This window comes from Vigna umbellata, chromosome 8 (assembly GCF_029865625.1).
Source record: "Vigna umbellata cultivar VRB3 chromosome 8, Vumbellata_1.0, whole genome shotgun sequence".
Classification (NCBI taxonomy): Eukaryota; Viridiplantae; Streptophyta; class Magnoliopsida; order Fabales; family Fabaceae; genus Vigna; species Vigna umbellata.
In genome coordinates this window covers 9,257,739-9,324,184 of record NC_142172.1, presented here as the reverse complement: position 1 = coordinate 9,324,184, position 66,446 = coordinate 9,257,739, and the positions used below count along the sequence as shown (strand labels likewise).

The 66,446-nt window shown below is 36.3% G+C and overlaps 1 protein-coding gene and 1 pseudogene across 5 annotated transcripts; both read right to left on the bottom strand.

Annotated features, from left to right (window-relative positions):
• Nucleotides 1-6,444: 6,444 nt before the first annotated feature.
• Nucleotides 6,445-20,768, bottom strand: LOC124848115 (Transducin/WD40 repeat-like superfamily protein). Of its 5 annotated transcripts, none has more exons than XM_047325750.2 (16): nt 20,646-20,768; nt 17,853-18,173; nt 17,250-17,382; nt 17,057-17,106; nt 16,796-16,886; nt 14,403-16,054; nt 12,872-12,997; nt 11,662-11,734; nt 11,327-11,372; nt 11,136-11,208; nt 10,157-10,222; nt 8,937-9,014; nt 8,679-8,851; nt 8,376-8,422; nt 7,150-7,402; nt 6,445-7,057 (listed from the first exon to the last, which is right to left on the bottom strand). In XM_047325750.2, the coding sequence occupies exons 2-16, from the start codon at nt 18,167-18,169 to the stop codon at nt 6,708-6,710; spliced, it is 3,528 nt and encodes a 1,175-aa protein (XP_047181706.1). In that variant the 5' UTR covers nt 18,170-18,173; nt 20,646-20,768; the 3' UTR covers nt 6,445-6,707. The 5 variants fall into 5 exon arrangements, with proteins under 5 accessions (XP_047181706.1, XP_087952436.1, XP_087952437.1 ...); XM_088096310.1 differs by having other exon boundaries at nt 17,853-18,220; nt 20,646-20,759; XM_088096311.1 differs by lacking the exon at nt 20,646-20,768 and having other exon boundaries at nt 17,853-17,993; nt 18,070-18,173.
• Nucleotides 20,769-65,984: 45,216 nt separating this feature from the next.
• Nucleotides 65,985-66,446, bottom strand: part of LOC124832855 (cytochrome P450 94C1 pseudogene) — a 2,683-nt pseudogene continuing 2,221 nt past the window's right edge.

Here is a 66,446-nt window from a genome sequence, read left to right as displayed (position 1 = left end):
CCTGATAATCCACACATACTCTGCAAGCGTTCTTGTATAATGTCTTTCTGGTTCTTGGCATATTTATACGGCCTTTTGTATACTGGATCTGCTTCTTGTATTAAAGGAATCTTATGTTCATGCATGTGCTGAAACAGTGACAATTGTTTGGGTTCTTGAAACACATCAGGAATCTTATGGTCATGCATGTGCTGAAACTATGGCAACTGTTTGGGTTCTTGAAACACTTCTTCGTACTCTTGTAATAAATGTTTTAAGTAGAGAAGGTTGGTCTGCATGAATAGCAAGGAAGATAATAGAATTTCTTCTACTGTACAAGGTTGCATCATAGACAAATGTACTGTAACGAGGGAAGACCATGAAAACATGAGGGTGGAAGAAACACGTGGAAGCAGGCGCGTGAGGAAAAAGAATATTAGACTCAATGATTATGATTGGACGGGGATTCATTAAATAGAAGTTTGTTAGAGGAGGGAGGATGTGCTGTCATTTACGTATTCTCTGACTTCTTCTTTTTGTCCTGTGCATTTCTTCACTACTGCCATTTTCTTTTCTGTTATATGAACTTTTATACTCAGAATATTTGGAGGACGTTTTTTTTACAGAGGATTACGAAAACCATTATAACGTCATTTCATTCTCCTTCCCAAATTTTATTACTGTTATATTGTTGTCTTACATTGGTGCTTTCATTCTCTAAACTATGGCCGAAAACACGAGACTGAGAGAACTAGCTACTGAAATAGCTCGTCTCAAGGACCTTCCGGCCGGAAGTTTGTCGCATCGCGGAGGCCATGGAAAGACGTGAGCGAGAGTTACAAAAGTGGATGGAACATTTGACATTACGGGAACAAGATGCAGAAAACAGATTCCAAACACTTGAATCTACGTTGGGGTCCTTGCTTCAAACGAAACCACCATCCTCCACTGAGCCACCACCGTTCCAAGTGCGTAATGTTAAAATTGATTTTCCTCGCTTTGACGGTACTGACATTCTTCAATGGATCTTCAAAGCAGAACAGTTTTTCAATTACTACCGCACAACCGATGATCAACGTCTAATCATAGCTTCCATTCATTTGGAGAAAGAGGTAATCCCTTGGTTTCAGATGCAAAATCGTGCCAATGCCTTTCCAACTTGGGTTGCTTTTACTCGTGCTTTGGAAACTGAATTTGGTCCTTCACCATATGAATGCCCCAGGGCCACCTTGTTTAAACTCACCCAAACATCATCTGTTCATGACTATTATACGCAATTCACATCTCTGGCCAACCGTGTCCAAGGCATCACGACGGAGGCTCTCCTAGATTGCTTTGTAGGAGGCTTAAAACCAGATCTCAAACATGATGTTATTGCCCAAAACCCCACTTCTCTGCTGCGTTGTGTGTCCTTAGCCAAATTATATGAGGAGAAGTACATTCCCAGAACCAGGTTACCAAACACTTCCTATTATCCCAAAACACAAGCCACAAACACCATCCCCACAACCTCACAATCCATACGATCAACCCCCTTACCTCCCTTATTATCCTTACCACAGTCATCTACATCTAGTTCCCACCCCAAACCCAATTTCATAAAAAAACTTACTGCTGCAGAAATGCAATTACGTAGGGAGAAGGGCCTCTGTTTTACATGTGATGAGAAATTCACCATGAATCATAGGTGTCCCAATAAGCAGTATTTTGTTTTACAAGTGGATGAAGAGGTTCCTATTGATGTCCAACATGACCCTCCGGAGGACATTGTGGAGGCTGAACCTCCATCAATCGTGGAACAACACCTTTCATACAATGCATTAAAAGGGTCTTTAGGACTTGGCACGATGAAATTTAAAGGGTTTATCAAGGGCATGATGGTCCAGGTTTTATTAGATAGTGGAAGCTCAAATAATTTCCTGCAACCCAGAATTGCTCACTGTTTGAAACTTCCAGTCGAGCCTATTCCCAATTTTCAAGTGTTAGTGGGCAACGGTAATGCCTTGGTAGCTGAAGGATTCATCAAGGACTTACAAGTTAAGATTCAAGGTCACTTGCTGTAATTGCCAATATACTTACTTCCCATTTCAGGAGCTGATTTGGTGTTAGGAGCCGATTGGTTGGCAACTTTAGGACCTCATGTCTCTGATTATAGCAGCTTATCTATCAAATTTTATGTTGGGAATAAATTTGTGACTCTGCATGGAGATCATTCATCCCTGCCACAGCCAGCTTAATTCAACCACTTCAAGAGAATGTGCCATAGGAATTGCTGAGTTATTCTCCTTGCAGGTTCAAACCTCTCCCACCATACATGATCAATGGCTGGATCTTCCAAAGAATATGGAGCCGGAAATTGTATTGTTGCTCCATCAATACAAAACAGTTTTTGACCTTCTAACAAGACTACCCCCTGATAAGCAACAAAATCAATTTATTCCCTTTGTTGAAGGTGCTAAACCTGTGAAGGTACGTCCATACAGATACCCTCACAGTCAAAAGTTGCAAATTGAGAAAATGATTTCAGAGATGCTGCAGGAAGGAATTATTATTCCATCCACTAGTCCGTTTTCGTCACCAATCATATTGGTTAGGAAAAATGATGATACTTGGAGATTTTGCACAGATTATAGAGCTTTGAATGCTATAACAGTTAAAGATAGTTTCCCTATTCCCACTGTGGATGAATTACTTGATGAGTTGTATGGGGCACAATTTTTCTCTAAACTAGATTTAAGGTCTGGGTATCATCAAATATTGATTAAAGAGGAGGATAGGCACAAAACAACTTTTAGAACTCATCAAGGGCATTATGAATGGTTGGTCATGCCATTTGGTTTAACCAATGCCCCTGCCACCTTTCAAGCCCTCATGAATGACATTTTTCAAGGTATTCTAAGAAAATTTGTCTTAGTCTTCTTTGATGATATATTAGTATACAATCCCACTTGGGAAGAGCACCTCCAACATCTTGAGACAGTCCTACAGATTTTACAGCATCATTAATTATATGCAAAATTATCAAAGTGTGCTTTTGGCCTAAAAGAAGTTGATTATTTGGGTCATACAGTATCTGGAAAAGGTGTGACCATGAACAAGGACAAAATTGAAGTTGTGATGCAATGGCCAGTTCCCACCAATCTCAAGCAACTGAGAGGGTTTTTGCGACTCACAGGTTATTATAGAAGATTTATTAGGCAATATGCCTCTATTGCTGAACCTCTAACTAATATTCTAAAGAAGGATTGTTTTATATGGACTGACGAAGCCACTCAAGCTTTTGATGCTTTAAAAGCTGCTGTTACTCAAGCCCCTGTGCTAATTCTTCCAGATTTTCCCATTCCTTTTATGTTGGAAACTGATGCTTCAGGGTCAGCTATTGGAGCAGTGCTGATTCAAAACAAACATCCCATAGCATATTTTTCCAAGAAATTGAACCCCCGACTTCAACGCCAATCTGCTTACGTAAGGGAGTTTTTTGCCATTACTGAAGCTGTAGCCAAGTTTCGACATTACCTTTTAGGGCATAAATTTGTGATTCGAACAGACCAAAGAAGTTTAAGAAGTCTCACTGAACAGGCCATTCAAACACCGGAACAACAGAAATGGTTACATAACTTGCTGGGGTACGATTTTACGATATAATATAAATCGGGCAAGGACAATGTGGTTGCTGATTCTTTATCCAGATCATTTCTTATGGCATGGTCACAGCCCCAACTAGATTTCCTACCAGAATTACGAAAGGCTCTAAATACAGATGAAGAAGCAAAAAAAATCATTACGGATTGTGTAGCCAACAAGCAGGTTGTTCCACATTATGCAGTCCATGATGGCTTACTTTACTGGAAGGATAGGATAGTCATACCTGCATCTCTTGAATTAGTTCACAAGTTGCTTAAAGAATTTCATAATTCTCCTATCGGTGGGCATGCAGGAATCACGAGAACATTTAGCAGACTTGCTCAGCAATTCTATTGGCCTGGAATGCAGCAGGATGTGAAACATTTTGTTCAGAATTGCCTGATCTGTCAGCAGGCAAAATCAGTTAATTCTCTTCCCTTGGGGTTACTACAACCTTTACCGGTGCCAACTCAGATCTGGGAGGATGTGGCAATGGACTTTATCACCAGCCTTCCAAATTCTCAAGGCTATACTGTGATAATGGTAGTGATTGACCGACTCTCCAAATATGCTCACTTCTGCCCTTTGAAAGCGGATTACAATAGTAAAGAGGTAGCTGAAGCGTTTGTCAAAACTGTCATCAAATTACATGGGTTTCCAAAGTCCATTGTTTCAGATCGGGATAAGGTGTTTGTAAGTCAATTCTGGCAACACTTATTCAAATTAACTGGAACTACCTTGCACATGAGCACAACTTACCACCCTTAGTCCGATGGACAATCAGAAGCTCTTAATAAATGCTTGGAGATGTATTTAAGGTGCTATACGTATGAGTCTCCTAAAGAATGGGTCAATTTTTTACCTTGGGCTGAGTTCTGGTACAACACTGCTTATCATCACAGTAGTAGTATGACTCCATTTAAGGTAGTTTATGGGAAAGATCCTCCACAATTGACTAAATACACTCCTCATGCTTCTGATCCTCCAACAGTTCAAGATGACCTTACGATGCGACAAGAAATGATCAGCAAACTGAAACATAATTTATTACGATCACAGCACCACATGAAAAAATATGCTGATGTCAAACGTAAGCACATGGACTTTCAGATTGGTGATATCATGCTGGTAAAGTTACAATCGTACAGATAAAATTCAGTGGCCTTGAGAAAGAATCAGAAATTAAGCATTAAATACTTTGGCCCATTTCCTATCATTGAACGAATTGGCTCTGTTGCTTATAAGCTGTTGTTGCCCCCAACAACAAAAATTCACCCTGTCTTCCACTGTTCTCAACTAAAACCTTGCAGGGGAGATCATACTCAGCAATATGTTCCAGCACTCACTATTGATTCTGAGACTCCCCCTGTTATTCAACCTGCTGCTGTGCTTCAAGATCGTCAAATTATGCAAGGGAATAAGATAGTAAAACAGTTCTTGATCCAATGGGAAGGGTTAGAAGAATCAGCTCCTACATGGGAAGATGCAAGTGCCTTACGTAAAGCCTATCCAACATTCAACCTTGAGGACAAGGTTAATTTTAAAGGAGGAGGAATTGTAACGAGGGAAGACCATGAAAACATGAGGGTGGAAGAAACACGTGGAAGCAGGCGCATGAGGAAAAAGAATATTAGACTCAATGATTATGATTGGACGGGGATTCATTAAATAGAAGTTTGTTAGAGGAGGGAGGGTGTGTTGTCATTTACGTATTCTCTGACTTCTTTTTGTCCTATGTATTTCTTCACTGCTGCCATTTTCTTTTCTGTTATATGAACTTTTATACTCAGAATATTTGGAGGACGTTTTTTTTAAAGAGGATTACGAAAACCATTATAACGTCATTTCATTCTCCTTCCCAAATTTTATTACTGTTATATTGCTGTCTTACATGTACTCCTTACACCAAAGTCTTGTATAGTTGTTGTTTCTTGATAGTTCTCACATCCGATGTTGTCGAACCTTTCAAGGCATCCTCGGTCCTTGAACTTTGAACTCCATATAGTGAGTTTATCAAAGTTCCACCTGATATCACCGAGCCTGATCAACCATTTGATGCCCAGGGCCAAGTAATAACAACCTAAAGGAAGAAGCAGCATGTTCGAATTGTAGATGGCTGTAACATACTTAATCACCAAACACTTCTTCCAAGGATACAAGGTTGGTTGTAGAGAAGCAGCTAATTACATGAAGCAAGAATCCATTCGTGTTGAGAGTTTTCTTCCATGTTTTTAATGACTTGAACAGAACGCGTAGCCTCTGTCATTGCTAATACCAATTGTTGTAGAAAATACCAGTCTAGGATAACAGATATACCAAAGAGCAAGAAACAGCAAACTAAGAGACAGCCACACAGAAGTAGAAACAGATACTGCAACAACTCTTCCACGGAAAGCATCAATCACTTACCACAAATATTGCAACAACTTTACCTGGAACAAACTTCATTGTCATTTAATAGAAGGACAAAGTAGAATACTTTTCAAATTTTTTGGTTATAAGAACTTATGTGGAAAAAGCAAACCTTTTCACTTCCGTACAGAGACCGATTAGTTGCTAAAAGAATTGTGGCTCAAGTGTTTAATAAAATTACTTTTGTAATACAGATTTCTAAAGTATAAAAAATATAACTTACCATATGCAAAATATAAAGATATAACTTACAAAATCTTCAAAGCCTGATAATGATGTCAATAAGTTTTTTATTCTTTTGCATATAGAAATCAATCTAAATTTTAAAACTACAGAGACTAGATTACGTTTAACTTACTTCTCAGATATATAGTTAGACCTATTTGAAGATAGAAAACGTTTAAAATAAAAAATGATATTAAAAAATAATGATAAATAACCTCAAATTTAAAATTAAAATAACAAAATCAAAACCTTACATTAAATTATAAATCTAAATCTTAAAGAGTTCAAATCATATCTAGTGTTTTATGGAGCTGCTACAAAAGCAGAGACCTTTTCCTGCCTTATAAATCGATGTTACACATTGAGTCGTCACTTTTACTATCATTTTTTCTGGGTTAATCTAAATGTTAAGATTATATTCACATCGAGGCAATTTACGACACCTAATTTAGGAGGATTAGATGCTGTCATTTCTTCAAGGCCCATTTCTTATCAATCTCAGAGTAAACAATCTCCTGACAACGTACGAGTCCACAAGCTCCTCCAAAGGACAACCATCTTTCACTGCCTTTGTTCATGTTCCATCTCACTTTGTGCAATGCTGCCATTTTGGGAGGGAAGGTTTCAGGTATATTCCCAAAATCCGACTTTTCATTATCAGCCTTGGCAATGATTGGTGGCACATCATCTTTGCAATCCACATCTGGTTTTTTCTTGCTGCCACTATTCAATTTTGGCATGTTGGGCTGCTTAATAGAATATAAAGCTTCCTCCGACCCGGATTCCAACAAATCCACATTCTCACCAGCACCAAGGGCTGCAAAAATTAATTGTTGATAAGAAATCTCAGCTAAACTACGGCAGCTAATCATATTCATATCATGTTATGGTTAGCATAGCAAGACTGACCTGAAGTCTGAGAATCAAAATTTGAAGTTTCTGTCACTTGATTAAGTGCATTTTTGTATGGGTTAGTCTTGGATAACAGGTCTCGGAAAGATTCAGCACACCGACCCTTCTCAGGTAGCTTCTTCCACAGACAAGGAGCATTTGATACAGGAGTGTTGATAACTAGATTTGTGTTCTCCTCGGTTACTGACCCACAAAGGAAGCGTCGGGATCGATTACGTGCATGATCTGTCTCCACTGATTTGGCAGTAAGCTGAGTATTATATCAAAACAAGCTCAGGATTACTTTCATTTGTACAAAACATTAATCAAGGATTAAAGTTATAGTTTTGAAAAGTTCATTAACAAATTTGATATGTACTGTCAACATTATACTTTTTCCTCACTCAAATCCTTGTTCCTTAAGGAAAACATCAAGGTCTTAATTTAAGGTTAGTCATCAATAATAGTCACAAGACAAGCAGGGCATTTCATTAAAAAGCACCAAGTGCTCTGACACATGTGCACGTGTTTTGGTATTCAAGTCATTTTATACACTTCCCCCCTACTGTTCAACATGCCAATGCCAATCCCTTTATTTTTGTATCACTAAACCCTCTCGAGCCATACCCACAACCCTTTCTACTAAGCAACAGTTTGACACATAAGTTAGTAGAACTATAGGAGGGTTACTTGGATGCACGAGTGAAATTATATTTACCCTAAAGTTCATTTAGCTTATTCGGCAGTAGCACTTCTCACCAATATCATACATTTTAGAAAAAATCACCATGGGTTCATGTCATCCTAACTGTATAACAGGTCTTGTACTCCTAATCTTAAATACGAAAGCCTCTAGTCCAATATATACGACAAAGAAATTGAGTCGTTAGTTACATAAATAACGGCTCAGCATGCAAACCTTTGGAGTGATTAGTCATTTGGGAAATATTAGCTAATAAATTTTACATGAATTATGGGTTGTGTGCGAAAAATCAACTCTATTATATCCTGCAGTTATTATGTGGAGGTACATATGCAAAAAGCCCTTTTTGCTTGCACTAAAAAATTAACAATGCGTAAGCCAAAACTTCCTCGTGTTGAAAATTGAAGTTCAGCTTCGGAATAAAGTGTGGGATTTGAAAACTCTTGACTATTGGTCATCAAAGCAATTGATTTTAAGAATCTATCATGTAAAAAAAAGGCACTGCAGGTGATTCCAATCTCCAACAAATTATAAGAATTACCTGAAAACGAAAGGCAGTACCGTCTGCACCACAATAAGCAAGCATGCCTAACATAATAAAAGCAAATCCATCATTTTACAAAATTGCAGTAATGATAATTAAGTAATTTAGTGCCCGGTTATGATATTGAGTAAACAAACGAGGACAAATTTGTCATTACAAGAAAGTCTGTTCGCCCAGACATACTATTGGTTACTTTACAGAGTAAGATCAATAGTACACAAGTATTTTAATGCCAAAAATAAAATATTTCTAGCAATAAGATTACATAATCATATTGTTAATGCATACCGAAAAACACACCTGTTATACGTGACACTTGAACACTCCAAATGGCAAAAGATGCATATGAAGAACCGTGCAACCCAGGTTGTTTTTTTCCACTGTATACTTCTCCAGTGACAGGAAGGTCATTTGCAGCCTTCGCCAAGCTAATGGTTCTCATTGTTCCATCTTCAAAGGACATAATGATGCAACTAGAAAAAGTACCAACAGAATCATTCTGCGTTCATTACATTGACAATTTAGACAGCATTTGATTAAGTTAAAATGATGTATTACCTTGGCTTTGACAGCCAATCCAAACTATATATGATTCTCGGTGCAGGATGGAGGCTCCTCAAAGGACGAAATGGATTACTACAAACAAATTTCCATTATAAAGCAAACCATTGAAAACAAGTTTACCAGACACAGGCTAAACGTAGTTCCTCTGTAAACAAGAAATCATACACTTTGACTTGGAAAGATACAAAAATATGACCTTCATAGTGTTGAAAAAAGCAAAGCTAATTGTTAAAATTATGATTGTTATTATATTGCTTTTGGATGTATGCACCTAATCTAAGGGTAGTGTTATAGGATATAACTTTTCCCTGGAATGTACTCTTTCCTTTTTTTTCATATATATAAAAAGTGCATCAGCTAAGCAATTAACTCATTGATTTTTTTCATCACATTCAAATTCAAGTTGGTATCAAGAGCTCTCTGTCTTCGGATCAACAAATATCCTATGGCTTCGGCCACCTTCAGCTACCATTTCATTTGACTAAGTCAGGATTAGGTGCACCTCGGGGAGTGTGGCCAAGCTCCAGTAATTGGGTGAACCAAAGCTTCATGACAGACTGCCACATACCGATCACCAACCATTAGCTTTTCACCAAGCACATATGTCCCTCAAACTACCTTCCCTGTTTCAGAATCACATCCGATAGCCTCCGTTTGTCTAGCCATGTCTTTTGGGCACACTTATGCCCTTATCCTCTTAGTTTGATGCCCTTACATAGATGGTAAAGGCTCACTACTCATCTGAAAAATTCAACCATCAAGGTCAATTTTCTTTGGTGCCAAGTGTTTCAATAGCTTGTATTTCTCAATTTATAGAAGGTCAAGGTCTATGGATACTTGACTCAAGTACCTCTAGTCATATTTCCAGTAATCATTTTTCATCCTCATTTATCTCTTCCCCACAAATTCTCCACCTTGTTAACCAATGGATCCAAAGTTACATATGAAAGAATTGGTCAAGTCCTTTATCCTTTTTTAAACCTTAATTATGCCTTGTATATACACTGTCCTTATAAGGGAGAATGAAATTGTATATATCCACACTGTCCTTAATTATGCCTTGTATATATCCTTAAGAAGATAGAAACTACCATTTTAGTTTAAGGGATAATGAAACATAACTATTAAATATTGACGTTTAAAATTACCTTAAAAAAATAAAGAAAGAAATAACAAAGTAAACAAAAATATTGAGGGCGAAATAACAGACTCACCGCAGGTCCCAAAACTTAAGACCTTCATGTCCAGCAGTTACTACTATATTAGAACTCTCTGGATCCCTGGAAAATTATAACAAAATCTCACACTGCTTTCAACATGAGGGTAAAAAGATGTGCAACTGATTTATACATAGATTAATTCAGGTATATGATGTTTGCATGTGTAATAAACTAATGCTTTTTTATTGAAGCAAGCTTCATCCGAAAACAAAGGTGCATGTGTACTCCTCAAACAAAAAAAAATTGACTTACAAACCATATCCAGACAAAATTGGTGGTATCATTTTACTTTTCAATAGGAAAGAGTTTGATTAAGAAGGAAATAAACCAGCTAAATCAGAATTAGCATCCTCTGGGAAAAATTAAATAAGAAAACGGAAATAAATCAGTGATGGGTATGCACCAATCATGAAGGTGGACCTAGTCAAGAAAGAGGTATGTAGCACGGATACTGTTAGGTTTCTAATCAAGAAACCTAAAGAAAACCTCACTAACACACGCACAAGGCTCACACTGAACACTGAATAACCTCCACACGTATTATTAACAGCAAGAAAGTCAGATACAGGGCAGCTATGGGAGCCTAACCTCCCCCACAGGAATAACGAATCCTGTACAAAGAATACAAGTAGTCCAAAAGTGTCTTTCAGCAGATAACTACTACCTATATATACAAGTCTAACCCGCGCCCTTTCTAACTGTTAAGACAGTTAGAGTAACTAACTCTACTAACTCTTCCTTCTCCTCTCATAGACTCTTAGTCTCCTATCAGATACTAACAGGTACTGGACATGACATGGATACGACACTTCAAGATGTGTAATTTCCAAAATATAGGATTGGGGGAGACAAATCTATATATGAATTATTTAAATTGGAAATCAAGATTTATGTATTTAAGATAATAGATAAATAGAAATAGAACCATATTCAATGCAACATGCTATTGTTGAGAAGGTTCAGTGTTACTAACCCTTCAAATGGAGCCCAGGCAACTGTTCTAATAGGAACCGTATCCCCACCAAAACAAAGCACAGGCATTGTATCTGCATAATGCAAATTTTGTCAATAAACAAATAAAGTGTCAATTTATTTTTCAATATAGCTACCTTCCCTCAACCAAATAGGTAAACAGAGACAAACACCAAGTAACAAAAATATTACCATCACATTTGGATGAAGAATTTATACAAAATTTCCACAAAGCAACCTAAACAAATATAAATCAAATGGCATTAGAAGTGAGAAGTGATATACATTGTGAATAAAAAGGATTTTTTATGACAATAAGCTGATATTTAAAAAAAAAAAAACAGTGCTACATAAAACATCATAAATAGTAAATACAGGATTATTGGAGGAAAAATACTACGAGAAATATTGAATGCCTCCTTTTTCCATAATGAAACTTCATAGAAAAACCTATTTCCAAATTATTAGAGCAACGCAAACCTCAATTTAGAGAATGAAAAGTACATAAATTGAGTAAGGAGTTATACCGTTCCATCATGGCAGCCAGCAAGTAAATAGTCATGCGGGGATGTAACTGACCACTCCACTGTCAGTGGAATGCTGTGAGATCAGACGATGGACTAAATTAAACCACATTCAGGATACCAAAAAACATAAATTAAACATGATTATGTAACTTCAATAATATTCTGCAGCTGAGTTCCTGCTTTTAGCAGTCTCCACAATGGATAATGAGCAGACTATAAACAGATAGTTCTAATTCAGTAAAAAAACCATTCACTGGAAAAAGAAATTAGCATAGCAAGTTCTTTTTAATGAATATTAAGTTTCTATTTAAAATAAATCTCAATAAAAGCTAATTTTTCCTTTCTTCAATAGCACCTCGTAACTTTTGCAATGAACAAAGTGTCTTGGAAAACTAATGCTTTTAACCCTAAATTAACATAACAAAGAAAGAGCTTAATTTAATGCAAACTCTCCCCCAACGATTTAATCGGTGGCCCTTTGTATGAAATTTTACTCTGGTTTCACTATGCAGAAAAAGTTTTCTGAATAGGGATTCAGTACAGCCAAAACAAACACATTAAATCATTAGTGTGGTTCACTTTTCAAAAAGGATAATGTCCAGTAGCATTTCATTATTCATGAGATTACCACTCTAGTTACAAACAAGCTCTAAATAGGACAGAATTAGCACCAAAACAGTGAATCAATTTGGTACTGAGAGTCCTCAGGTGTTAATGCAGTGGCAAAGCAAACTTCCATAAGAGGCTACTTGGGAGGACAGATCCTCCATTAGCAGTCAGTTCCTGATTTCAATCTTGAGGACATGTCCATTTCAGAACGAGGGAATACTTTTAGGAATAATTTCAGGGAGTAAAATAAACCAGTATCAGCAGGTTTAGTACAGGAGGAAAAGGGAAAAGGGTCCAACTGTAATTTTGGTGCAGAAAACTGAGTTAACTAAATTAGTTTGTTTTTAGTTGTTATATAGGATATAAATAACTCTTCTTTTGTTTTGGGAGGCAGTGTTCTTGATAATTATTTTAATTGGATTTTTCCAGTGTGAAAAGAATAGTGCTCCTTTTGGGGGTATACTTTTTATACCTTTGGTCTTGTGTGACTTTGATTCTTAAATCAATAAAGAGGAATTTCAGATAGATATCATTGCTCTGAGTGTAACTTGGTTCTTGGTTAGGATTTTGAGTTTTTATTCAATAGAGCCCTAAAACATACCTTTGTAAATTACGGCGCCTCAACATTGAGCATTTAAATACTGGCTCCAATTTTATAAATCGTGGATCAGTCCCCTCTCTGTGCATATAAATTTCTCTCAATACATGAGGAAGAGGAACCTCCCACCTGCAATGACAAGTGAAAACAAAAACAAAAGTCACCCAAGTTAGTGTTCCTCAAAACATCTTACACTTGATAAAAGAAACTTGATTTTTCTGTGAACAAACAATGAAGTAATCATTATGAAGGAACTAGATTTATTAATTTATTAGAAGCCTTTCTACTAAAAATAATTTCAAAGAAACATTGAAGGCAAATTTCATGTATTGTATTCAAAACTTGCAAAGCCACTACTGAAGTTTACGATAAAATTAGAAAAAACTGTGTGGTCACAAACACCAGAAATTATGAACTTAGGTATGGAGAAGCAAAAATTATCAGTATTGAATAAATTATGAAGCAAGATAAATCTCTCCTCATTTTCCTCCCCACACAAAAAATTGTCACATTCTTCTTTCAAACAGAATTTAGCACTAAAGCCAAAAAATGTATAAATATAAAAGTAAAGTATAACTGAATGATACAAATGAATGACCATTTTGACTTTTTATTGACACAATTTTAATTTAGCTTTTACACCATGTAAATAACCAGCTCCATAATATGTAAATACAAATAAGAAATGGAATATAGTTAATTAGTTAGTTAATCCACCAAGTGTGGCTCATAGTTGTATGCTACCTACTAATAAATAAGGTAAGACTTTGTATTTTCAACTAAATGATAATAACAGGTGTGCAATACACACTTTCTTTCATCTCTCTGTTGCTCTCCTCTTTCCCTATATCCTCACTATTTTGTTTCCTTTTCTCTTCCCCACCTAAATTGTACATCATACATTAACTACACTACAAACTGATAGGCAAACTATATGATAAATGTTTGCCTGGCAAACACTTTGTTCTTGTGCACAATAGTTTGCAATACACTTCATTCAAACTATAGCTAGTTTCAATCCTTGTTCTCTGTTTCTATAGTCGCCCTTTGTGTTGTCCAATTATGTCTCCTTCAAGTTCTCATGAAATCATTATTGTGTAGTAGTATAACAAATTTGCAGAATTTGAGAAACTATTTTCCATTTTTATAGATTGAGAACACACAGTCGACTAGCTTATGTTTGCATTCATTTATTTATAAATAAAACAAAAACTTGAAACAATGACTGATGCTAGTTGTGAAGCATCTTACTACATATGAAGTAACTGAGATACAGTAAGTAAACAACCAGCATAATACATAAAAGAAAAAAAAAACAAATTAAACAACTAGACTAACGTAGAAATGGTATTATCTCAAACAGTATTATACTAAAATTAGAATTGTATTTGTTTAAAATATACAAATTTCAAAAACTTCAGATCTAATCAAGGAGTAGTAGTGACAACATTTAAACAAAGTGGACAAAAACAAGAAATCATAAACCTTCAAGAACAACAATTGCAAATAGAGAATAAGGTTCAAGATATCTTACACTTCCAAAGATCCATTGCCCAACACGACAGCAAGATAGCCCATTCGGTGTTTGCAAGAATCAGAAATGCTAGTAGGTCGCCATTTCACATCCCATGCCACTTTTCCATTATGAGCTAGGCATGAAACTACTCTAGGCAATGTTACATCTTCTGGAATAGAACAAGTAGTCGGTGTAGCTTCCAACTCAGAGGTAGAACATAGTTGATAATTTGCCTCATTATCATAGTGTAGTGGCTGACTTATATCTTGGTCACATCTTCCTTCTCTGTGATTAATTTTCAATCCACTATTTTTAACAGTAGTTGTTGAAAAAGTATTGCAGGCAGAAACAGCCTCCTTTGTATGTCTTTGTTTTGTAACAGAACATTGTTGCAAAGCATGTTTGTTGCAATTGTCATGAGCCATATCTAGAGAAAGAAACTCAGCTGAATGCACTTGAACATCAAGAGGCATAGGTTCATTCTCAAAATTTGGATCATTTGGCATTCTTCCTATTGAATTTGATTCATGTCCTTTTGGCCTCTGTGCTGATTTTTCACTACAATTGTCAAGAGACATATCTGGAGAAAGATCTTCAGCTGAATCTTCTGCGTTTTGAATATGAAGAGGAGTACATTTATTGCCACAATTTGGATCATCTGTTGTTACTCCTTTTGAATTTGAATTTGTTCTTCTTCTAAGCCTCTTTATTAGTATTGACTTTTCATCACACTCTTCATTTTCTTTAGCTCCATTTTTTCTTTTGTGTGTAATAAATTTTTTATTGCTTTCAAGATTCCCATCTAAAGACCCTGTAGAATTTTGTGCAACTTCAACATCACAAGCTGACTTGTTCTGAGACTCACATTTCATATCATCCACTGCAATTACTATGGAATTTTTTCTAGGTCTTCCTCTAGGCCTCTTTATTTTTGTCAATTTGTCATTTGTGCCTCCATCATTTTTAGGAAGTATTTCTTCATTTTTTTCATGATTCTCAGCTGGAGTAGGAAACTCGGTAGAATTTTCTGGAGATTGAATAGCAAGAGCTGACATATCCTGGAGCTCACAGTTCATATCATCCACTGCAATTACTATGGAATTTTTTCTAGGTCTTCCTCTAGGCCTCTTTATTTTTGTCAACTTGTCATTTGTGCCTCCATCATTTTTAGGAAGTATTTCTTCATTTTTTTCATGATTCTCAACTGGAGTAGGAAACTCAGTAGAATTTTCTGGAGATTGAATAGCAAGAGCTGACATATCCTGGAGCTCACAATTTGCATCATCCACTGCTATCACTGTTGGATTCTTTCTAGGTCTGCCTCTAGGCCTCTTCACTATTGTTGATTTATTATTTGCACCTCCATCTTTTTTATCACAATTCATATCATCCACTCCTACAACCATTGGATTTTTTCCAGGTCTTCCTTTAGGCTTCTTTATTTGGGTTGATTTGTCAGTTGTGTCTCCATCTGTTTTATCACAACTCATCTCATCCACCACAGTTGGATTTTTTCTAGGTCTTCCTTTAGGCCTCTTTTTATTTGTTGACTTGTCATTGTGTTCAGAGATATTTAGAAGACACCATATTTGTATCACACCTCTCCCAGTAAGTGGGGCACCCATTTTGTGATAAGAAGAGCCCGGTGGATGAGCGGCAACAGCAATAAACTAAAAAAATCATCATGTAGAAGTTCATTTCATGTGCAAGGTTGGCAGAAGAAAATGTTTATTATAGTTTATATTTTCATGTCTATAGTAAATATTAAAGCTTAGTTTATCAGTTCAATACATACAAAAAGTCCAAGTGCAGATGAACAAATGACCAAACAGACACAACATTATTCAAAATATTATAATGTGCATTTTCCCTTTCATTTAATGCATCTCAATTTATTGCAGATAAATGGATTTCCAAAAGAAAAACCAAAGGAGCTCATGTTTAGAATAATAGTTCAATTAGATAGAATTGAAAATTAGTTATGGACAACCAGGGATGTCAAGAAGAAGATTTGAGAATATATACAAAAGAACTTTTCCTTTTAAGATTTGGTAATTTCTCTCCAACCACCAACAACAACAACCATATCATGCTGCACCCAAAATATAGTTATCTAATTAAAAGAGTCATAAAGCCATATAAAACAAGCTTAAAAGATTAACTATCTTATGAATGTGACAAAAATTAAACAAAATAAAAATCTCCAAACATCATTATCCACTACCAATAAATAGCCCTATAACGTTGGTAACAACAGTACATTAAATTGGCAAAGTTATACTTATCATCCGAGTCACTCCGACAAATTAATCAATTGGATTGTATTCAAGCGTTAAAGACTTCTCACAACAGAAGCCAAAAAACTATAATCAGACTTGATTTGTGTTAAAGGAAGACAGCTAACCAAGTACCTCACATTTTATTGAAGAATCAGGTTTTTCATGCGTTTGAGGACACCAATCTAATGCCCATACAGAGCCTCCAACATTCATCACAAAATCTCTGCTCCAGCAAAACTTGAGGTGTTAGCCAAAATTAAATAATATAGGGCTAAAACGCTTAAATTTATCAGCAAGTTCAAACATAATTGTTATTGATTAATAGAAAAATGCACTATAATGACATAGTCAAGACAATGAATAAAACAACAAAAATAGCTGTCTTATTCGTACCTGCATTCTTGAGATATGACCTCCCTAGGTTGCTCCTTTTGCATATCTTGCTACAGAAAAAAACAAAGATATACAATGATAATGAGTTGGAAGACTAGTTAGTAGTGATGAATAAAAAGGTAAATGTCATAAGATATGAATAGCCAAAATTGGCCAGGAAACAAACAAGGTATACAATATAACGTAAATGTACCTCAGGAACAGAGGCAGAAGAAAACGGGGGCAAATTTATGGCACTGACATCTTTTCCCTCAAAACAATCAGAACTCTCGAGTCCATACACAAATTTAATGTTTTTTGATGGATATTTAAAATCTCTCCATTCTCTGCACATTTAACATCAACAAAAAAAAAAATTAAGGGCTTATTTTGGAAACTTCTAAAAGCTAGGACATCGGGCAGTTTTCAAATACAAGGCTTTTGGTGACTACTAATATTATTCTTTACAATGGTTCTCAAACTAACAGTGCAAAAGGTTTTTTCTTTTGCATTACTATCCAACCACAAACTGTCATATATGATAAATTTGTTGAATTTCACAATAACTATCTTAAAGGTCATACTAACAATGGTTTGAGATTGGATGACCATGGATAAATTTTTACCCATTAAACTCTTCTCTGATAGAGTTCTAAAAAAAATTACAATATTAATTCACATAGTAAGAAACAGAATAACATTGTTGACTCCTCTTATATAGACATAATCACTAGGAGGATGACTTCATATTGTACCTAATTTATAAACATAAGATTGAATGCAACAGAATTTCTTCCAACAAATTTGTTGTTTGTACCTTAAGAAAGTGACTGAGGAAGACATTCTTTGAATCTCCATCTGGTCAGTAGCAGCAACGTCGTCTTCTTGCCCACAGAGTCTGATAATGGTGTCCATGCCTCGGAAGAAATTTTCAACCGAAAAATCGAACAGAGCAATCCTGACACCATTGACAGCAGTAACATCAGCACCATTGTTTTCAGTTGCAGAATTTGTTTCGGATGTTTTCACAGAACCTCTCTCTGTGGCTTGCTTCGCCGCCTTCTTCTTGTTCTTTTCCTTCTCATTGCAATCCATTAGCTGGGCAACGTAAGCATTCGCCTCTCTGTCTTCCATTCCTCTGTGAAGAATAATTGAATTTGTTTTTATGAAACCTGGGTTCGAACCCTAAACCACAATAAGGACCCAATTTATTTATATATAAAATATATTTCCTATATAAAATTATTTGATGATAATTTAATTACCCTTTTATCTTTTATCTATAATATAGAAGATATACACTCTTTTACATATTTTAAAAAGGATTTCATTCCAAATAAAAACATAAATTAATAATGCTAAATACTTTAACATCAGATAACCACATAATATCTTCACATTATTTTTTAAAACCATTTTTACAAAATTAAAGTTTTTAAAAAATATATAAATATTATATTATTTAGTTCAATTTAAATTTATTTTATAATTTATATCTATATATAAATTTTATAAAACTATTCTAAGTATCCAACGGTGGCTTCAGTCCCCGGGATAGCGATGGCGATGGTCCTGGTGTGGTTGTCGCTTGAGCTGCACCTGGTGAAGTTTGGAGATGATGGAGGATGGAACCAACGCTGCGACGAGGATAAGAGCGCGACAGCGGCTCTTAAATCACGACGGTGATGTACGGTCAGGACAGGATCCGGTGTTGCATTAAGTTCAATAAAAAGAATATAGTACTAAATTAAATAAGAGATTAAAATATGAGAATAAAAGACTAATTAAACTTAAATAATATGACTAATATATAGATTTATTATGTATGGTTATACAAACCTATTAAATTATATATGTATTTTTTAATTTATATATTATTAAGTTATAATAATAAAATCATGTAATCATACTATTAAAAAATTTAAATCATATGTAACTTTATAAATTATTAATTATGATTCAGCGAATTAACTAAGTCTATATAATCTGAAATATGTAAGATCCATTATAATCTGAAATATGTAAGATCCATTTTTATATACAATTTTCATTCACATTTTATTTGTTATAATATAAGTATTAACTGACTAATTTTATAAATATAATTAATAAATAACTTTTTAAGAATAATTATTGTTTTGAATATTTTGTATAAAGTTATAACATATTTCTCTTTTTTTTCTCTGTTTTGTTTTCTATGTTATATTTGAATGTTAAAAGTAAAAACAATAAATATTTCTTAATATTTAATATTTTTTATATATTAATCTAATCAATTTATATATATTATTAATTTATAATACAGACAAATATTCAAAGAATACACACAGACACGACAGAATTTCTATTTATGCTAATATAAATAAACTTGATTATATTTTTACCAACTTTTTAGATATATTTTATTGAATGTTGTATATTATAATTATAATATGTATATAATTTACAGATTTCACTTTTATTTTAAACTTAAATTTAATAATTATTTTTAGTTTTAAATTATTTAATAAATTTTGGCTATTTGTAATCTAAAATTAAATTTTATTAATAACTATCACGGTACATGCATAATTTCACGAAACATGAAAAGTAAAAGATAGAAAGACACATGTGTATCACTACACTGTATAAAATCTATATAAATAAAGAAAGAAGAATTCAAAATAAAATACTTTTAAATATTAAAATAATTATTACAACTTTTTTCTATAAAATAGATTGGAATCAAAACTCAAAAAATAAGATTGTTTAAAATAAACTAAAATAAATAAGTAAATAATATTATTGTCTCACATTAGGCTTTATGACCACTTCCTTTGATTAGACGGTTTATTTTTAAGGAGTTTGAAGTCAAATAAAAAAAATATAAAAGAGTGAGGAAATCATCAAAATGTATAAATAAATTGGAAATGAAATATGTCATGGTCATAATGGAGATAATTAGTGACCATATTTCATGGTTTGAAAATCTTTCAGCGTGTTTATGTGTTCTTCTACTAAAGGAGATTATTTTAAATTGGTATCCGAGTATTAGGATTTTATTTTTACAGTTTAAAAATATAAATGACCGTATATATAGTTTAAAAATATTTATTAAAGTTAAAAGTAAAATTTTGAAAAAGTTAGAGGTACAAGATGAGATGTTATGTTAAAAGATTAAAAGTGAAATTTTTATTTGTGAAAACGAGATATTCGGAAGAAACACTCATTTTAGAAATGCCATTTGGTCCAGGATCTGATTTTCCCTTCTTCTCCAGAAAAAAAAAAAAAAAACAAGGGTTTCCAACAGCCCCTGCCCTCCATCCGCCGAACAGCGTCACACCTCCCTTTGGGCGGCCAAGAGCGTCGCCGGCGACGTCATCCACACCGGACGCAGTGGTTCAACCTTTTCGTTCCCCTTTTTGCGCGCCAGGATACTTTGGGTTTTAGAATGAGGAGGTACATACGGGATGAGAGGCTGTTACTGGGCAATTGGTGGTGCCAGACAACAGAAAAGAGATGGAAAAAGAATGGAGGATAAAGAATGTTGAAGCAATGCGAATGACCATATATAGACAATAGCATAATATTAAAACCAGATATGAGAGTGTGTGAAAAGAGTGGTGCTTACTTGGCTCTGTTTTCAGATGACCCTTTTCCTCCCTTCAATTGTCCAATCCTTCTCCCGCTTACCTCCTTTGGTTCTTTCCTCTACTTTCCTCCTTTTCTGATCTTTTGTTTTTTTCATTCTAGACTTCTTTTGCTTTATTTATGTAGGAGTAGTTGTCGCAACCGGAATCGCGACGCACGACGATCAAAAAAATGAACGGAGTTTTGAAAAAAAGATTTGGAGTCGCCACCATAGTTTATTCTGGAAAACTATGGAAAAACCATAAAATGATAAGGCATGATCTGCGAAAATGAGATTCTTGGTTCGAGAGTCGGTTACGCGTAGGGAAGGTATTAGCACCCTACAACGCCTGCCCTAAGGCAGTACCTTTAACTAAATACGCGAATATGATGTGGTTTTCAAAATGTTTAACTATCCCCTAAAATAAAACTCTAAATAAACAAAATATATTTTTTAGTTTTTTGGGCCCGACAAGGATTGACCTTGCTCCTACGTATTCTCATTCAGAATGAGAAATCAGGGTTACGTAGTTCTTTTGGAGATTGGAAAGCTTGTTTGAGAAATTGTTTAGAAAATTTGTTTGGAAAATGATTACGGATAAATTTGGATTTTTGGGAAAGTGAACCTGACAAGGTCTAGCCTTGCTCCTACGTATCTCCACTTTTGATGGAGAATCAAGGATCACGTAGTTCTGGCTGAAAGACTGTTTGTTTGCTTGAAAGTGTTGATGTTTTTAGTTTTTTCGAAGATTTTTATATTTTTTTTGATATTTTTATAAAAGACAGAGAGAGGTTTTTAGCACGAGGACGATACGAGCGATCACACACGTGCTTAACCTTTAAAACATATTTTTGGTATTTTTTATTTAAGAAAGGGAAAAGGTTTTTAGCACAAGGACGATGCGAGCGATCACACATGTGCTTGACCTTTAAAATATATTTTTGTATTTTTATAAAAGAAAGAGAAAAGATTTCTAACACAAGGACGATGCGAGCGATCACACATGTGCTTGACCTTAAAAATATATTTTTGTATTTTTTATAAAAGAAAGAGAAAAGGTTTTTAGCACAAGGACGATGCGAGCGATCACACATGTGCTTAACCTTTAAAATATATATTTTTGTTAATTTAAAATATTTATAATTTTAATATTTTTTTTTGTAATTTTTATGAAAAACGAAACAAACAAGTCTAATAGATATAAATAAAACAAAGGGTGTGAACTATCATACAAGGGGTTGCACATAATAAATTCCTAACAGTCAAACAAATAATAAATGCATAAAATAAAATAAAATAAAAGCAGAACAAAAATAAAAGAAATAAAATAAAAGCAAGAGAACATCCCATAAGAATGGGGGTGCAGAGATAAAAAACCGGAGGTGTGGAATGAAATTGAGGCTCTTTAGTTTGGGTCAAAATCTTTTTTTTTTCAACTTTGTATCTGCCAAGGTGTAAAGATGAATATGGGGGGTGCCTCCTGAAATGTGTGTCCGGGTCCAATTCCTTTTTATTTTTGTTTGTAAAAATAGAGTGGGCTTAAGCCCGAACGAAATGGGGGCGTGAATGGGAAATGGGATTGCAAACGGGAGATGGGTGCGTGCGAAGGGAAGATAGTGTTTTTCTCACTTTTGTTTCAAAAAAATGGATCTGACCCGAGAACCTAGGCCCAAGGGTTTGGGCTCTTTCCCTCACTCAGGATCATTAGGGGTCTCCCACTCTTTACTCCATTCAAACAGGCAGCTCATAATCCAAACAGAGACCTAGAGTCTCTCTTCCAAACGAGGCAGCTAAAAGTGGACCTCCGCCTGTTCACGCACACGCGCCATTGCCTCCACCAAACCGGCCGTCGCCACCCGCAAAGCCAGGACGCCACCAGTGCGCCGGTCGCCGCCACAGACCCCACCGTTTGCCGCGCCAAGCTCCTTCGCCCACCGTCGAGACCCTCGCCTTTCACCCTGCAACGTCACCGCCACTGCCTCCACCGAGGTCGGCCGCCGCGAGCCATGGCGTCCTCGGTGACTCCAAGCATCACCAGAGCTACATCCGACTACTTCTTCTCTTCCTTTCTGCTCTCTCTGACACCGTCAACCCGTCGCCAGCTCAGCCGTGCCACTTCGTGTCACCGAATCAGCCACCGCGAGTCGCGCCAAGCTCTCCCCTCTCCTCCGACGTGACTGAAGCGTTACCGGAAACAACCAAACTCACAGTGCTTCCACTGTTCCTGTTTTTTTTTACTGTTGAATTATTTGTGATTCTGTTGGATGAAGGTTGCAATTAGGTGAAGATGGAATCAAGGTTCGCCTGTGGTTTGAAGAATACGTTGGCAAAAATGGAGGATGAATCGTGATGGCTAGTGCGAGTATGATGGTCTCTGTTTTTGGTGGTTTTTGATTGTTCCTATTGAATGCAGGTGGGTAGTGTGAGGTTCTGTTGAGTGAATGGAGAAATAGAAAGTTTGTGTGTGTGCCCGTGATGGCGAGTGGGAGTTGGAGTAGGGGAGAAGGTCAGTGTTGGACTCGAAAATGAAGAAGAAAAGGGATGATGATAGGGGCTGGCCGTGGGCGTTGACAGAGAATGGAGGAACCAGCTGAAGCAAATTTGGGTTTCTGCTTGTTGGGATGAATGAATAACAAACAATGTGCAGAAACAAATCATGTATACTCAATATAATTGCAAGTTCAATACGAGCAGACGAAGCCAGGCGTTATCAAGTCAAAACGGAAGCAGAAACCCAATTAAGAGTAGATTGTGATCATCTAACATTCATAACTTTTGCGAGAGATGAAGCGAAGGAGAACTTACCTTCTATGTTTGCGTTTTTCTCTCGTAAGTCCTTGTAATCCTTTTTCTTGTGATTCAACTTCACTTCTTTTCTTCAGTCCCCTCAGCATTAGACACAGGGAGGCACTTTTAAAGAAACACTATTTTTTTGCTTCGTAAGTACCCGGGAGAATGGTCATGAGAGTGAACTCCAGTTGATGGTGATATCCAACGAGCGAAAGGAGGAGGATTTTGTTTTTGCAGTTAATGGTGTGGGTTGAGGGAATAGTGGTTTCCTGTGATGTGCGTGATGAGGAAATAGAGAAGAAGGTGAGAGGTGCATGATGGATGTAATGGAGGAGAAAGTGGGTTCATCAGAAGTTCACATATATGCTTCTCTGTGTTGAGGCCTTGGCAATGGTTATTGGAATGCTAGATGGATTTGTTCAACGAATGGCCAGGGGTTTTTTTCAGCTTCTCTGGGAAGACGGAGATATGAAGACAAACTCCGAATCTGTTTTTGTCTGTTCCCCCTTGGTTCTTGATGGTTCTCACATGAATAGTCTGTGAAGGGTGAGTACCAGACTCAGGGAATATTTCTCCCAGGATCATTCTTTTTTTTGATTGACTTTTCTTTTTTTGTCTTTTTCCTTGTGTGAGGACTTCAGCCTCCCGACACTCCACTGCTTCATGCCACCCTATTGCTAGCTTTTCTTCTTATTGCAACTGGCTAAAGCTATTGCTTCTTGCTGCAGCAAAGGTCTGAGCCAAAAATTTTCACCAAAAAATGATAGATGCGCAAAGATTTAAGACCAAAAAAATAAAAATAAAAATAAAAAAGAAAAAAGTTGATAGCATTGAAAACAGAGATGAACGTTAAGTGCCGGTGATCACTTTTTGGTTTTTGTTTATTTTTTCTTAAAAGAGATTAAATAAAATACAATAAAATAAACTAATATTAAATAAAATCAGAATAATAACATAAAATGAAATAAAATAATTATATAGTATAATATGATAAAAAGTAGAATTAAAATAATAAAGTAAAGTGGAACAAAATGAAAAAGAAATAAAATACGTAAAATAAAAAGAATTAAAATAAAATAATATAAAATAAAAATAAATATAATAAGATCAAATAAAATAAAATAATAATAAAAACATTATTATCTTGTTATATAGTCATCCGGACGAAATTGGGTGTTGACAGCTGCCCCTCTTTACTTAGATATTACTAGATAATATGAAAATTTAAAATTTTTATATTATCAAAGTAAAAGATAAGTAAAGATAGAAACACTAATTTCGTCTGGATTTCAAAGGAGGCGAAAAAAAAGAGGATTAGTACAAAGCAAATTCAAGAAAAAGGTGAGATTGTAGAAGAATTCGACTATTTCCTAGCAGAGGACAGAAACGGAAAGAAAAAACTTCAGCGTAGAATTCCAGGTAAACTGGGCTTTGGGGCCAGTGTGGAAACTGGGCTTTGTGGGCCAGTGTAGGAACTGGGCTTTAGGGGCCAGTGTAGAAACTGGGCTTTGTGGGCCAGTGTGGAAACTGGGCTTTGTGGGCTAGTGTGGAAACTGGGCTTTGTGGGCCAGTGTGGAAACTGGGCTTGGGGGCCAGTGTTGAAACTGGGCTTTGGGGCCAGCGTGGAAACTGGGCTTTGGGGCCAGTGTAGAAACTGGGCTTGGGGGCCAGGCGAGCTGGGCTTTGGGGCCAGTGTAGAAACTGGGCTTTGTGGGCCAGTGTAGAAACTGGGCTTTAGGGGCCAGTGTAGAAACTAGGCTTTGTGGGCCAGTGTGGAAACTGGGCTTGGGGGGCCAGTGTAGAAACTGGGCTTTGGGGGGCCAGTGTGGAAACTGGGCTTTGGGGGCCAGTGTTGAAACTGGGCTTGGGGGCCAGGCGAGCTGGGCTTTATGGGCCAGTGTGGAAACTGGGCTTGGGGGCCAGTGTAGAAACTGGGCTTTGGGGGCCAGGCGAGCTGGGCATTATGGGCCAATGTGGAAACTGGGCTTGGGGGCCAGTGTAGAAACTGGGCTTTGGGGCCAGTGTAGAAACTGGGCTTTGGGGGCCAGGCGAGCTGGGCTTTGTGGGCCAATATGGAAACTGGGCTTTGGGGCCAGGCGAGCTGGGCTTTGTGGGCCAGTGTAGAAACTGGGCTTTGGGGGCCAGTGTGGAAACTGGGCTTTGGGGCCAGGCGAACTGGGATTTGTGGGCCAGTGTAGAAACTGGGCTTTAGGGGCCAGTGTAGAAACTGGGCTTTGTGGGCCAGTGTGGAAACTGGGCTTGGGGGTTTAGTGTAGAAACTGGGCTTTGGGGGGCCAGTGTGGAAACTGGGCTTTGGGGGGCCAGTGTAGAAACTGGGCTTTGTGGGCCAGTGTAGAAACTGGGCTTTAAGGGCCAGGCGAGCTGGGCTTTTGGGGGCCAGTGTAGAAACTGGGCTTTGTGGGCCAGTGTGGAAACTGGGCTTTGGGGCCAGTGTAGAAACTAGGCTTTGGGGGGCCAGTGTGGAAACTGGGCTTTGGGGGGCCAGTGTAGAAACTGGGCTTTGTGGGCCAGTGTAGAAACTGGGCTTTAGGGGCCAGGCGAGCTGGGCTTTTGGGGGCCAGTGTAGAAACTGGGCTTTGTGGGCCAGTGTGGAAACTGGGCTTTGGGGCCAGTGTAGAAACTAGGCTTGGGGGCCAGTGTAGAAACTGAGCTTTGTGGGCCAGTGTAGAAACTGGGCTTTGGAATTTTGAAATTCTTGAAACTTGTAATTTGTGAAATGTTTTGTAATTTTGACAGAAATTGATTTTTGAAAAGACCTGAAGGTGTTGAAACCTTTCATTACAAAGTGTTAAAATCTTGATTTGGGATCAGGATGCTAAGACCCTAATATGAGAGAAAAAGTTTGATCGACATGAAATAATATGGCTTGAAAGAGAAAATCTGAATGTTATTCTTTTCGTGTTTTTGAAGAAGGAATCGATAACCGTTCATATGAATGAAGAGGGTTTCGATCAAAAATACTTCCTTTTTGATGGATTGATGGCAACTTATGTTATATGAAAACATTTACTTTGTTTTGTGTTTTTTTTTTCACTTGAGGCAATTGTCTTACTTGCAATCATCAAACTGGTCATTATTTTCAATGCTTTGTAAAAGTGAGGAATGTCATACATTCGAGGTCTAATGTTTGATATGATTACATTTTGACTTTTTCTTTCGTGACATCAATGCATGCATGCTTGAATTTACTGGTAAGTGAAGAATAATGACAAATGTTTAGGATGGTTTGGAGAAGACTAGGACAACCATGTGGGCACATCATTCCCCATATACTCCTCGCTGGAGATGTCAAAGTGAAACGGGATATCCCGAAAGTTGCCCCAGTTTGGTGCTTGGGAAAATGAGCATGGGGTATGGATCTTTGAAAATTCGGGTGGAAAATTCAAGTAAGATCCGCGAAGCTGCCCCAGTCTTGATATTATGGGCTGATGAATTTCAAGACGTGTGGTGAGATCCACCAAGCCGCCCCAGTTTTGCTTTTTTTTTTGGCATGGGGGTTCTGTTTGGAAGAGGTAGTGGGCATGAAAGGATCGGCTAAAAGGATGGCACAAATTGGTTGGATTTTCTTTTGCATGCTTCTAACCAGTTGGTAGGGAGATCCCCCTTCTTGAGACATTAGTTTTTTTCTGTTTGTTTTCTTTTTCGTTTCCATTTTTTTCAACCCCTTTTTTTTTAACACATCGTAAGTCATTTCGCCTTATCGCAAAATTAAGCTTTATGAAAATTTGAGCAAACATTATTCAATCTGTGTGGACTTTATTAGGCTTGTAATGTGGCTAGGGCTAGAAGGCATCGAAAGAAAGGGTTAAAGGCACAAATGAATGCTTGTCGGTTATTTTTTTTGAAACAAGGGTTATCATCTGGCATTGTGTCAACTATTTGACCTTTTGAGCACTTTGTTTTTCTTGAATCTCCATTTTTCATTTTTTTTCATCATCACTTTGTGATTTTTTTTTGTTTTTTTTTTCTTTGTTCACTCTTCTTGATGAAATTTCTTCGCTTAATCATCGAGTGTTCTTCATTTGCATCATGAGTTGACTCCTACCTGATGACAACCCTTGCTTGGGGATAATTTTGAAAAAGAGTTTATTTTTGGCTCAAATGGGGTGACAATGGATATATATTTTTTGCTTTTTAGATAAAGAAAAGATGGCCACACATCATTTCAAATTCTGATTGCTTTATTTTCAAAAGATTAATTCTACGACTAGATGACCTCAACATGAGTTCTTTTTCCCTTTCTTTTCCTTTCTAGACTGCCCTTTCGGGTTTTCAATCTAGTGGGCTCATTCTCTTTTTGAAATTTCTTTTGTTTGTCTCAATGGATTCAGGGATCACCCAACTAGCACAAGCGAGAGTAATTTTGGTCAAGCCAATCTGCCCCAGTGTAAAGGTTTACTTTGTTACTGAGAGCAGTGACAGTGTTTGTTGGGAAAAATCCTTTATTTTGGAAAAGGTAAATGGTGAGAGTTTTCAAGCGAGATGCGCACAAACATCTCGAGAGAAAACGTCAAATTATTATTTTTTATTAGACATTTAACCTCGGAAAAGTCTGACACTGCAACTCTTGTTTTTTATTATCATTTTTTTTATTCATTTTTTGCTATTTTCAAAAAAGAAACAAGAGTTTGACAATTTGCAAGAAAGACAAGTGACTCAAGATTGCCTTCAATTTTTTTGTTTTTTTTTTCCTTTTTTTCCGCAATACCCTTTCAGGACTCGATTTCTAGCACTGCTTGGAGAACCATGTAGTGAATGTTCACATCAAAAGTCATGGATGAAAGTGCGATATCAATGCGCATACCTCCCCGGTAACAAGACACTTCATTTCTTTATGGCATCTGTAGAGACATTCTCAAGCCCTGCCTTAGTGTTGGATTGACTGTCTTCAAACTTTAACCATCTTGAATCAATTAAAGTTTGTCTTTGCGCTTGAACGCCCTACACTTTTTGGTGTATTCTTTGAATGATTCACTCTTCTTCTTTACCATGCTCCACAGTTGTAATCCATCAGGTGCCACATCTATGTTATATTTGTACTACTTTAAGAAAGCAGTCACTAGATCCTTCCAGGACAAGTTGCATGAAGGTTTAAGATGAACGCACCAATTAGTGTCATGCTAGTCCAGTTCTCGGAACAAATTTCCATCATATGTATGCACAATCATTTTTCTTTCCGTTCATCATGAGATGACTCTTGAACAAGTGGTCCCTCCGGGTGATTTAAACTTTGCGAGGTATCACCATATCATCTAGGACTAAGCATAACCCTGCAACATTTGCAAACTTAGAGCTTCCTCCACCCTATATGGCTATCATTATTTTTCAGCACTTCAAATTTGTGCCTGACAACCTCAACAGACATGGGGAGAAGATTTCAACTCGGGCAGCTCTGTCCTCATCGTGTTCACAATACTTGGCTTAATCATTTCCCTAAGGACCATGAAAGTGGTTGCCCCAAGCTCGTTTCCTCTTTTAGCTGCATTCTCTTCGGCCTTTTGAGTGTTAACATGCCCCGAGTCTACCCCTCAAGGTGGAGTGTCATTTGAGGAAAGACCAATAAGGAGGGAAAGTTTGTGCCTCTGGAACTCTCTATTGTAGTCGTGGTACGCACGAATCTCCAGGGTTTTGTAAGGCATTCAGGGCCTCTAGGATTTGGCTCATTTGTCTCTTCAGTTGTTGGATATCGAATTTCATCCCTTCTTGAACTTCTCTTTGGTTCTCCAAGATTTGTTAACTGGTTTGATTCCTTTAGGGTATCTTGGATGTTTAGCTGTATTTTAGTTTTTCTTGTTTTTTTTGTTTTTTTTTTTGCAAAACAAATAAAAAGAAAAAACAAAAGACAACGTAGTTCAAATTCTCTAGTCAGAAATTATAAAGCTGTGAAAATATTGCCCCGGTATAATTTGGAAATTAACACGAAACAGAGTCAATAAGGTAGTTCATCATTCAGAAGTTCCCAAAACGTGAGACGTAGGAAGTCTTGGTCAACCATCTCAGGCTTTAGCAATCACATTCTTCATTTCTCTTATCAGTTTCTTGGAGTAATTGAGGAAAGTTTCAATCCCCTTAGGCGGGTTAAAGATTAACACTACAGACTCAAGATCAGTTAATAACTTCGGAACACCTTCAATGGCTTCATTGGCAAGGGAAGCTAGTTGTGAGAGACTTATCATCCAATTCGCCCTTGTTCAACAATATGCCCCTTCATCTGAATTACCAATTCTTGATGTCTCTTTTTTTCCTAGCTCTATGACATTTCTTCTCCAGTTTTGTCACTGTTGCTTTTATCCACTACTCGTCATTTTGAAATTGTTTTTCACAATTTGGGTCAGGGGAGATTAACTTGAATGGCAACTGGGTTGTCTTAACTCTTTCCACGATCCACTGGCTGAGGGAATCTTTCATTAACAGTCCATGATCTTGGGCCTCTCTCGAAGCGAAGAACATTGCCCCAAGCGTCCCTAACTTGATGAAGCTTTTCAGCAAAGATTCATTCCTCATAAGATCTACAATGTGGCAAGAGATGCAGGCGTTGGCAATCCTCTCACAGGGTACCCAAAAGTTTTTTTTTTTGCTTAATTACCTACTTAGTCCCCATGTTCGGAGGTAATTTGCTGTTTAGTACCCGGTTTTAAAAATGTAGGCATTTGATACCTATGTTTTGAAATTTGTATCAATTGAATCCTACCCACTTAACGCCGTTATAAATCTAACGTTTTTCTGACTGTGTATGTGATTTGTGGACGAGCGTTTGTGGACGAGCGACGAGGACGCTCGTCCAGCGAAGAGGACGCTCGTCCAGCGAGGCAGAAGAGGACGCTCGTCCAGCGAAGCGAACGCCCAGTCAGGCAGAAGAGGACGCTCGTCCAGCGAAGCGAACGCCCAGTCAGGCAGAAGAGGACGCTCGTCCAACGAAGCGAACGCTCGTCCATAACCGCTCGTCCACAAATCACATACACAGTCAGAAAAAACGTTAGATTTATAACGGCGTTAAGTGGGTAGGATTCAATTGATACAAATTTCAAAACATAGGTATCAAATGCCTACATTTTTAAAACCGGGTACTAAACAGCAAATTACCTCCGAACATGGGGACTAAGTAGGTAATTAAGCCTTTTTTTTTTTTTTTGCTAACACATGGATGTAATCAATACACAACACCGGATATCCGTGAGGGAGACATCAAGATAATTTCTGCAATGGTGTATGATACCCAATCTTTGCTGCCAAGAAAACATGCCTTTTAAACTTTTCCTCCTCTAAGCCTACAAAGAGCTGTGTTCATTCATTTGCCTATTTCCCTTCTGGTTTACATCGCAGTAGCTCCTCCATAGGACACGTGGCATTCAAGGCTCCCTTACTCATCCGAGAGATGAACCATGCACGCACCACCGGTAAGCAACACAACATTTCCTGTCCTTTAGCTCATATCAACGATGAAGGGTCTCATAAACTTCAACTAGGATAGCAGTGATTGGATTCTCATAACGCTCTTTATATCCCACAAATGCATTCATGGCGGCGTAGTCGATGAAATTCTTGACGTTGGGAAAAAGCATGACACCATAGAGGACAAGAGCTAATACATCCATAAATGTTTTCCACTTTTCCTCTTCAGCCAAATGATGCAAGTACTGCTCCAGGTACCCCTGAGGAAGGCCCCTCACTTTACCCTTGATTGTGACCTCACTTTCCAACTGCATAGGGTGAACTTTCATTATCCTCGCTATCTGTAAGATAGGGATATACTGCCCAAGGTAGTTGTAGGGAATTTTTCCTTCAAGAGGTATACTTAAGATTTGCTCGAATTCTTCTACCATAGGCACCAATTGGAAATCCCGGAAGGTGACACATCTCAGTGGTGGTCCATAGTACTGGGCTAAAATAGTAATGGCCGATGTTTGAACTTCCACCTCCAACAGGCTCAACAAATTCTCATACTCCTTCCTGAATGCACCCTTTTGGGTTGTCTTCATTTCCTTCAGCAGTTCTCTCGGGCCATCCATATTACCCTCTTTTACTTCAATGGCTATCCTTTCCTTTAAAATGTCTGAACTTGAACCCCGCTTGACTTCAGATCTCATGTTAATTTCCATTTTATCTCAAAGGCTTAATCACAAATTTATAATTTTCTGACTAGAACCAGTGACAAGACCATAAAAATGCATGAGAAAAAGAAAGAAAGAAAAGGAAAAGGTGTATAAAAAAAAGGTATAAAGATATGTACAAGGTACTTGATTTCATTAAGAAACGATGAGGATTATAAGGCTGCACACATCTCCCTTTGTGCCCTAGATAAGGTTCAACGCTTAAGATTCAAGGTTAAGTATATGCAATCTCACAAGGATAGTTCCCTGAACCTAGAGATCAACGGTCACTAGAGCTATGGCCCCCTTCATAGTATCTCCACAACAGTCGAGTAATCAACTAGATGCGGAGACACAAGTGAAGAGAACAGACTCTAGCTGGAGTTCTCACGATAGCCAAACAGGAAGTATGTCCCAAATGGCACCGCTACACAACCCCTCTAATTCTAAGTTACACTCGAACCCGGGTATAGGGCTCCACTCATGATATGCATAGTGTCTGTGTGTGAAGGGAGAAAACAATGCATACCCAAACCCTCACCTGCAAAATAACCAGAAAAGTTCCCAGGCAGATATAAACATGTTTTCTACCCTAGGTTTCAATATAGAAAAATCAAAACAATTCACATGCAATTATTTCAAATATCAAACATAGATAAAAAAAAAGAAAGGAAGAAAAACATAAAGCAAAACCACATCGAATTCGCGCATCTAATTAAATGGCTTGACTCTCTAACGTCCCCAGTGGAGTCGCCATCTGTCGCAACCGGAATCGCGACGGGACGACGATCCAAAAAAATGAACGGGGTTTTGAAAAAGAGATTTGGAGTCGCCACCATAGTTTATTCTGGAAAACTATGGAAAAACCATAAAATGATAAGGCATGATCTGCGAAAATGAGATTCTTGGTTCGGGAGTCGGTTACGCGTAGGGAAGGTATTAGCACCCTACAACGCCTGCCCTAAGGCAGTACCTTTAACTAAATACGCGAATATGATGTGGTTTTCAAAATGTTTAACTATCCCCTAAAATAAAACTCTAAATAAACAAAATATATTTTTTAGTTTTTTGGGCCCGACAAGGATTGACCTTGCTCCTACGTATTCTCATTCAGAATGAGAAATCAGGGTTACGTAGTTCTTTTGGAGATTGGAAAGCTTGTTTGAGAAATTGTTTAGAAAATTTGTTTGGAAAATGATTACGGATAAATTTGGATTTTTGGGAAAGTGAACCTGACAAGGTCTAGCCTTGCTCCTACGTATCTCCACTTTTGATGGAGAATCAAGGATCACGTAGTTCTGGTTGAAAGACTGTTTGTTTGCTTGAAAGTGTTGATGTTTTTAGTTTTTTCGAAGATTTTTATATTTTTTTTGATATTTTTATAAAAGACAGAGAGAGGTTTTTAGCACGAGGACGATGCGAGCGATCACACACGTGCTTAACCTTTAAAACATATTTTTGGTATTTTTTATTTAAGAAAGGGAAAAGGTTTTTAGCACAAGGACGATGCGAGCGATCACACATGTGCTTGACCTTTAAAATATATTTTTGTATTTTTATAAAAGAAAGAGAAAAGGTTTCTAACACAAGGACGATGCGAGCGATCACACATGTGCTTGACCTTAAAAATATATTTTTGTATTTTTTATAAAAGAAAGAGAAAAGGTTTTTAGCACAAGGACGATGCGAGCGATCACACATGTGCTTAACCTTTAAAATATATTTTTTGTTAATTTAAAATATTTATAATTTTAATATTTTTTTTTTGTAATTTTTATGAAAAACGAAACAAACAAGTCTAATAGATATAAATAAAACAAAGGGTGTGAACTATCATACAAGGGGTTGCACATAATAAATTCCTAACAGTCAAACAAATAATAAAGGCATAAAATAAAATAAAAGCAGAACAAAAATAAAAGAAATAAAATAAAAGCAAGAGAACATCCCATAAGAATGGGGGTGCAGAGATAAAATACCGGAGGTGTGGAATGAAATTGAGGCTCTTTAGTTTGGGTCAAAATCTTTTTTTTTTCAACTTTGTATCTGCCAAGGTGTAAAGATGAATATAGGGGGTGCCTCCTGAAATGTGTGTCCGGGTCCAATTCCTTTTTATTTTTGTTTGTAAAAATAGAGTGGGCTTAAGCCCGAACGAAATGGGGGCGTGAATGGGAAATGGGATTGCAAACGGGAGATGGGTGCGTGCGAAGGGAAGATAGTGTTTTTCTCACTTTTGTTTCAAAAAAATGGATCTGACCCGAGAACCTAGGCCCAAGGGTTTGGGCTCTTTCCCTCACTCAGGATCATTAGGGGTCTCCCACTCTTTACTCCATTCAAACAGGCAGCTCAGAATCCAAACAGAGACCTAGAGTCTCTCTTCCAAACGAGGCAGCTAAAAGTGGACCTCCGCCTGTTCACGCACACGCGCCATTGCCTCCACCAAACGGGCCGTCGCCACCCGCAAAGCCAGGACGCCACCAGTGCGCCGGTCGCCGCCACAGACCCCACCGTTTGCCGCGCCAAGCTCCTTCGCCCACCGTCGAGACCCTCGCCTTTCACCCTGCAACGTCACCGCCACTGCCTCCACTGAGGTCGGCCGCTGCGAGCCATGGCGTCCTCGGTGACTCCAAGCATCACCAGAGCTACATCCGACTACTTCTTCTCTTCCTTTCTGCTCTCTCTGACACCGTCAACCCGTCGCCAGCTCAGCCGTGCCACTGCGTGTCACCGAATCAGCCACCGCGAGTCGCGCCAAGCTCTCCCCTCTCCTCCGACGTGACTGAAGCGTTACCGGAAACAACCAAACTCACAGTGCTTCCACTGTTCCTGTTTTTTTTTACTGTTGAATTATTTGTGATTCTGTTGGATGAAGGTTGCAATTAGGTGAAGATGGAATCAAGGTTCGCCTATGGTTTGAAGAATACGTTGGCAAAAATGGAGGATGAATCGTGATGGCTAGTGCGAGTATGATGGTCTCTGTTTTTGGTGGTTTTTGATTGTTCCTATTGAATGCAGGTGGGTAGTGTGAGGTTCTGTTGAGTGAATGGAGAAATAGAAAGTTTGTGTGTGTGCCCGTGATGGCGAGTGGGAGTTGGAGTAGGGGAGAAGGTCAGTGTTGGACTCGAAAATGAAGAAGAAAAGGGATGATGATAGGGGCTGGCCGTGGGCGTTGACAGAGAATGGAGGAACCAGCTGAAGCAAATTTGGGTTTCTGCTTGTTGGGATGAATGAATAACAAACAATGTGCAGAAACAAATCATGTATACTCAATATAATTGCAAGTTCAATACGAGCAGACGAAGCCAGGCGTTATCAAGTCAAAACGGAAGCAGAAACCCAATTAAGAGTAGATTGTGATCATCTAACATTCATAACTTTTGCGAGAGATGAAGCGAAGGAGAACTTACCTTCTATGTTTGCGTTTTTCTCTCGTAAGTCCTTGTAATCCTTTTTCTTGTGATTCAACTTCACTTCTTTTCTTCAGTCCCCTCAGCATTAGACACAGGGAGGCACTTTTAAAGAAACACTATTTTTTTGCTTCGTAAGTACCCGGGAGAATGGTCATGAGAGTGAACTCCAGTTGATGGTGATATCCAACGAGCGAAAGGAGGAGGATTTTGTTTTTGCAGTTAATGGTGTGGGTTGAGGGAATAGTGGTTTCCTGTGATGTGCGTGATGAGGAAATAGAGAAGAAGGTGAGAGGTGCATGATGGATGTAATGGAGGAGAAAGTGGGTTCATCAGAAGTTCACATATATGCTTCTCTGTGTTGAGGCCTTGGCAATGGTTATTGGAATGCTAGATGGATTTGTTCAACGAATGGCCAGGGGTTTTTTTCAGCTTCTCTGGGAAGACGGAGATATGAAGACAAACTCCGAATCTGTTTTTGTCTGTTCCCCCTTGGTTCTTGATGGTTCTCACATGAATAGTCTGTGAAGGGTGAGTACCAGACTCAGGGAATATTTCTCCCAGGATCATTCTTTTTTTTGATTGACTTTTCTTTTTTTGTCTTTTTCCTTGTGTGAGGACTTCAGCCTCCCGACACTCCACTGCTTCATGCCACCCTATTGCTAGCTTTTCTTCTTATTGCAACTGGCTAAAGCTATTGCTTCTTGCTGCAGCAAAGGTCTGAGCCAAAAATTTTCACCAAAAAATGATAGATGCGCAAAGATTTAAGACCAAAAAAATAAAAATAAAAATAAAAAAGAAAAAAGTTGATAGCATTGAAAACAGAGATGAACGTTAAGTGCCGGTGATCACTTTTTGGTTTTTGTTTATTTTTTCTTAAAAGAGATTAAATAAAATACAATAAAATAAACTAATATTAAATAAAATCAGAATAATAACATAAAATGAAATAAAATAATTATATAGTATAATATGATAAAAAGTAGAATTAAAATAATAAAGTAAAGTGGAACAAAATGAAAAAGAAATAAAATACGTAAAATAAAAAGAATTAAAATAAAATAATATAAAATAAAAATAAATATAATAAGATCAAATAAAATAAAATAATAATAAAAACATTATTATCTTGTTATATAGTCATCCGGACGAAATTGGGTGTTGACAGCTGCCCCTCTTTACTTAGATATTACTAGATAATATGAAAATTTAAAATTTTTATATTATCAAAGTAAAAGATAAGTAAAGATAGAAACACTAATTTCGTCTGGATTTCAAAGGAGGCGAAAAAAAAGAGGATTAGTACAAAGCAAATTCAAGAAAAAGGTGAGATTGTAGAAGAATTCGACTATTTCCTAGCAGAGGACAGAAACGGAAAGAAAAAACTTCAGCGTAGAATTCCAGGTAAACTGGGCTTTGGGGCCAGTGTGGAAACTGGGCTTTGTGGGCCAGTGTAGGAACTGGGCTTTAGGGGCCAGTGTAGAAACTGGGCTTTGTGGGCCAGTGTGGAAACTGGGCTTTGTGGGCTAGTGTGGAAACTGGGCTTTGTGGGCCAGTGTGGAAACTGGGCTTGGGGGCCAGTGTTGAAACTGGGCTTTGGGGCCAGCGTGGAAACTGGGCTTTGGGGCCAGTGTAGAAACTGGGCTTGGGGGCCAGGCGAGCTGGGCTTTGGGGCCAGTGTAGAAACTGGGCTTTGTGGGCCAGTGTAGAAACTGGGCTTTAGGGGCCAGTGTAGAAACTAGGCTTTGTGGGCCAGTATGGAAACTGGGCTTGGGGGGCCAGTGTAGAAACTGGGCTTTGGGGGGCCAGTGTGGAAACTGGGCTTTGGGGGCCAGTGTTGAAACTGGGCTTGGGGGCCAGTGTAGAAACTGGGCTTTGGGGGCCAGGCGAGCTGGGCATTATGGGCCAATGTGGAAACTGGGCTTGGGGGCCAGTGTAGAAACTGGGCTTTGGGGCCAGTGTAGAAACTGGGCTTTGGGGGCCAGGCGAGCTGGGCTTTGTGGGCCAATATGGAAACTGGGCTTTGGGGCCAGGCGAGCTGGGCTTTGTGGGCCAGTGTAGAAACTGGGCTTTGGGGGCCAGTGTGGAAACTGGGCTTTGGGGCCAGGCGAACTGGGCTTTGTGGGCCAGTGTAGAAACTGGGCTTTAGGGGCCAGTGTAGAAACTGGGCTTTGTGGGCCAGTGTGGAAACTGGGCTTGGGGGTTTAGTGTAGAAACTGGGCTTTGGGGGGCCAGTGTGGAAACTGGGCTTTGGGGGGCCAGTGTAGAAACTGGGCTTTGTGGGCCAGTGTAGAAACTGGGCTTTAAGGGCCAGGCGAGCTGGGCTTTTGGGGGCCAGTGTAGAAACTGGGCTTTGTGGGCCAGTGTGGAAACTGGGCTTTGGGGCCAGTGTAGAAACTAGGCTTTGGGGGGCCAGTGTGGAAACTGGGCTTTGGGGGGCCAGTGTAGAAACTAGGCTTTGTGGGCCAGTGTAGAAACTGGGCTTTAGGGGCCAGGCGAGCTGGGCTTTTGGGGGCCAGTGTAGAAACTGGGCTTTGTGGGCCAGTGTGGAAACTGGGCTTTGGGGCCAGTGTAGAAACTAGGCTTGGGGGCCAGTGTAGAAACTGAGCTTTGTGGGCCAGTGTAGAAACTGGGCTTTGGAATTTTGAAATTCTTGAAACTTGTAATTTGTGAAATGTTTTGTAATTTTGACAGAAATTGATTTTTGAAAAGACCTGAAGGTGTTGAAACCTTTCATTACAAAGTGTTAAAATCTTGATTTGGGATCATGATGCTAAGACCCTAATATGAGAGAAAAAGTTTGATCGACATGAAATAATATGGCTTGAAAGAGAAAATCTGAATGTTATTCTTTTCGTGTTTTTGAAGAAGGAATCGATAACCGTTCATATGAATGAAGAGGGTTTCGATCAAAAATACTTCCTTTTTGATGGATTGATGGCAACTTATGTTATATGAAAACATTTACTTTGTTTTGTGTTTTTTTTTTCACTTGAGGCAATTGTCTTACTTGCAATCATCAAACTGGTCATTATTTTCAATGCTTTGTAAAAGTGAGGAATGTCATACATTCGAGGTCTAATGTTTGATATGATTACATTTTGACTTTTTCTTTCGTGACATCAATGCATGCATGCTTGAATTTACTGGTAAGTGAAGAATAATGACAAATGTTTAGGATGGTTTGGAGAAGACTAGGACAACCATGTGGGCACATCATTCCCCATATACTCCTCGCTGGAGATGTCAAAGTGAAACGGGATATCCCGAAAGTTGCCCCAGTTTGGTGCTTGGGAAAATGAGCATGGGGTATGGATCTTTGAAAATTCGGGTGGAAAATTCAAGTAAGATCCGCGAAGCTGCCCCAGTCTTGATATTATGGGCTGATGAATTTCAAGACGTGTGGTGAGATCCACCAAGCCGCCCCAGTTTTGCTTTTTTTTTTTGGCATGGGGGTTCTGTTTGGAAGAGGTAGTGGGCATGAAAGGATCGGCTAAAAGGATGGCACAAATTGGTTGGATTTTCTTTTGCATGCTTCTGACCAGTTGGTAGGGAGATCCCCCCTTCTTGAGACATTAGTTTTTTTCTGTTTGTTTTCTTTTTCGTTTCCATTCATTTTTTCAACCCCTTTTTTTTTAACACATCGTAAGTCATTTCGCCTTATCGCAAAATTAAGCTTTATGAAAATTTGAGCAAACATTATTCAATCTGTGTGGACTTTATTAGGCTTGTAATGTGGCTAGGGCTAGAAGGCATCGAAAGAAAGGGTTAAAGGCACAAATGAATGCTTGTCGGTTATTTTTTTTGAAACAAGGGTTATCATCTGGCATTGTGTCAACTATTTGACCTTTTGAGCACTTTGTTTTTCTTGAATCTCCATTTTTCATTTTTTTTCATCATCACTTTTTGATTTTTTTTTGTTTTTTTTTTCTTTGTTCACTCTTCTTGATGAAATTTCTTCGCTTAATCATCGAGTGTTCTTCATTTGCATCATGAGTTGACTCCTACCTGATGACAACCCTTGCTTGGGGATTGATGGAATCCTCCTTGACGTAGTCCTTCTTTTGTATTTTTTTATTTTTCCTAGCTTAGCTCTTAAGGAGCATGGGTTACTATAAATACCCAACTCCTCTCTTGTATTAGCACTTTTGAGATTAATGAGAATTAGAATTTCTGAAATAGAAACTATTCTCTCTTGAAAGTCAGGCTAGAGAGTCCAAAGACTCCCTCTAGCCACCTTCCAAGCACACTCTCTCACTTCCATTTTTCCATTTTCACGGTGCTTTCTCTCTCATCCCACACTATCTCTCCTTTACTGCCACCTTGTATGCGCGTCAGCTCTCCATTCTCTCCTTCGCATTTCATTCTCGCGTCTTATTCCACCACAAAACAGATCTTCATTTCTTCACATCTCAGAATCCACATCTTTCCCTCTCACGTTGCACATCACAGAGCATCTCACTATCTCTCGAGAGTTCTCATCATCGAGAACCATTGCTTCCATCACAGTAAGCCTCTATTCCATTTCTCTCTTCACAGATTCCACATCCTTTTCACCATTTCTTCATTTTCTTTGAGTTTTGACCGATTAAACACCTCTCCAACCTTCGTTCTTTCCTTTTTCACCGTTTCAAACACCATTTCCACCGATTAATCGGTCAGTTTAGTGATTCCTCACCGTTCTAGGGTTTCCTTCGTGTTTATAAGGATTTCCACCGATTAAACCTTAGATCTTAGGGTTTTCTTGAGTCTGTTATTAGTTTAACAGTTTTCCTTCGAGTCAGCTCTCGATTTAGAGCTTCGTTTCCATTCCGCTGCGTATTCACTCGTCGGAGAGAGCTTCGAGGAGGTTCAGTTCGTGTTCGCGCATCTTCAATCGATCTCTCCTCGGCGTTCGTCCATCAAGTGGTATTCAGAGCAAGGTCGAACACGCTTCGAACGTAAGTATCTCGGTTCGTCTCTGTTCTGAGTTTTCTTCCATTTTTGAGTTGTTTCAATTTCTTCTGTTCTTGCGTTTGATTCGCGTCTCTGTCTTTGTTTCTAGTTATGTCTTGATTCTGTTTTGATTCTGAGCTTGTTCTTCAATTTTTCGCATTGTTCATTATCTTCATTGAATGTCTTGTGTTGATTTCGCGTTTGTTCAATTTTTGCGTTTAGGTTTTCAAGTTGATATGTTCACTGTTATGAGTTTCGTGTTTTGATTCTCTTCATATCTGTTTAGGTTTCCAAGTTGCGTGTCCTGTGCTTGAGTCATTATTTTTGAGTCTTATTATCATTTTAATTCGGTGCAAGTTTTTTGTTTGAGTCTTTTATGTTTTGAAATCTATTTCTGTTTCTGTTAAAGTCATGTTCAGTTGCTTCTTTTGTGTTTAATTCTTTGTTGAATTTGCTGTTTGAATTTTGTTTTTTATCTGAGATGCTGAATTAATTGTTCAGTTGATGCACACCATATGAGCTATGATACATCATTGTGAGCTTGGGTGCATGCAAAAGTGACATTAATCTCAGACTGGCTGATTGAAGTATAATCTGTTTTGAATTTAGCATTGAGATGCATCTGATTGATTGAGCCAGTACCATGTGCATACTATATAAGCAATGAATTGCTTTGGCAAAGCTTGGTTGCACTGAGAAAACTCCAGTAGAGTCTCATTTGCAGTTGACCGATCTGCATTGCTTTGCTTGAGTCTAGTTATTTTTGTTTCAAATCTGGTTTAGCACATAGATCATTGCTAAATATCTCTCACTGTTGATTTAGTGTCTTGTTCAAGTTTGAGTTGCTGTTTCTGGTTCAATTTAAGTGTTCAAAGGTCATTTGATTCATTAAGTCAAAATTTGAGTGGAAGAGTTGCTTAATTTGAGTATTTTGGGGCTGACTAAATCAAATTTTGATATAGTGTGTTTCTGCATCTATTTGCTTTATAAACAAGTTTGTTTTGGTTGTTTGAAACTGATGATGCAAAGAAAACATGAGTTAATAGCTGCCCTAAGACTTTTAACTCTTTAAACCACCAAATTTTTGGCATTTTTCATTCACAAGTTGCTGGTTGTTTGCCTTTTCTGAAATTTGTGGAACTGGTGCATTTGAAATTGAGTTGTCATTGCAGCAAAAAGCTTGGTCATTCTGTTTACATGTAAAACAATTCAAAAGAAACATTTATATAGTTCTAAAAAGCTGACAGACCAGTGCAATTGACTTTTATGAAAGCTGATGCATTAGAAAAGCCTTTTCTCTTAGGCATTTTATGGAACAGTTTCAACCAATTCTGAACTAAATTTGAATTTGGTGCAAATGCAACTTGTGTGGTTTTTTTTATTTGCTTTTAAAATCTTTTCTAGAGCTATTATTAGGTTCAGTTTGAGTGCTCACTTTCTTCAAAGCTTTGTTTCTTGCTTGTCTTGGTTGATAACTCTGGTTTTGTCTATCACATGTGCAATCTATTCTGCCGTTCTTAATTTGAGCTTTAATTGCTTTATTCATCTGATCTAGAGTTTTCTTAAGCAATAGACCTGCTATGCTGTCATTGTTTTGTGGCTGTCCTGTTCTGTTCTGGTTTCTGATTTTTGCCTTAGCCTAGCCATTCTTGTTTGAGAAGCTGTGATACTTTGGTTTCTGGAATTTGAAAGAGGGTTTGTGTGCTTGGTAGCATTTTAGGTGGTGGTGGTCTGGAATACTCTCCAGCTGTGTACTGCCAAGGGAGAATTTCCTTCCAAACCTTTCCATTTTGAGTGCTTTAAGCTTTAAGAGAGACTGATTTTTGTGAGCTTTGTGTGGCTGCATTTGAAAGCCAAATATTCTTGTTGAGTGTGTTGTAGTTTCAAGTGATGAAATGAGTCCAGTTTTTGAATCTGAATTGTGCTAACCAACTAGATTGCATAGTTTTTGTCTTCATTTCCATTTACAAGTGGTGCTGGATCAAGAGTGATTTACAAACGCCTGCTGCAGTGAAGCCGTTGAGCATACCAGAACCTTCATTGAGATTTTACGGCTTCAACAGATTTTAGCTTAAATAAACAGAGGCAGAAACACTTCACATGGAAGTGTTGAACTAAAGGGAGTATTTTACCTTAAAATTGTTTCTGTTTTTTTTTTTGGTTTAAATAGCCCTGTTATAGTTGCCATTGTTTAACAATTCTTGAAGTGTGGAATCTGGTATGACATTTGTTGCAGACTAGGATTAGCCAATGTAAATTCTGAATGGGTTTCTAAGAATTGCTGCATTGTAATTGAAATGAGCAGGTTTTAATTAACTTGGATGGTTTATTAAATCAATATGGTTTCAGTATAGAATTATATCCATTTGAATTTGGTTTAAATGTCCATTTTTCCTGCATATGTGTTGGCTGTTGTAGAGAGAGTTTTTGTGTGTGCAGAGCTGATGTGAGTAAATCATTAGTTGAGAAAATTTTTCGTTGAGCAGGAGTTGTTTGCTTGAACTATTCTGTCATATTCAATTGTGAATCCACTTGTTTTCCTTTGCCACTACATTGTATCAGTTGTAAGAAGTGGTTTCTGCACTTCAATTTAAGTTCTGATTGAACTGCCTTTCATATGTGCTTGTCTAATCTGGTTTGTGGTATGATCAGAACATGCAGTATAGCCTTGAAACCATAGTATCTCGTGAATGGTAATAGGCTAGAAGCAGCCACCCGCACTAAAGAGAGTTTTAGATTAATCGTTGATTTGTTTCAAACTGTCTGTGTGTCATGTAATTGTTAAGAATTGGTGTGGTTGTTGATTTTTTGTGAATCCTTCGTGCAGCAGATTTCAAGTTGAGAGCAAAAGGAATTTGCATCAACTGTACCGAGAGAAAGGGAAGTTTACTACCCTATATCTTTGTCTGCCATTTGTTTTAATTAAGTGAATCCTCACATCAGTTTGTGCATATGTGTTTGTAGAACTTGATCAATAGAAACCAAGAAGATTTGATAGCAGCAGTACTAAGTTGAGCACGTGGATCTTCATTTGAACAAGGTGTTTGGGTCAGATCGTGGCAGCAGCAACATCTCTAATTGGACAGGACTGAGATTGACACGAAGCAAAGGGGATCACGTGAATGTGGGCACCAAGAGCACCGTAGCATAGGATTTCAATTTTTGTTTGTATTTGTACTGGGTTTGTGTTTGCCCACTGTTAGCTTTAGTTTTTGTTTTGTAAAAGGGCCTTTTATAAAGTCCAAGTGTTTAGGAAGAGTCCTTGGTGCTCTTTCAAACTCTTGGCAACTTTATTTGCTTTTATTTTTAGCATAGCTAGACAGGTGAATGTGTCTTGTTAGCCAAAGCTACAAGCCTCACCATAGGAGTAGACTTTAATATTGAATGTGTGATTTGATTCGTGTTTCTCGTAGGGGTCATTAGAGTCCGCTGGATTCTTAAGTGTCGTGTTTGTTTGATTTTGTGTTTCACGTTTAGGGGTGATTTAGGCTAAAAGGGATTAAACTCTAAGCCTTATCACATTAGAGTCCGAGTGTCTAGTCTTTTGATTGTGCTTAATTGTTTGTGATTGTTTGAGTTGTGTACTTTGTTTCTAAAGGTGATTTTAGTTTAAGGGGTAATTAGTTAGTAGCCTAAGACATTTCTGGCAAGGCAAGACTTGGTACTTAAGCAGCTCTTTAGCTCACCTCTCTTACCTGGGACTTGTCTAAGTGAAAGTTTTGAACCCTTTAGATTAAGAAAACTTTTAAAAACAAAGATGTCTTATGGTTCATATAGGTCTTCTAGGTTAGATAAAGTTGATGAAATGTTTAAACAAGCTAGGAATCTTCCATTCTTTGGTAAAGACATAGGTGCATTAACATATCTAGCTTGGGAAAAAGAAATTGATAAAATAGATCCTTGGTTTTGTGAAGAGAGTGAATATTATGTTCTTAGTATATATCTCTCTAAGTTAGAAGAGCATGCAAGTGAGTGGTGGGATGAAAGACAATATCATGTTAGGAAAGGTAGAAAGTCCTCAATACGTGATTGGCATGATTTAAAAGCTTGCATGAGAAGAAAGTTTTTGCCTTCAAGCATTAAAAGAAACCTAGAACTAATTAGGGATTGCATTGATGATGGAAAATTATTTCTTGAGAGTTTAAATGATCATGGGTTTCTTCGTAGAGAATTAGAATTTGGGGCAAGACTTAAGGAGATCAAGGATAAGAAAAGAGAAAGAGAGATTGAGAGAAAAGAAAAGGAAGAAAGGAAAGAAGAAGAGAAGAGAGAGAGAGAACAAATAGAGAAAAGAGAAGAGAGAAGAAGAGAGGAATTAAGAAGAGAAGAAGAGAGAAAAGAAGAAAAGAGAGAAAGGCAAGAAAGAGAGAAGAAAGAAAAGGAGAAATTGTTACTGATGACAAATCCTATTCTTTCAAAGACTATGGAACCTAAAAGGGAAGGTTTCCAAATCTTAACTTCTTTTCCAATAATTGATTACTTTTCAATTTTTGACTTCTCTTTCAAACCAACGGTCATGAAAGCCAAACCAATTGTCATGAAAACATTTTCAAAATATGACAATTCAAATCTTGAGTTATTCTTATCTTTAAGAAAACAATTAACTCAAGATAAAATTGAATTTGGACTTCTAAAATTTTTAAAAATTACTAATCAAAGTATTAGAAGTTCTTATTCTCTTGTTTTTAAAGAAAAATTCTTTCTTGGATTGATATTAACCGAAGATATATTTGATGTGTATTGCAGATTCGTGTTTGATCCAGGAGGAAGAAAAGTAGATCTAAAAGAATAAGGTCACTCCAAGATGGCCATGCTCCCAAAGATTGTGTGGAGCTTCTTCATAAGGCGATTGTCAGATTTGAGGACAAATCTTTTCTTAAGAGGGAGGGCATGATGGAATCCTCCTTGACGTAGTCCTTCTTTTGTATTTTTTTATTTTTCCTAGCTTAGCTCTTAAGGAGCATGGGTTACTATAAATACCCAACTCCTCTCTTGTATTAGCACTTTTGAGATTAATGAGAATTAGAATTTCTGAAATAGAAACTATTCTCTCTTGAAAGTCAGGCTAGAGAGTCCAAAGACTCCCTCTAGCCACCTTCCAAGCACACTCTCTCACTTCCATTTTTCCATTTTCACGGTGTTTTCTCTCTCATCCCACACTATCTCTCCTTTACTGCCACCTTGTATGCGCGTCAGCTCTCCATTCTCTCCTTCGCATTTCATTCTCGCGTCTTATTCCACCACAAAACAGATCTTCATTTCTTCACATCTCAGAATCCACATCTTTCCCTCTCACGTTGCACATCACAGAGCATCTCACTATCTCTCGAGAGTTCTCATCATCGAGAACCATTGCTTCCATCACAGTAAGCCTCTATTCCATTTCTCTCTTCACAGATTCCACATCCTTTTCACCATTTCTTCATTTTCTTTGAGTTTTGACCGATTAAACACCTCTCCAACCTTCGTTCTTTCCTTTTTCACCGTTTCAAACACCATTTCCACCGATTAATCGGTCAGTTTAGTGATTCCTCACCGTTCTAGGGTTTCCTTCGTGTTTATAAGGATTTCCACCGATTAAACCTTAGATCTTAGGGTTTTCTTGAGTCTGTTATTAGTTTAACAGTTTTCCTTCGAGTCAGCTCTCGATTTAGAGCTTCGTTTCCATTCCGCTGCGTATTCACTCGTCGGAGAGAGCTTCGAGGAGGTTCAGTTCGTGTTCGCGCATCTTCAATCGATCTCTCCTCGGCGTTCGTCCATAGGGATAATTTTGAAAAAGAGTTTATTTTTGGCTCAAATGGGGTGACAATGGATATATATTTTTTGCTTTTTAGATAAAGAAAAGATGGCCACACATCATTTCAAATTCTGATTGCTTTATTTTCAAAAGATTAATTCTACGACTAGATGACCTCAACATGAGTTCTTTTTCCCTTTCCTTTCCTTTCTAGACTGCCCTTTCGGGTTTTCAATCTAGTGGGCTCATTCTCTTTTTGAAATTTCTTTTGTTTGTCTCAATGGATTCAGGGATCACCCAACTAGCACAAGCGAGAGTAATTTTGGTCAAGCCAATCTGCCCCAGTGTAAAGGTTTACTTTGTTACTGAGAGCAGTGACAGTGTTTGTTGGGAAAAATCCTTTATTTTGGAAAAGGTAAATGGTGAGAGTTTTCAAGCGAGATGCGCACAAACATCTCGAGAGAAAACGTCAAATTATTATTTTTTATTAGACATTTGACCTCGGAAAAGTCTGACACTGCAACTCTTGTTTTTTATTATCATTTTTTTTATTCATTTTTTGCTATTTTCAAAAAAGAAACAAGAGTTTGACAATTTGCAAGAAAGACAAGTGACTCAAGATTGCCTTCAATTTTTTTGTTTTTTTTTTCCTTTTTATCCGCAATACCCTTTCAGGACTCGATTTCTAGCACTGCTTGGAGAACCATGTAGTGAATGTTCACATCAAAAGTCATGGATGAAAGTGCGATATCAATGCGCATACCTCCCCGGTAACAAGACACTTCATTTCTTTATGGCATCTGTAGAGACATTCTCAAGCCCTGCCTTAGTGTTGGATTGACTGTCTTCAAACTTTAACCATCTTGAATCAATTAAAGTTTGTCTTTGCGCTTGAACGCCCTACACTTTTTGGTGTATTCTTTGAATGATTCACTCTTCTTCTTTACCATGCTCCACAGTTGTAATCCATCAGGTGCCACATCTATGTTATATTTGTACTACTTTAAGAAAGTAGTCACTAGATCCTTCCAGGACAAGTTGCATGAAGGTTTAAGATGAACGCACCAATTAGTGTCATGCTAGTCCAGTTCTCGGAACAAATTTCCATCATATGTATGCACAATCATTTTTCTTTCCGTTCATCATGAGATGACTCTTGAACAAGTGGTCCCTCCGGGTGATTTAAACTTTGCGAGGTATCACCATATCATCTAGGACTAAGCATAACCCTGCAACATTTGCAAACTTAGAGCTTCCTCCACCCTATATGGCTATCATTATTTTTCAGCACTTCAAATTTGTGCCTGACAACCTCAACAGACATGGGGAGAAGATTTCAACTCGGGCAGCTCTGTCCTCATCGTGTTCACAATACTTGGCTTAATCATTTCCCTAAGGACCATGAAAGTGGTTGCCCCAAGCTCGTTTCCTCTTTTAGCTGCATTCTCTTCGGCCTTTTGAGTGTTAACATGCCCCGAGTCTACCCCTCAAGGTGGAGTGTCATTTGAGGAAAGACCAATAAGGAGGGAAAGTTTGTGCCTCTGGAACTCTCTATTGTAGTCGTGGTACGCACGAATCTCCAGGGTTTTGTAAGGCATTCAGGGCCTCTAGGATTTGGCTCATTTGTCTCTTCAGTTGTTGGATATCGAATTTCATCCCTTCTTGAACTTCTCTTTGGTTCTCCAAGATTTGTTAACTGGTTTGATTCCTTTAGGGTATCTTGGATGTTTAGCTGTATTTTAGTTTTTCTTGTTTTTTTTGTTTTTTTTTTTGCAAAACAAATAAAAAGAAAAAATAAAAGACAACGTAGTTCAAATTCTCTAGTCAGAAATTATAAAGCTGTGAAAATATTGCCCCGGTATAATTTGGAAATTAACACGAAACAGAGTCAATAAGGTAGTTCATCATTCAGAAGTTCCCAAAACGTGAGACGTAGGAAGTCTTGGTCAACCATCTCAGGCTTTAGCAATCACATTCTTCATTTCTCTTATCAGTTTCTTGGAGTAATTGAGGAAAGTTTCAATCCCCTTAGGCGGGTTAAAGATTAACACTACAGACTCAAGATCAGTTAATAACTTCGGAACACCTTCAATGGCTTCATTGGCAAGGGAAGCTAGTTGTGAGAGACTTATCATCCAATTCGCCCTTGTTCAACAATATGCCCCTTCATCTGAATTACCAATTCTTGATGTCTCTTTTTTTCCTAGCTCTATGACATTTCTTCTCCAGTTTTGTCACTGTTGCTTTTATCCACTACTCGTCATTTTGAAATTGTTTTTCACAATTTGGGTCAGGGGAGATTAACTTGAATGGCAACTGGGTTGTCTTAACTCTTTCCACGATCCACTGGCTGAGGGAATCTTTCATTAACAGTCCATGATCTTGGGCCTCTCTCGAAGCGAAGAACATTGCCCCAAGCGTCCCTAACTTGATGAAGCTTTTCAGCAAAGATTCATTCCTCATAAGATCTACAATGTGGCAAGAGATGCAGGCGTTGGCAATCCTCTCACAGGATACCCAAAAGTTTTTTTTTGGCTTAATTACCTACTTAGTCCCCATGTTCGGAGGTAATTTGCTGTTTAGTACCCGGTTTTAAAAATGTAGGCATTTGATACCTATGTTTTGAAATTTGTATCAATTGAATCCTACCCACTTAACGCCGTTATAAATCTAACGTTTTTCTGACTGTGTATGTGATTTGTGGACGAGCGTTTGTGGACGAGCGACGAGGACGCTCGTCCAGCGAAGAGGACGCTCGTCCAGCGAGGCAGAAGAGGACGCTCGTCCAGCGAAGCGAACGCCCAGTCAGGCAGAAGAGGACGCTCGTCCAACGAAGCGAACGCTCGTCCATAACCGCTCGTCCACAAATCACATACACAGTCAGAAAAAACGTTAGATTTATAACGGCGTTAAGTGGGTGGGATTCAATTGATACAAATTTCAAAACATAGGTATCAAATGCCTACATTTTTAAAACCGGGTACTAAACAGCAAATTACCTCCGAACATGGGGACTAAGTAGGTAATTAAGCCTTTTTTTTTTTTTGCTAACACATGGATGTAATCAATACACAACACCGGATATCCGTGAGGGAGACATCAGGATAATTTCTGCAATGGTGTATGATACCCGATCTTTGCTGCCAAGAAAACATGCCTTTTAAACTTTTCCTCCTCTAAGCCTACAAAGAGCTGTGTTCATTCATTTGCCTATTTCCCTTCTGGTTTACATCGCAGTAGCTCTCCATAGGACACGTGGCATTCAAGGCTCCCTTACTCATCCGAGAGATGAACCATGCACGCACCACCGGTAAGCAACACAACATTTCCTGTCCTTTAGCTCATATCAACGATGAAGGGTCCCATAAACTTCAACTAGGATAGCAGTGATTGGATTCTCATAACGCTCTTTATATCCCACAAATGCATTCATGGCGGCGTAGTCGATGAAATTCTTGACGTTGGGAAAAAGCATGACACCATAGAGGACAAGAGCTAATACATCCATAAATGTTTTCCACTTTTCCTCTTCAGCCAAATGATGCAAGTACTGCTCCAGGTACCCCTGAGGAAGGCCCCTCACTTTACCCTTGATTGTGACCTCACTTTCCAACTGCATAGGGTGAACTTTCATTATCCTCGCTATCTGTAAGATAGGGATATACTGCCCAAGGTAGTTGTAGGGAATTTTTCCTTCAAGAGGTATACTTAAGATTTGCTCGAATTCTTCTACCATAGGCACCAATTGGAAATCCCGGAAGGTGACACATCTCAGTGGTGGTCCATAGTACTGGGCTAAAATAGTAATGGCCGATGTTTGAACTTCCACCTCCAACAGGCTCAACAAATTCTCATACTCCTTCCTGAATGCACCCTTTTGGGTTGTCTTCATTTCCTTCAGCAGTTCTCTCGGGCCATCCATATTACCCTCTTTTACTTCAATGGCTATCCTTTCCTTTAAAATGTCTGAACTTGAACCCCCCTTGACTTCAGATCTCATGTTAATTTCCATTTTATCTCAAAGGCTTAATCACAAATTTATAATTTTCTGACTAGAACCAGTGACAAGACCATAAAAATGCATGAGAAAAAGAAAGAAAGAAAAGGAAAAGGTGTATAAAAAAAAGGTATAAAGATATGTACAAGGTACTTGGTTTCATTAAGAAACGATGAGGATTATAAGGCTGCACACATCTCCCTTTGTGCCCTAGATAAGGTTCAACGCTTAAGATTCAAGGTTAAGTATATGCAATCTCACAAGGATAGTTCCCTGAACCTAGAGATCAACGGTCACTAGAGCTATGGCCCCCTTCATAGTATCTCCACAACAGTCGAGTAATCAACTAGATGCGGAGACACAAGTGAAGAGAACAGACTCTAGCGGAGTTCTCACGATAGCCAAACAGGAAGTATGTCCCAAATGGCACCGCTACACAACCCCTCTAATTCTAAGTTACACTCGAACCCGGGTATAGGGCTCCACTCATGATATGCATAGTGTCTGTGTGTGAAGGGAGAAAACAATGCATACCCAAACCCTCACCTGCAAAATAACCAGAAAAGTTCCCAGGCAGATATAAACATGTTTTCTACCCTAGGTTTCAATATAGAAAAATCAAAACAATTCACATGCAATTATTTCAAATATCAAACATAGATAAAAAAAAAAGAAAGGAAGAAAAACATAAAGCAAAACCACATCGAATTCGCGCATCTAATTAAATGGCTTGACTCTCTAACGTCCCCAGTGGAGTCGCCATCTGTCGCAACCGGAATCGCGACGGGACGACGATCCAAAAAAATGAACGGGGTTTTGAAAAAGAGATTTGGAGTCGCCACCATAGTTTATTCTGGAAAACTATGGAAAAACCATAAAATGATAAGGCATGATCTGCGAAAATGAGATTCTTGGTTCGGGAGTCGGTTACGCGTAGGGAAGGTATTAGCACCCTACAACGCCTGCCCTAAGGCAGTACCTTTAACTAAATACGCGAATATGATGTGGTTTTCAAAATGTTTAACTATCCCCTAAAATAAAACTCTAAATAAACAAAATATATTTTTTAGTTTTTTGGGCCCGACAAGGATTGACCTTGCTCCTACGTATTCTCATTCAGAATGAGAAATCAGGGTTACGTAGTTCTTTTGGAGATTGGAAAGCTTGTTTGAGAAATTGTTTAGAAAATTTGTTTGGAAAATGATTACGGATAAATTTGGATTTTTGGGAAAGTGAACCTGACAAGGTCTAGCCTTGCTCCTACGTATCTCCACTTTTGATGGAGAATCAAGGATCACGTAGTTCTGGCTGAAAGACTGTTTGTTTGCTTGAAACTGTTGATGTTTTTAGTTTTTTCGAAGATTTTTATATTTTTTTTGATATTTTTATAAAAGACAGAGAGAGGTTTTTAGCACGAGGACGATGCGAGCGATCACACACGTGCTTAACCTTTAAAACATATTTTTGGTATTTTTTATTTAAGAAAGGGAAAAGGTTTTTAGCACAAGGACGATGCGAGCGATCACACATGTGCTTGACCTTTAAAATATATTTTTGTATTTTTATAAAAGAAAGAGAAAAGGTTTCTAACACAAGGACGATGCGAGCGATCACACATGTGCTTGACCTTAAAAATATATTTTTGTATTTTTTATAAACGAAAGAGAAAAGGTTTTTAGCACAAGGACGATGCGAGCGATCACACATGTGCTTAACCTTTAAAATATATTTTTTTGTTAATTTAAAATATTTATAATTTTAATTTTTTTTTTTGTAATTTTTATGAAAAACGAAACAAACAAGTCTAATAGATATAAATAAAACAAAGGGTGTGAACTATCATACAAGGGGTTGCACATAATAAATTCCTAACAGTCAAACAAATAATAAATGCATAAAATAAAATAAAAGCAGAACAAAAATAAAAGAAATAAAATAAAAGCAAGAGAACATCCCATAAGAATGGGGGTGCAGAGATAAAAAACCGGAGGTGTGGAATGAAATTGAGGCTCTTTAGTTTGGGTCAAAATCTTTTTTTTTTCAACTTTGTATCTGCCAAGGTGTAAAGATGAATATATGGGGTGCCTCCTGAAATGTGTGTCCGGGTCCAATTCCTTTTTATTTTTGTTTGTAAAAATAGCGTGGGCTTAAGCCCGAACGAAATGGGGGCGGGAATGGGAAATGGGATTGCAAACGGGAGATGGGTGCGTGCGAAGGGAAGATAGTGTTTTTCTCACTTTTGTTTCAAAAAAATGGATCTGACCCGAGAACCTAGGCCCAAGGGTTTGGGCTCTTTCCCTCACTCAGGATCATTAGGGGTCTCCCACTCTTTACTCCATTCAAACAGGCAGCTCAGAATCCAAACAGAGACCTAGAGTCTCTCTTCCAAACGAGGCAGCTAAAAGTGGACCTCCGCCTATTCACGCACACGCGCCATTGCCTCCACCAAACCGGCCGTCGCCACCCGCAAAGCCAGGACGCCACCAGTGCGCCGGTCGCCGCCACAGACCCCACCGTTTGCCGCGCCAAGCTCCTTCGCCCACCGTCGAGACCCTCGCCTTTCACCCTGCAACGTCACCGCCACTGCCTCCACCGAGGTCGGCCGCCGCGAGCCATGGCGTCCTCGGTGACTCCAAGCATCACCAGAGCTACATCCGACTACTTCTTCTCTTCCTTTCTGCTCTCTCTGACACCGTCAACCTGTCGCCAGCTCAGCCGTGCCACTGCGTGTCACCGAATCAGCCACCGCGAGTCGCGCCAAGCTTTCCCCTCTCCTCCGACGTGACTGAAGCGTTACCGGAAACAACCAAACTCACAGTGCTTCCACTGTTCCTGTTTTTTTTTACTGTTGAATTATTTGTGATTCTGTTGGATGAAGGTTGCAATTAGGTGAAGATGGAATCAAGGTTCGCCTGTGGTTTGAAGAATACGTTGGCAAAAATGGAGGATGAATCGTGATGGCTAGTGCGAGTATGATGGTCTCTGTTTTTGGTGGTTTTTGATTGTTCCTATTGAATGCAGGTGGGTAGTGTGAGGTTCTGTTGAGTGAATGGAGAAATAGAAAGTTTGTGTGTGTGCCCGTGATGGCGAGTGGGAGTTGGAGTAGGGGAGAAGGTCAGTGTTGGACTCAAAAATGAAGAAGAAAAGGGATGATGATAGGGGCTGGCCGTGGGCGTTGACAGAGAATGGAGGAACCAGCTGAAGCAAATTTGGGTTTCTGCTTGTTGGGATGAATGAATAACAAACAATGTGCAGAAACAAATCATGTATACTCAATATAATTGCAAGTTCAATACGAGCAGACAAAGCCAGGCGTTATCAAGTCAAAACGGAAGCAGAAACCCAATTAAGAGTAGATTGTGATCATCTAACATTCATAACTTTTGCGAGAGATGAAGCGAAGGAGAACTTACCTTCTATGTTTGCGTTTTTCTCTCGTAAGTCCTTGTAATCCTTTTTCTTGTGATTCAACTTCACTTCTTTTCTTCAGTCCCCTCAGCATTAGACACAGGGAGGCACTTTTAAAGAAACACTATTTTTTTGCTTCGTAAGTACCCGGGAGAATGGTCATGAGAGTGAACTCCAGTTGATGGTGATATCCAACGAGCGAAAGGAGGAGGATTTTGTTTTTGCAGTTAATGGTGTGGGTTGAGGGAATAGTGGTTTCCTGTGATGTGCGTGATGAAGAAATAGAGAAGAAGGTGAGAGGTGCATGATGGATGTAATGGAGGAGAAAGTGGGTTCATCAGAAGTTCACATATATGCTTCTCTGTGTTGAGGCATTGGCAATGGTTATTGGAATGCTAGATGGATTTGTTCAACGAATGGCCAGGGGTTTTTTTCAGCTTCTCTGGGAAGACGGAGATATGAAGACAAACTCCGAATCTGTTTTTGTCTGTTCCCCCTTGGTTCTTGATGGTTCTCACATGAATAGTCTGTGAAGGGTGAGTACCAGACTCAGGGAATATTTCTCCCAGGATCATTCTTTTTTTTGATTGACTTTTCTTTTTTTGTCTTTTTCCTTGTGTGAGGACTTCAGCCTCCCGACACTCCACTGCTTCATGCCACCCTATTGCTAGCTTTTCTTCTTATTGCAACTGGCTAAAGCTATTGCTTCTTGCTGCAGCAAAGGTCTGAGCCAAAAATTTTCACCAAAAAATGATAGATGCGCAAAGATTTAAGACCAAAAAAATAAAAATAAAAATAAAAAAGAAAAAAGTTGATAGCATTGAAAACAGAGATGAACGTTAAGTGCCGGTGATCACTTTTTGGTTTTTGTTTATTTTTTCTTAAAAGAGATTAAATAAAATACAATAAAATAAACTAATATTAAATAAAATCAGAATAATAACATAAAATGAAATAAAATAATTATATAGTATAATATGATAAAAAGTAGAATTAAAATAATAAAGTAAAGTGGAACAAAATGAAAAAGAAATAAAATACGTAAAATAAAAAGAATTAAAATAAAATAATATAAAATAAAAATAAATATAATAAGATCAAACAAAATAAAATAATAATAAAAACATTATTATCTTGTTATATAGTCATCCGGACGAAATTGGGTGTTGACAGTAGTAATACATTGACACCTCTACGTGTCACTTACACTTATATGACACGATCCATGTCATTTTTCTTTTTTTTTAAATTGTTTATTGATTGAAGGTAAAAAGGGGAGAAAGGTAAATTTTGGTTTCCCTCTTCTTTCGGTAGTGAATGAAAAATATCATTTAGGTTAACTTTCTCTGACTTTCTTCTCTCACGTTCTCTCTTTCTCATTGCTTTGCATTTGCGTTTTTGAGGTGGTCGAATCGGTGCTTGTGGAGGTTTTTCGTGGGTTTGAAAGTGTAGCATCATTTTGTCGTTCTCAATCGGTGGTTTTGTAGGTTTCCGGTGGCTGTGAAATTGATGGTTGTGGAGGTATCCAGTTGGCGTTTAGATTTTTCTGACTTTGAGGTAGGGTTTTCAATTTTTTTCTGATGGATCCATTTATTTGTCGCTGTAGACAGAATGTATTTGGCTCTTTTATTCTTATTTATCGAGAAGTTTGGCTAACTTTTTCATTCTTATTTTCTTCTCTAGAAAGGGTTTATAGATAGGTTTATCCTAACAGTTCCTTAGCGAATTACTTAAGCCACATTTTCACTGGAGTTCTGTGATGAACTTTCCTTGTTATAGTACTAATTGACAATACCCTCTTTGGTATAGGGTAGTAAATGGTTCTCTTAAGTATGTTGCCAAGGATCTTGGAATCATCCAAAACACTGTTCTACAAGGTACACCTTTTTTTCCTTAGTTGTAGTTGCAAATTAGTTTGCACTGTTTGATTCACATTATCAGAAAAAGAAATTACAGATTCTAGAGGAACATTATATATAATTTTTGTTGTACATAATCTCTTTAAAAAATAACCACATAGGACTTAGTAGATAACCTACACCAATAAATTTGATTAAACCTATCCTAAAAACCTACAACATTTGTTGTTCATAAGTAATTGAGTAAAAAACCACATAACACTTACTATATAACCACTTACTGCACCAAAAAATATATAACACCATTGTTATATATTATTATCAATAACGACAAGTAAATAGGTAAACATAATAAACTTGAAGATTGTGTATATAATGCAGGGTTGTTAGATTCTACGGGTAACGATTTACAATTTTATGTTTCAACTCTATAACAGAGTAAATGAAATAACAATATAAGTCTAGATGCAATGGTCGTGATATGTGCATTATTTTGTAATTTAATAAGACATGACAAAGATATTAATGAAATTGTAAACTGAATTTATTAACATTGAAGCTAATCTTGTGAGCTTTTCTTTTGTTTTGGTAAATAGCTTTACCTTTAATAAAAAGTTCCTTTAAAGGTGTACAACCAACCATTAAATTTGAACCATCAAAATTAGGTGTTGTTTTGATGAATTTGCTTTGAAATTCGATTTGGCTTGCAGCAATACCTGGTTCAGTGATTTAAAATGGAACTAAATGATTAAAACAAGTAAAGCAAAGTACTGAAAAGGATGAAGAACCGTGTAGCCTAGTCAAAAACCAAAAACATCAAAAATGGTTTTCTTTGAGGCATTTCATCAAACACCTTTGGTTTTTATCAAACAGTTTCGAGTTAAAGCCATTTCAACCTGCAATTTGATTTCTTTGCTTTCTTAATCTGTTCTAGAACCTTTATTAGGATCCATCTGAGTGTCTACTTCTGTTCTATACCTATTTTTATTGCTTTTAAGCTTTTTGACCCAAAAGAAAGTTGCTACTGGAGATAAAATGCCTAAAATTAATCAGAAAGAGTGTTTGTGAGGTTACACCTAAAGTAAAATTGTCTTGACCTAGAGAAAATTTTGTTTGAGTTTCCAAGTGCTGAAAAATCCATTTTGCCAAATCTGAATTGTGCCCTTTTAGTGAGACTTTTACCGTTTCTAATTTGAAAAGAACTTGAAGTGATTAAAAGGGTTTTGAATTAAATTGGTTGATCTGGTTTACAACTCAAGGTGCAGATTTTAACTTGCCAAAGTTGATCAAAACAGTTTCACCTAGTCTTGATTAGATGATTTTGCTTTTCTTGTCTAGCTAATTTAGTTCTGTCTAGTCTGGAATATTTTGTGGTTATAACAGTTCAGGTCTATAAAGTAATGCGTTCTGGTCTACAAAAAATGTGAAACAACAATGTATAAGGGGTGAAGGATCCAAACAAGCATGGAAGCAGCTCAACAAGTTTCAAAGTAGTGCATAGATGGAGCAAAAGAGTAGTGTAGTTGGATCCTCTTGAAATTCTAAATTTGTAATTTGTTTTAGATTTAATTTTCTTTTATTTTCTTCTAAAAGGTCATTTAAGACCAAGTGTTTGGAAGAGTCCTTGATGTAACACTACCTACACTAAGTAATATGACCCTTTATATTTAACTTAAAACATTTGTTTTTGTTGTACATAACAAGGTTAATAAATAATCACATAGCACTTGTTATATAATCACTTATTGTACCAAACTAATACCATCCTTCATATTGAACATAAGCATTTTTTTTAGTTGTACAAAACCAACTTCAGAAATAACCACATTAGAATGAGTACATAACCAATTATTGGACTAATAAATGTGATGAAATTTATCCTCAAGAACCACTAGATTTGTTCTACATAATGATTTTAGTTGTACAGAACCAGTTTCATAAATAACCACATAAGAATGAGTACATAACCAGTTATTGTACTAATAAATGTGATGAAATTTATCCTCAAGAACCACTACATTTGTTCTACATAAAGTGTTTCATATTAGACTACAAACCCTTGATATACATAAACAACTTAAGAAATAATCACATATAATTGAGTACATAACCAGTTACTGCATCAAACTCATTTGATCCTTCATATTGAACTTAAACAGCTTTTTAGTTGTTCAGAACCAACTTAAAAAATAACCAAATACAAATGAGTACATAACCAGTTACTACACCAATAAATGTGGTGAAATTTATCCTCAAGAACCCCTACATTTGTTTTACATAAGGAGTTTGATACTACACCACATACCCTTGATTGGATAACCACTTACTACACCAAAATCATTTGATCCTTCATATTGAACTTTAGCAGTTTTTTAGTTGTAAAAAATCAGCTTCAGAAATAACCACATACAAATGAGTACATAACCAGTTACTGCACCAATAAATGTGATAAAATTTATCTTCAAGAACCCCTAGATTTTTTCTACAAAAGGAGTTTGATACTACACCACATGTCCTTGATTAGATAATCACTTACTGCATCAAACTCATTTGATCCTTCATATTGAACTTAAGAGTTTTTTAGTTGTGCAGAACCAGCTTCAGAAATAACCACATACGAATTAGCACATAACCAGTTACTACACCAATAAATGTGATGAAATTTATCCTCAAGAACCACTATATTTGTTCTACATAACGAGTTTCATACTATACCACAAACCCTTTATTTGAATAACCACTGGACTAACTAATATGATATTTCATATTCAATTTAAGCATTTTTGTAAATGTACATAACCAGCTTAAGAAATAACCACATAGTACTGAGTAAATAACCAGTTACTGCACTAATAAATATGATGAAATCTATTCTCAAGAACCACTACATTTGTTGTATATAACAACTTCCTTACTACACCACATACCCTTGATTGGATAACCACATACTGCACCAAAAGTAATATAATCCTTGATATTGAACTTAAGCATTTTTTTTTATTTGAACATAACTAGCTTTGGAAATAACCACATAGGACTTAAGACATAACCAGTTACTGCACCAAAACTTGTGAAATCAATTTTTGATCAACACTTGTTTAATTTGTGTTTCATTTGTGTAGAGTGGGCGTAATTAATTGCTTTAGTCATTCTACTTTGCTGTGATATGATTTAAGTCTTATTCTAGTGCAAGATTGGATGACCCCTTATTTTTTTATTAATTATTTCGTCAGTTGTACAGAACCAGTTTAATTCATAACCACATATTGCTCAAGGTATAACCAGTTACTGCACCATATTGTCAAGTTTTTTTTATATGAAAACAACATGATATAAAACTTAGAACATAACATACATTACATAATCACTTAATGCAACAACTAATCTATGAAGCTGACTTTAGTACTTAACAAATTTTACTACAAAACACATCCATGTAAAGATAGACAATATTCCACACTGATAATAAAGATAAATCTGAAATACAAAACAAGAAATTAATGAAGTCCTAAAATTTTTCAATATTTAATGTTCTTGTTTGATCCACTGTCTTCAGGTTTGTTGTTGTTTTCAATTGGTGGAATGAATTTGCTAAAGATGTCATCAACAAAATGTGTTGGAGACTTGTTGGTAACAACTTGTAGTGATATACGTACTAGCTCATCAATTGGAAACACCTGCAAATACCGACACTATTAGTGAAAGTGGTCAAAACAAGTTAACAACAGGAATCAAAACATGGCAATATTATTAAATTTAGATGGCCATACAAGTTATCAATAGGAATCAAAACACATGAAACCAAAATCATTTGAAACAACACAACACAACATATATGATCAGTTCCACCTTCAAACCAAAATATTTGGTACAAATTTCAATAACATTGTGTGTGACAGTGTGAATTCTTTTTCATCCTTTTGAAAGCTTTAACTATTTATAAGTATGAAATGTTTTTTATTCGGTTGATACAGCCTTGGCACTGCCCATAAAACATCATCTGGAAGCTATATAAAGTAAATTCTTATTCATCATTACTCGTTATTGTTAAATTTATATTTTCTAGTTCATACATGTAATCTAATTTATAACACCACAAAGCATGAAACCATTTTTCCAGGTCATAATAATCTCCCCACACCTTTTTTGATTTCTTCCCTTACTCCAAAATCCTACTTTCCCTTTCCATCTTTGTCTCCCAATTCTAACATCTCCTCTCTGATATACCACCGCTCCCTCTCTCGGTGTTTCTCACTACCTCAACTACCAATAGCAGGTATTGCCTAGCCAACAACGTCTGGACTCATTGTATTCCCTTTCTTCAATGTTTAACGTCAATTTGAAAGGGTATAAGGACATCTGGAAAAATTATAAAACCCACACAATTGAAAAAAAAAATCATTACCACCATCAATCCAACCAAATCTGAGAAAACCCAAAGTGAAAATAAACAACATAATGTGAGATAAGAAAAGGGATTCATCGCACTCAAATAATAAATTCTATCGAAATCAATTTCCCCAACTCTATAGCAAGCCGACATTACTAATATAATGTGAGCATCACATATTTAGCTATATATAATTGAATAGGTCTAGTCTAAATTCTACATCTCTAATTTACTAATTAGGATTTTTGAGTATGAAGCAAAACAACAAAAATATTCGGCAAAAACTGAGTTAATCCTATCAAAACTCCAACTTTGAGTTAACGCAAAGAGGTTTAGCAAAACAGGAAGTAATAAATTTACTGATTGAAAGAAGATTTCAGACTGAAGAGCACAAATGAAAACCCCTTAAAGCCTAAACCATCAACTAAAGGCATGAGAAACACATGTTCAAGCAGTCCATCAGTTATCAAAACCAAAACAAATTTAATGTGCATTGGAAACGTAGAAAACTCACAACTTTCTCGAGGTATACAGAACAAGGAAAACAGAATGTCCAGGCCCACAATATTACGATTACAAATTCCAATAAGTGAAAAAAGGTTGATCACGAAGATTGACAAAAACCTTAATACCCCACTAACACATAAAACTCAGAAAGAAGGGAAAAGTTACAATGTGTAAGACCTACTGAATAATGGTAGAGGGGAATGCAGAGGAAGTCGTGAAATAAAGCCAAAAGCAAAGAGAGAAAGTTTCGTCTTTTGCTTCAATTTCGATTCTTAAATCCTTCAGTAAAGAGTACTCTTCGCTTCCCATTGAATCAAATTTTTCAAATTTTACCACACGACAATCATGTTCGGCTTCCTGCTTTTGTGCACGCAATGTAAATATCAATTTCGCACTTTTTTTGCCTTTGATTTAGGGTTTCTTGAGCACCATAAAGAAGGAGATTTTGTGTTTGATTTAGGGTTTTTGGAACAAAATAGAGAAAGAGAAAGGGTATTGCGTTCCTAAACCATTGAAATGAATCCAATGTGTGGAGAGACAAAGGCTTGGTTTTTCAAAGGGGCGCCCACTTTTGTTGTGCAAAATTCCAAACTTACCCTTAATGACATTCATAAAAAATGGGGTCCACCGTGTGTCAAATGAGTGTCAATCAGTATAAGCGTGTCAAAGTATTTTTTTTTTTGTGTAGTATTATGTCTATAATTTTGAGATACCTTTAGATAGAGCTGTTAAAATAAAACGGGTTATGCAGAAGAGTTAGTCACGTCACTCGTTAGAAATTTAAATTTAATTTGGTCTACACATATTAAGGGATTAAATAGGTTGGTTTATTAATTCCATTAGTTACAAATTTTATTTTATTTAAAAATAACAATTTTTTAATTCAAATTTAAATAAATCTAAATTAAATTTATGATCAATTAACATAAAATTTTATTTATATAAAAATATCGTAAAATCTTCTCAATAAAATCTAATTTACTAATTAGATTTTGTTATTTTCTTAACTAATGAATCGATTTAGAAAGAGTTAGAGATCCAATTATTTCTCTGAAATTATTATTTTTAATTTAAAATTCAAACTCTTGTGTTTGATTCTGAAAATAACAAATAATCTCTCTTATTGATCTTCAAATTCATAATTTGCAATTAAATTATTTAATAGACGACTTTGAATTAATTCAACTTTCACCACATCTTAGTGTATTATTTAATTCAGTACATTCTCGATCAAATTTGAAGCTATTGGCAAGTAATTTCAATTCAAACTTACCATTATCAAGAAAAATATGTTAACTTTATATTTTATTTTAGTTTATCTTATCTCATTTTATTTTGTTTTGTTTTTTATTTTATGTTTTGCTAATGTGTTAGTCAAAATATTTTTCTTGTTTTTTTAATTTTAAATTTCGAAGTTTTATTTCTATTTTTTTAATTTCAAATTTCTGTTTCTGTGTTTTGGTTTTTTCCGTTTTCCACTTTTTTTCTCGTTTTCCATTTTATTTAATTTTGAAATTTGAACTTTTGTTTCCAGTTATTTATATATTAATTTTGAATCTATATTTTCATTTATTAAATTTTGAATTTTGAATTTTAATTTTTTTGTTTTTTCTATTTTTAAATTTTTTAATTTCTATTTCTTATTTTCTAATTTAAAATTTCAAACTTTTGTTTATAGAATTAAAATTATAATAACTATTCTTGAAACTGTTTCTTTTAATATTTTACCTTAAATATATTACTTTCTCAATTTTTACATAATAATATAACTCTCTCATACCTCTTAGTGTTAACATTTTGCCTTAGCACAAAATAAATTATAGTTGTTTTCCTTTATTCGTTTACATTGGATGGAATAATGAACATCTTCATTTCTTTAAAATATTCACCTCTTCGTCTCCTCGTACCTCTTCTCATCTTCACTTAAGTATCTACATCAAGTTCTTCCTGCTTTATTTGATCTCTTTGAAATTGATGCCACTAAATTAAAACATAACAAAAAAAAAAAATCACAGTCACATTCACTTTTGTTCATTAATGAGTTGCAAATAATTTTTCAATCTTTCTTTCAATCTAATAAGCTTTTGGATTGCTTTTCCCCTCAAAAGTTAGAATGGTAAGTTTCACTCAGTTCAATTTTATCATCTATACGACCAGATATTAACCAATAATTTTGAGAGAAAAAATAACACACTAAAAGTGTATATATATATATATATATATATATATATATATATATATATATATATATATATATATATATATATATATATATCAAAATAGGGCAAAAATGAACAAATTAATAGTGATATAACTATAAAAGCACATGGGCAAGAACTTGGAAAGGAAAACAAGTTATAAATATCCAAAATTTATATTATAAACATCCGCAAAATAAAAAGAAAACATTTTTACATGAAAAACAATAAAAGCTTATGTATAAGAAATACTATATTGTAAAACTAATATCGAGTCAAAGAGAGACATATATATATATTTTTCAATAATAGAACAAAACAGGTTCAAAATGAGTAAAAACAATGAGTTTCTCCAAAGCATTTCAATAATTTTTTTATTTTTTGTTATTTTTAATTTTATGTTTTAATATTTATTAAAATTAAATGACATACTTTATCAAATAAATTGGAAATCTTCTTAATTTAATTCTCAATATTGTATGCATGTGATTCTAAAAAAATTGGAGGGACCATAACATCCCCCTCCCTATAAGTGCCTATGACCCCTCTCATTATCTCTTCTTGGCTTTTCATGCCTCCTATATTCTTCTTGACTTTCTCATTATTATGTACTTCATTATCTACTTGTTCAATTCTTTTTAAAAGTTGTTCAAAGTCTTCATTCATCATTCTTTGTACTCATAACATCAATTCTTTCTCATTATTACCATCACCACCTATTCCTCCCATAATCTAAAATCAATTTTCAAGAAAAATAATGGACCTCACCATATTTCTCACATGTTCACATTCTATTCTATGGATGGTTCCACTCATAGTTTTTACTCAAATGGGCTTTTCTATAATGAAGTACTTTTACCATTTAATGCTAGTTGTCCACTTAAAGTTTCTTATAATAATCAAATAATCTATAACTAATAATTACTTTTAAAAATGACAATGACAGTTTAAAACCAAAATACAACACCAAAATATGTAGAACAAGAAAATTTCATTGAAAAAAACAAGCAAGATAAATATGAATTATATAGGAGAAGAAGAAAACAAAAAACAATTAGAAAAGACATTTGACAACAAAAGGCTCAAGATAACTAGGAAAACAAAACATAGAGTTTATTAACTTAAAAAAAGAAAATATTAGATTCAAAAATCAAAACTAGAACAAGGAAAGATAGTTAAGTAATTGATTTTCCTAGGTTTCCAAAATATATATAAAAAATCTTCAACAATTTGATTATTGCAAGCAATAAATCTTCTAAAGCAATTCTGAACACTGTATGTCACATGCTTTTCCTTTTTTTTCTTAAAAAAATAAAATTGCCAGCATTGATTTAATGTAGGTTTCAAACAAGCAATTAAGGTAGGAAGTTTTTGTGAAATCTACTTCACAACCCATGTAATGGTTTCTTGCAACATTCAAGCAATCAAATTTCTAAGGGTTTTCTTTTTTTCTTTGCATTTTTTCTCTTTTTTTTTCATTCTTTTTCAAAACAACATCCAAACAATTCTTTGTGCAATAAATTGACATATGTGAAACTAGGTCAAATACAAAAGAAAGGAAAGTTGAACTGTGTATTAAAAAATTTCATTTGTTTAGCGAGAACAATATTTACTATGGTAAAAAGAAAGTCTTAATATTGAGACTGTTGGATGCAGCTTTTCGTCTATAGACTTTCTATCAACAATGTTCTCGTAAACCTTGTAAAAAGAGTACTCTTCTTTAACACATTAAACAATATGTATATAATATATAATTCAAAAAGTTTAAAAGAAGGAAAATATTTATTCTTTTTATTTTTGTTAGATATATTAGATTATTAAATATTTTATATATTTTTATGTTTTATTTTTAGTTAGTTTGTTATATTATTTTTTATTTGTATTTTAGGTTTAGTCATATTTTTTTTGGAAAATGTTTATCGTTTTTGTCCATTACAATTGTTGTCGTTGTCACTATTGGAACATCAATTTCAATCTACGACCATACAATTTTGCTCGTTTCGACTAGGCAACCACAACGCTTTTGAGATCGCTTCCATGAAGTCTAGGCGCACTCTCACATGCCAATCATAGTTTGCTTGCACCGTCCTTTCTAGCCGTTCGTAACAACGAGTATGTCATTGTCTCCAACGCCAACCACCTTTAATGGACTCACGACAACCTTCTTAAGAAATTTCTTTAATAAACACTTTTGGCTATAGCAAAGAACATCATCCTCTCCAAGTTACACAAGTTTCAATCTTTCCAGGTATACAAGTAGAAACCTTTATAGGTTACATCAAGTATTAACTTCTCTAAGTATCCTTTTTAATCTTTCTACTATATAAAAAAAAACTCACAATTATAACAAATAATCAGAAAAAACTCTAAATAAGAGTGTAAAATTCAACTCAGAGGTTATAATTTCACTTAGAGAATGATTTATAATATGTAAGTTCTCAACCTAATTCACTAATCACTAATAATATGACAATTTTTCAGCACTTTGATCTCTTTATAATAGCTTCATTCTTTTAGTTGTTTTTCTTGTATGGCTTTGCATCCTTTAAATAACTATTGTATTTTACTGTTTTTGAGAATTCAAATTACAACACTTCATCATAATCTTCTTGATATGGAATGATTTAATCAATTCATTAATTTGATTATGTAGTTTGAATCTTCAAGGTCATTCTTTAAGACTTCAAATCTAAATTTGTTGATGTCTTTGTGATATATTCTTTCTTTTTATGAATGAGCTCATACTTTATTTTGAATTTTGTTCTTTGCTTCAACGTTCACAATTGTTCTGTTAAGGGAACTTTATGCAATATGTTTTTGAATTGTTAGACCACTAATATTTCATACTCAATCAAATAGTTTGTTAATTAGTCATTTCCTAATTTTCATTTGATTTGAATGCTTGATTCAACAACTTTCTTTTTTTAGAATATAATTATCACAACTTAATTTTATTGAACAGCTTGCATAATTAGTTTTCCATTTGAATATTTAAATCAACATATCAATTCTCATGATCAATAAAATATCAATTCTCCATTTTCAATATTTAATACTTTGAATATTTTTGTCCAATCTAGATTAAGGTATTATCTAATGCTTAAACTTAATCATCATTTATGTACTCATTTAACATCTTCATTGTCTATTACAACTCGTCTAATATTAAGACTTAACATTTGCATTTGCTAGATTACTAACATAATATTTGAATATTAACCATTAAACATATAAAAATATAAATACAAATTTATCTTCAAACCATATTCATTAACCACTAAAACTCGTTATGCTATTAAATGTTCTCTCTTGTTTGTCTAACACTACTTCACAAAAAAAAAAAAATTAAACTCTTTCCAATATTTGATAATTTTTAATAGATTTTAACGAGAAGGAAAACGTGTTAAAAAAAGTAAATGAAAAAAATTATGTTTTCATCACTCATTTAAAAATTTAAACAATTAAGAAACAGGAAAATTGTTATTAATTAAAAGTTATATTTAAATTAATTGATGATGAATAGTTGAATATATAGCTAACTTTTTTTACTTAATGTTGTTTTATTCAAATAATGAGATTCAATAATTAAAAATAAAAATACTAAACAACTACTAAACAATTACGTATCCTCAATAGTGCCTTCAATAATTTCAACTTTTGCAAATAAATATTTTTAATACTTAAGTTTTTAAAATATAACTTTTCAGTTTTAAATATTTATCATATTATTATTTAACTCTGCAAAATTTTAAAATGAGTACTATAAGGTGAAGAACTTACATAACCAGCCTTCAAAACTCTAAAGCCTTGTTCTTTTGAATGGATTTGAGGGAGTGTATTTGAGGGGATGTGAGAGAATTTGAAGATAAATTTTTTTGTCCTTTATTTGAGTGAATTTGGAAATACATTTTTTTAATTTGTCACGTCAATACAATTCTATACTAATTATCACAAATTTTATTTCCAAATTCACTTTCATTTACCTCCAAATTCACTCAAATAAACGACAAAAAAATTTATCTATCTTCAAATCTTCTCACAGCATATCATACATAAAAGGAGTTAATTAATGACCATTGGTACTTCTACAATTTTTATGTACATAATATCAATAAAAACAAACAGAATAAAGAAAAAAAGAACCACATACACACTCACAAATATGTCACAGCTTTCGTGGCGCACTATATAAAATGTCGGATCCACTGAGCAAAATCCATATGCACATCCAAAAACCACCAGCTTCAGGAATCAATTTCAACGTTAACTCGTACCTCAACAAGAATCCACCGACATCAACACATTCATTCTGGTTTAGTGGTGCGAACAAGACTCTTCTGCACCCGTTCGCCATTAATCACATCCCAGTCGTTTTCCAACTAATCACTTCCATAAACTTGTGGTGCACAAAACAATGCTGTCTCTTCATTTTCCACCAATATCATCATCAGCATAGAATCAA

Coding starts and splice junctions, on each gene's coding strand:
- LOC124848115 (XM_047325750.2), bottom strand. CDS start 18,169: ATGGAAGACAGAGAGGCGAATGCTTACGTTGCCCAGCTAATGGATTGC. Junction 16,055..16,795: donor ATTCTTCAATAAAATGTGAG/GTACTTGGTTAG, acceptor TGATTTTTTTAG/TTTATTGCTGTTGCCGCTCA. Junction 12,998..14,402: donor GGCAATGGATCTTTGGAAGT/GTAAGATATCTT, acceptor TTGTCATTGCAG/GTGGGAGGTTCCTCTTCCTC.